We start from the raw sequence: 52058 nt of genomic DNA on the forward strand, positions 1-52058 counted from the left end.
AAGGCGCTTGCGTCGGGAAGTAACGCTCTTCCCCTGAGGAGGCCTGGGCTAGGCCCAAATGTATGACAAGAACCTTTTTAACACCTTAAGTAGCTTGATTTGACTAGAATGCATGAGTATCATGTACAGGTTAACTTGTATGTATATATTGTGCCAAACTAATCTCTTGTAACCATTGCTCTGTAGTAATCAGCTGCTTTAGAATATAATACTATGCCATTAAACAACATAAAATAAGAACCCAACCTGTCTGGAAAATAATAGTCTCATTTATTTTACATAATTAAACATTAATCACATCTGCCAACTGTCCGGATTTTGATGGGACAGTTCCAAATCACAATAGGTGGGTTTTAATTTAAGTTAAGCAAAAAAATAGGTCTTTAAGGGAGGATCTGGGCGTTGTTTAGTCAGATCAGGGGCGGGGATTATATTTTCCCAATACATGTCTCAATGGTGGATAAATCAGCAAGTAACTAGCTGCTGTACCACAATATAAATGAGAGGGGAATCAATTTCCAATTCAATTTTTGTTTTTGGGCACACTATTACACTATTTTCTCTCACATGCAATGCGCTTCTATGCCGGAGTCTGCTTGCCATACTTTGGGTGGTGAACTGTTTCAGGTACAGTAGGATTCAAGTTGTAGAGAACCTCATAAAAGCTGACAAAAATTTTAGCTACGACCGGCTGCTTCTATTATTGCCATCATTGGGGAGCCTAATAATAAGTATAATGACTGTACTTGTACTGCCATGATGTCAGTTCTGGCATCACAGGATGGCGGTAACAGAAGAGGCCACCAAAAATACATTTATTAAATAAATGCTCTATTCCGTTCACACAGGGCCAGCGCTACCACTAGACAGCCTGAAATAGTCTTCTAGAGGTCCAATATTTAAGGGCACCTAAAACACTGAATAAGTGACATTATATCCTTTCAGAGCTAATATTTTCTCCGTGGCACCCTCACACTGACATTAGATGACAGTGGGGAAGAGGGGAGTGTGTTTAATTATGTAAAAAAAATTTGCCCAACATGCCCCTCCTCTAACCTGGCGTTTCTTGCCCTGTATCACTTGAATGAAAAGCGCCATGTCACTCTGTCTTATTTAAGAAGAGACTGAATGGATAACCTGTTACTATGTCTTTGATAAGGTTTGATCAATTCAAACGAAACGCGTTAGAGTAAATACTAAGTTTTACTCTTTTAATTTTTTGCTGCTGATACTGTGATACAGTTTTATACAATTTTATACAGTTACTAGACAGATGAGTATATTGATCGGAGTCATCCTATCGACTGCATCTAGGTGTTGTTCGAATTCCACACTGAATACCTCTAATACTATTTGTGATCATCAGAGTACTTTGGGATTGTACCTATTTCTGCGGTGAGAGATTGTGCTGGACAACGTCAAACGTCAGTCCTATTTATTGGTACCAGTGCTGTGTGTGGATGATTTTTTCGTAAGCTATCATCACTGAACCTGAAATTAACATATATATTAATTTTTGTGCGGGTTTGTTCAAATTTCGCTTAGAACTGATTCACAGTCCTTGTATTGATCTTGCTTTGTTGAATAAGGTGCAGCCTATCTTTTATATATCTATTAATTTTAAGACAGATAATCTCAGTTTTATGATATGCTTTTTTGATTAATACATATGTGACAGAATCAAGGGTGAAGTGTATTGTAACAGGTATGTTTCACCGAGATTTCTAACATACTGCTTTTAAAACCCAAGGAGAATGTGAATTTATAGTAGCTGTGAGCTGCTGCAAGGCTAAAGGCTTGTGGAAAAGCTGAAAAAGGTCCTGGGGTTTATGGATGGAAAGAGCAGGGTGTGTTCCATCCATTAGGCCTGTAGCCGGGTCTTTTAGGTGACCTGCCAACCTGCTGCTAATTAGGATGTGCACCTGAGCAGTGCAGGTAAAAAGCTGCTTCTCAGCATAGTCTCTCTCTCTGCCTGGGGACTGAGGCTGGTGAGTCTCAGTGAGAGGAAACCTTGTTACTTTGCCTGTGACTGAACCATACTGCACTGTTTATGCTTGGCTTTAGTTCGGTAGTCAGACTTGACATATGTTTAGTTAGAGCCGGATGGCAAGGTCTTTATTTTGAAGTTATCTATTATTTTTGTTGCTTAATAAAAACTGTCTGAGGCTGATTGTACTAAAATCCCTGGACTTGTGTGACATCATTGCTGCTATTTACCTCCATCTACCCCAGGAGATGGTATCTGATCCCCCCCACACAGTCACAGTATTTAATGTGAATTTTTTTTTTATTTTTTTAATGTATTTTTATTAATTATTATGTTGTTAACAGGTATTAATGTATTGAATATTTTTTTTAGCTGTGCATTTCGATGGGACATTATAGTTCACATATGCATTGTGCATATCCTGCAGTGTGTGTTGTCTGTCTGTATACAACAAGTACCGTATGGGCAGAGCGTAGTTAGAACCGTATTCAATTAGAAACGTTTCTTCAGATTGGCTTGTACTTCAATACAGGAGTACCTGCGTGCAATTTTTTGTTCAATTTCCAAACATACAAATTCAGTTCACTTTGCGCTCCTTAATGAATCAAGCCCATAATGACTGCTCTGCAATGTGAGGATTCATTTGTAAAAAAAAACACAAAAACAAACACATTGATTTTTAGATATTGCAACATTGTGTCTCTGTCCTAAAACCTCTGCACTGGTGTTTTGCTGAAGAGCACATAATTGCAGTTTTCTGTATGAATAACTATCTAGTCTTAACTGTACACATGATGTAGTGTGCACACTGAGAATTTGTGCAATAATATATTTAAAGGGGCTGTGGTACTATGGGCAACCCCAGCTGTATTAGGCCTCCTTCACATGTAAGTCAATGGTCGGGATCCCGATGCCTTCACTGGGAACAGAAGTGGGGATGTCAAATATCTTGCCCAGTTGTCACTGTGCTCACAATGCTCTTCTTTCAAAATAGGGGCTTTGATCTGACTTTTCATAATTGAACCTTTTGCACAAGGAACCACATCTGAGAAAACCTGTGTGTGCTTCAGGGGCGGATCCAGACTATTGCTATACCCCGGGCGATTTTAGGGGGGGGGGGGGGGATTTAGGCCCCGCCCCCTTTCTAATTTCTATGGCTGCCGGCGACTGCACAGTATGTGCAGGTCCGCTCGGCAGTGACAGTGTGCTGCCCCGCTGTTCTGATTGTGTTTAAAACACAATCAGAGCAGCCGGGCGGCACACTGTCACTGCTGAACGGACCTGCACAGTGTGCAGCCGCCGGCAGCAAGCCCCTGCTAGGGGGGGGGCGATCGCCCGATCGCCCCCCCCCTGGATCCGCCACTGGTATACTCATTGCAAAAGTAGGATCAACATAAGACCAGCATCTTGGCACTGGGAGACTCTTTCATAACTGACTCAGTAATTTTTCTTCATTTATTAAAATATTGCTCATTAGAGGTAAATATAAATGAAATCCGGGGCATCCAACCAGACTATTTGCTTTCAGTCTATGAACTATAAAATGACAATCATTTGATTGGTTGCTATGAATTACAGCACCTTCTTCCTGGGCACCAGTTTTCCTAAATGTCTCCCAGTTTGTTTTCAAAGTAACCAATATTTTAGTATAATGTCCATTCTATCACATATTAAAACATACTCTGTATTTAATGACTTACTCATGTACAGTCTTATATACAGTTACTGTATCTACAGATAAAGTACATTATTTTCAGTCTCCTTGAAATGAAGCGTTATCAAAGCCTTTAATGTCTGGAATTTCCACCCCTTTGTTGTCCTCCGTGACTGTATTATCCTTCATGTGTTGATACCTCTCACCTCGATTTTCTGGCAGGAGAGGGCCCCAATTTTCAGTAGGTCTACAACAACTTACAATGCGCTATGAAGGTAAAACATGACATTTAAATATTTTGTTAGCAAGGATGTAAAATATAAGTCTGTCACATTTCTTTCTTTAGGTTATCAAACTCAAAAACCTCATATGAACGCCAGTTTAACACCCTACTAGGGATTGATCCCAGGACCATTTATTTTTCTATTCTCGTAATGTGATAGACCACAGGGCTTGGCCAGTTACCACCTCCCATTACTCTGCATTGAAATTCAGCTATAGCTTATACACAAGTGCAATTCATTTCTGCTTCTACTGAGGCTGTGTGTAGGTGGCAACCTAATATAAAAAAAAAATCAATAAATAATAAAATGCATATTAATACTGTCATAGAATAATTCCAAAATATACTGACCTGGCAAATGTTTCCTGGAGCTTGTACGATTTTTACAACAGCAACAATAGGAATCCAAATAACACAGAAAACAACCATGAGCAATCCCAGGATTACTCCCCACTGAGGATAAATGATATTGTTGTATGCAGGTGACTCAAATGTTACCAGAGACCAAATCAAAATCACCTAGGGGAAAAAATATAGGCAAGCTTAAAAGAAAAAGTCCAATCAAAATTTATTTTTGAGCGGAGTTCACTAATTTATAATAAAATACAAAGTGCTACATAAGTGGTTAGTGGGGGTCTCCTAAATGACAGACCCCCTGAAGTCTACGGCTGTACAGTTCTCTCCTCTGTTATTATAGTTCTTGCCTGTTGCAAATAGGAAGTTATCTTGTCAAAAGTTTTCCCCTGTGAATTTCCCATTTATTTCAATGGGAAGTTCACAGGGGAAAGACATTGACAACACTGCTGCTTGTTTGAAACAGACAAGCAATTTAGTAGCAGAGATAATAGCACTACTGGGTTATTGAAGTAGAAATAGGTGATTGTAGGGAAAGGACACAAGGGGAGGGAATTGGGATGGAGGATAAGGGAGTATATGGCTAGTTGGACCTACTCAATCAGGGTATCTACTATATAAAGGGCAGCACAGTGGCTTAGTGGTTAGCACTTCTACCTCTCAGCACTGGGATCAACCAACCCTGGCCTTATCTGTGTTGAGTTTGTATGTTCTTCCCATGTTTGCGTGGGTTTCCTCCGGCTGCTCCGTTTCTTCCCACACTCCAAAAACATACTAGTAGGTTAATTGGCTGCTATCAAATTGACCATAGTCTGTGTTCCTGTCTGTCTATGTTAGGAAATTTAGACTGCAAGCTTCAATGAGGCAGGGAATGGTGTGAGTTCTCTGTACAGCGCTGCGGAATTAGTGGAGCTAAATAAATAAATGATGATATAAATGTGATATTAAAAGGGATCAAAAACAGCATCTACTATGTAAATGTTATGATAAAAGGATCAGAACCCAATATTGTGTCAAATGAATGATATCTAAATCCCTGTATGTTTGTACAGGAAGTTGCAATAAAGTTATACCTTCTGGCATATCGGTATGATAAAGTCTCTAGTGATCCAGATAACCATGGGGTTAACATGGATGCCAAATTCCAAAATACAAAACATTAAACAGGTTTCACAAGGAAACCATTTTGTTTTTCGAAACCGTTAATTTAGTGGTAAAAAAAGGCAAATTAGTGACCCACACGAAAACATAATTTTGTTTTGCGCACTCGCTTTCCTTCTGGTGCAAATTTCCCAGTGCTGCTGTAAATGTTGCACGAATTTGTGTGAGTTTCTGGCACATCCCATCCATTTGTCTTCACATTCATCTGCTGTTTTATTTTTTTGAGATATGTCAGATTTCCACTCTCATGATATACAGCTGCACGACTTTCACTCTCTCGAGGTGCCTCTTGTTCTTCCGAAACACCATGGGTGTCCTTGGCAGGGGGTTCATATTCACCCTCACTGGGATCCTCCGCATGTGCAGCTCATATAATGGATCAACAAAATTAAAATCATGTATGCTTTAGTCCATATCATCCAAGCTTTAGCACAGGCCTGTCCAACCTGCGGCCCTCCAGATGTTTGTGAAACTACAAGTCCCAGCATGCCCTTTTAGCTATCAACAGGTTGTCTACTGGCAAAGCATGCTGGGGCTTGTAGTTTCACAACACCTGGAGGGCCGCAGGTTGGACAGGCCTGCTTTAGCATCATATATATAAAATATATATATATATATATATATATATATATATATATATATATATATATATATATATATATATATATAGTTTACTAGTGAACATCATTACACGCATTAGTAATTTTTTGTGCATATGTGGGGTCATTTAGAGGAAAACAAAAGCACTAAATGGATTAACAATGTTCATAAAGTGTAAAATTCATTTCTTATATGCGCTTTCTGTTGCTTGTGTATCCAGTGTCACAAACTTTTCTTGTGGTTACTGTTCCACTATTCCGCTAGGTAGCGTGATCTCATGAGACACCACTTCTCTGGATTTGATAAGACATTTGTTGTTAATGTCCCAAAGCCTGTATCCTTTCCAAGTCAGTGGAGTGTATCTTGCTCGGGTATTGTCAACAGAGTAATCTAACTTTCGCCGTCTTTCTTTAGGAATATGTGCATGCGCCTTACAGCCGAAGACACAAAGATGATTGACACTTGACTTTTTACCGGATCACGCCTCCAGTGTTGTCTTACCTTTTACTCCTACTGTTGATGCACGGTTTTTAAGGTAGGCTGCAGTGTTCAATGCTTTCGCCCAAAACCATTTCTCCAGACCTGCGTCATTCAACATAGTCGGTGCTCTTTCTACAATTGTTCTGTTTGCACATTCACTCACACTGTTTTGTTCTGGTGTGTTAGTTGGTGCTGTTTTTTCTTAAGAACTCAGCTAAAATTCTGTTGTCGTATTCTCCGCCATTATCGGATCTCAAGATTTTCGGTTTCCATCCAGTTTGAGTCCCAATAAGATTCTTGTATTTCACAATTTTCTCGACGACTACACTCTTAGCTTTTAGAAAGTAGACATGTGTCATCCTTGTGGCGTCATAAATTACTGTTAGGAAGTATCTGTAGCCACTGACCGTTTCACCTCCATTGGACCACACACATCAGTATGTACTATAACTGGCGGTTCATCAGCCCTAGTTGCTGACTTGGGTAAGGGGGAACGAGATTGCTTACCCTTTATGGAGCTCTCACATTTCTGTCTCTTAGGGGCGTATTCAATTGTTAGTGTTAACGCTAACAAACGAGCGCTCGAAAAATCTTAGCGTTAATACGGTAATTCCGCGAGTAAACTACCGTATTAGCGCTTTTCGCGCGCAATATTACCGTATAAATGGTAATATTTTTCGAGCGCTCGTTTTTCAGCGTTAACGCTAACAATTGAATACGCCCCTTAGAGTTGCTCACAGTGATTCCTGTCACCCTCTCATCAGCAAGTTTCTTTATGTTGTCATATCCCACATGACCCAGTCTCTTATGCCACAGCTCCATTGATTGATTGGTGTCCGAAGCTGCCATCGCATGACATTCTTCCGTGTCTAGGACATAAAGCTAGTTACACCGGGTTGCTGTTGCATTTACAATCCCTCTTTGGTTTTTAACCACACATTTGCCCTCTGCGAATTGGACCTTGCAGCCTTTTCTCTCAGAGATGCTTATAACGATAAGGTTGGTTCCCAAATCTGGTACATACAGGACCTCTTGCTATGTTTGTGATGATAGCCTCACCTTTTATACTTAAGTGCACTGTGATTGTCCCAACTTTTGTTGCAGTAAAAACTTTATCTCCGATTCCTTTTACTGCAACAGGATCACATGGTTTCAGCGTATTGAACCATTCTTGATTGCAGCTGAATCGTCTATTGGTCCCCGAGTCCATATACCAGCAGTTCTTCTTGCGACAACCTGCTACATTCGATGTTGACTCATCAGGTTTGTCATGGCTGTTCTTCTGTGCACCATTTGCATCTCTCAGTCTACATTCAGATGCCTTGTGTCACATCTTATGACATACAAAGAATTTATACTTGGGCTTTTTGGATTTCGCACCTTTTGTGAGTAGTGGTACTCTCAGCATTCGCCTCGACAGGAATTCTCTGTTGAAACTGCAGCAGCTTAGTTCTCACAATTTCTTTCATTAACTTGGAATCGTTGGACTCCAAAGCTACTACTAGGAAATCATACTCTGGTGTAAGATTCTGCAGTATCGCCATTGCGACTTCCTCATCGTCTACGGGTGCTCCCACAGATGCCAATTGCAGGGATATTGACAGCATCTTGTCTATACTCGTTCATGTTCTCACAAGTACTTAATTTAGTACCATACAGTGTATGCCTCAAGTTAATTCTTCTCATCAGAACTTTGTCCTCATACGCAGTTTTGAAAGCAGTCCACATGTCATTTGCTGACTCTTTGTCGTTAATGATGGAGTACACGTGCTGTTCTACATCTAAGCTTAGGGTCCCCATGGCTCTATCCACCTCATCAGCATTTGGACTGTCCTCTGGATTAACTGTGACTGCATTTGCATAGCAAATTTCTACATTGCATAATTCTCAAAGTCTTTTAACTTAGGGAAGCCCATACTGGTGCCAGTGCTGTACATTTTTCTTTGCGTACTGAATAAAGGATTTTTCTGTAGTATATCAGCTTCCTTTTATTCTCTTGTACTTCTGCTACGGTTTTTTACGTTTAGGGGTTCAATTTAACAGGCGGTGCTGGGCCCATGGCCTGTTGGTTATACCTTTGGATGTTATAGGTGTCAGCAGTGTTAAGTGGATGTGAAGCCACAAACGCTGAAGAGAAGAGGTCCCGGTTGTTAGCAGGAAAGTAGGCCCTTATAGTTGATAGCAGGCGATAGGCCTTGGTTTAGCAGGATGCTAGGCCGTTAGTAGTGTAGGGGGACACTTGGTCCCTTGATAGTTAAGAGCTAAAGTTACAAAGTGGCATATAAGGCCCCTCTATCCGTCAGAAAGGGAACCTAAAGTCTTGAGCCGCAAGACAAGGCGGCTTAACGGCCGGGGTTCAGGCCGCGGGCGGAGGCCTGCATGAGCAGCTGAGTTCCAGCGGATCCGGGTGGCCCAGAGCAAGGTCCACGAGTCAGACTTTCACTGAAGACGGTGGTGAGACGGAGAGCGGCTGCGGTGAATCAGAAGTGGACGGTAGGCGGTCATCGTTTGGAAGGTAAGACATCTGTGCGCCTGTCCTGTTCCCCGGCAGGCGCTACACAAGTCCCTGTATGCAGTAGTATACATGTAGTTATGCAGTATGCAGATAGGACTCTCTACTATGCTGTGCACGTCTGTGCAGCAGCTTATTATTGGGCACAGCAGTGGTCAGACTCTCCTATTAGCATAGGGAGCCTCCAGTCACTCTGGGTGCTTTAAGGGCTTCATACACTTATAGAGGTAAGCAGCTAACTGTCCTGCAACCTATAATTACAGTCTGAAACTCGAAAGTGTGAACTTCCAGGTTCTGCTTTCGCGCATGCGCAGTAGTGCGGTGCAGATGTAAGGCTGCTGCCTCATTTCCTGCCACTATAACACCAGGGAAAATGACAGGTAAACAGTAGGAGACGGAGTGTTGCGCTTCTACATACCAACAAGCGAGGAATATCCACCACGAGTTGCACTAGCACCTCAACCCTTTTGTAGCTGAAGTTGAGCTGCCTACACTTAGCGCACGCTTGAGTGGGCGTCTCTTCCTCAGAACGGGGCACAATTCAAATTGTCACAAAGCTGTACCTAGAAAATTGTGAAAATGGATACCAAAAGTCACAAAATGGCAAGGCACAATCCACCTCTCCTGCAGAGGTGTATGCTCCCGTCATTTGTTGCATGGAACTCCCTGGTTTAGGAAGACTCCTTCATTTAGTTTGTCTATATTCCAGAATATTCCAGAACAGATGAAAGTACATCCGACACTTACATTCCTATTCACACACGTGTCTTGCGAGCCAATCAATGAGGAGAATGTCGAAAAGCCTGTATGTTGAAAAACATGCGTTCAGTAAAGCTTCTTCGGGATGAAGCTGAGGGCCATGAGTAACGGACCATTTCTTGGGCCCAGCCCCCACAATACATCCACAGTGCAGACTATAGGGTTGCAAAGGGTTATTTACAGCACAGAATAGGCAGCAGGTCATCTGTTGCTCAGCTTCAGCGCCGCAGGAGTGACCCCCTCAGGAGACCACCGCAACTCCTTGCGGACATTTGGAGGTAAAGTGCCAGGCGTTAGTTTACAATTTTTAATAAACCTCCTAGGTCAAGTCCATATGCAAGTGGTGTAGAGATGTCTGTAGTTGGACAATGCTGGATTAATGCTCCAAATGGGTTGGTTAATAATTAAAATTGACATTTAAAATTGCTTTATAATAGTATAAATTATTATTTTAATGTTTTTTTTCTTCTGCATAATCAACACACCTCTGCACATTTTGATTCACAAAATAGAAAAAGAATGACAGAAATGTATTGCTTTGATACTATTTATAATTTTTTTCTAAAGTTTATTAAATTTTTTTATAAAAAAAAAATTGCAGGTGAAATAAACCTTTGCGTGTGTTTTATTTTTGCTATGCAAATGTGTAATAATGAGACATATTTGTTTGTAAAGGACGTGATTAAGGATTTATTGTTAGTATGGAACAATGTAGCTTGATGAGGTAAGCGAAAGGGTTAATATTATTTCATTGTCAGGAAACATGAGTGTTTAGGAATAATAAACTCAATTAGGGTAAAGATATGCACTGATTTGCATTCAGCTGTGAATTAGGAGCAAATATGCATGTAATTAAAAAAGGGGCAATTGCTCCAAAAACAATTTTAAAAAAAAACCAATTACGTGCTATTTACGTCTCATTAGTGAGTTACTATCGCATTTACATCAGAACATATTTCTCAGATATGCTTGGATTTCAATACGAGCCTACAAATGCACACGTTACATGCTCTTTTAGAAACGCAAACTGCGTCCAAGTTGCGTTCTGATTTGAATCAGGCCCATAATGTACTATGATGGAAATATTACTGGAAATGTCAGAAAGTGTTCCGCATGTATGCCAAAAAAACCCCAGTAAATAAAATCAGCTTATTTGTAATAATTCAATCAATACTCCAAAGGTCCCAAATCAGCTTTCTACAGCAGTTCAATCACTTGCATGATAGAACCATATGTATTGAAATAACAAAATAGTGCACGTTTCTGATAAGCACACTTACATTATATTTTGGATGGTATACAATTACCGTTACATCACTTAAATTTTCAAGTGTTTTAATATTTTGTATTCTACCACACTATGTTTGCCACCTCTGTCTTTTATGTTTATTTCCTCTATGAAAATATGACGTTACAATTTTTCTTAAAACCCACTTAGAACTTATAGAAATATTAAATATATGGAAAGCAGATATGCAGAACACTTACTGCTAATAATACAGGTGATATAAAATACCAGCAGGCTCTCCACCACAGCCAGAATATCCAGTGTTTCTTTCCCAGCATCATCTCTATGTCCATGATTACCTTACTGCCACCTGTTAAGTTAAGAAGTAAATGTCATTGTACATACGGTATATAAGTAGAGTATATCCATTTGCTGGAGTTTGTGGTATAAGTAAAGGAAAAATCAAAGCTTATGTATGAAATTATTTCATTGTAGAAATGCAGAGGTTCGGAAAGTGAGGGTAAAAAACGCCAATTTGGGGGTTATCACTGCTACATCTAAACTACATATCACCTTACATAACACAGTTACTAATAACATTCACAAATTTGTGTGTGTGCATTTGTGTGTTGATCCATTCTAATTAATGGGCCCATAAAGACGGTTTCCAACATTAAATTTTCTAGTAATGAAGCTTGGATAAGAGAAGCCCTAAAGCAGGTTTGTCACACACCAGGCTTTCAGGACCTGTTACTTACCCCTCCGCTGTCTTTCTAAGCTGTCCCTGTGGTCCCCAGGCTCTGTTGCTCTCAGATCTCTCTGCAAGATGTTGCCCAGTCTGTCTCCACTCCAGAGATCCCTCCAGAATCAGTGTGTGGGTGCTGACATCTTGGATTCAGTCACATGATCCATCTCAGCCGGTCAGAGTGCTGCTCTGCTCAGCTGACCGCAGCCTCCAATAAGGGGATAGTAGGTTTTCCTCCAAAACCAGTTCCTGGGAGCTGCCATCTTGGATCTAGCTATCTGATCCATCTCAGCAACTCAGAGAGCTGCTTCAACCCAGCTGACCACAGACTCCAATCAGGAAACAACAACTAGTATATAATAAGGACTTCCTGGACTACCTGTTGTCAGTGCAGCGTTGTATCTTCAAACGACAACCTGGTTCCCAGCAGTCTGCAGTCTTTTCTACTGTTCCATTCCGGTTCCAGTCTGGTTAGCAATCCAGTTCCTGCCTGGTCTCCTCTGCTAGTCTATCACCATCTGTACCAGTCCTTTCTTTACATGCAAAGGAACATAATCAGCCCACCCAGCTTTGTGTACGTAGTCACCAACATAGCTCCAGAGACACAACCCAGTCTGGGTATAAACTAGGGATGAGCGCACTCGGATTTATGAAATCCGAGCCCACCCGAACGTTGCGGATCCGAGTCGGATCCGAGACAGATCCGGGTATTGGCGCCAAATTCAAATGTGAAACTGAGGCTCTGACTCATAATCCCGTTGTCGGATCTCGCGATACTCGGATCCTATAAATTCCCCGCTAGTCGCCGCCATCTTCACTCGGGCATTGATCAGGGTAGAGGGAGGGTGTGTTAGGTGGTCCTCTGTCCTGGTAGATCTCGTGCTGTGCTGTTTAGTTCTGTGCTGTGCTGTTTAGTTCTGTGCTGTGCTGTTTAGTTCTGTGCTGTGCTGTGCTGTGCTGTGCTGTGTTCTGCAGTATCAGTCCAGTGGTGCTGTGTGCTGTGCTCTGTCCTTCTGAGGTCAGTGGTGCTGCTGGGTCCTGTGCTGTGTCCTGTTCAGTCCAGTGGTGCTGTGTCCTGTGCTCTGTGCTTCTAAGGGCATAGTTATTTCCCCAATATTCCCCTGTGTTTAAAAAAATAAAAAAAAGTTTTTTTAAAAAATACCAAAAACTACTTAAATTTATTTTAATTACCACAAAATTTGCACAACCAATCCTGCAGTATAAGCCCATTGGTACTGCAATATTACCAAGTTCACATATTCAGCAGTAAAAGTCCAGTGGTACTGCAATATTACAAAGTTTACACATTCTGCAGTATCAGTCCAGTGGTGCTGTGTCCTGTGCTCTGTCCTGCTGAGTTCCGTAGTGCTGCTGGGTCCTGTGCCGTGTCCTGTTCAGTCCAGTGGTGCTGTGTCCTGTGCTCTGTGCTTCTAAGGGCATAGTTATTTCCCCATTATTCCCAAGTTTTTAAAAAATAAAAAAAAAAGTAAAAAAAAATAAAAAATTTAAAAAAAAAAAAAATATATAATAATTATAACCAAATTTGCAAAACCAATCCAGCAGTATAAGTCCATTGGTACTGCAATATTACAAAGTTCACACATTCTGCAGTATCAGTCCAGTGGTGCTGTGTCCTGTGCTCTGTCCTGCTGAGGTCCGTAGTGCTGCTGGGTCCTGTGCCGTGTCCTGTTCAGTCCAGTGGTGCTGTGTCCTGTGCTCTGTGCTTCTAAGGGCATAGTTATTTCCCCACTATTCCCAAGTTTTTAAAAAATAAAAAAAAAGTAAAAAAAAATAAAAAATGTAAAAAAAAAAATATATATAATAATTATAACCAAATTTGCAAAACCAATCCAGCAGTATAAGTCCATTGGTACTGCAATATTACCAAGTTCACACATTCTGCAGTATCTTGTGCTACATATAATGGAGACCAAAAATTTGGAGGATAAAGTAGGGAAAGATCAAGACCCACTTCCTCCTAATGCTGAAGCTGCTGCCACTAGTCATGACATAGACGATGAAATGCCATCAACGTCGTCTTCCAAGCCCGATGCCCAATCTCGTAGTACCGGGCATGTAAAATCCAAAAAGCCCAAGTTAAGAAAAAGTAGCAAAAAGAGAAACTTAAAATCATCTGAGGAGAAACGTAAAGTTGCCAATATGCCATTTACGACACGGAGTGGCAAGGAACGGCTTAGGCCCTGGCCCGTGTTCATGACTAGTGGTTCAGCTTCACCCACGGATCTTAGCCCTCCTCCTCCTCCCCCCCCCTACAAAAAATTGAAGAGAGTTATGCTGTCAGCAACAAAACAGCAAACAACTCTGCCTTCTAAAGAGAAATTATCACAAATCCACAAGGCGAGTCCAAGGATGTTGGTGGTTGTCAAGCCTGACCTTCCCATCACTGTACGGGAAGAGGTGGCTCGGGAGGAGGCTATTGATGATGTAGCTGGCGCTGTGGAGGAACTTGATGATGAGGATGGTGATGTGGTTATTGTAAATGAGGCACCAGGGGGGGAAACAGCTGATGTCCATGGGATGAAAAAGCCCATCGTCATGCCTGGTCAGAAGACCAAAAAATGCACCTCTTCGGTCTGGAGTTATTTTTATCCAAATCCAGACAACCAATGTATGGCCATATGTAGCTTATGTAAAGCTCAAATAAGCAGGGGTAAGGATCTTGCCCACCTAGGAACATCCTCCCTTATACGTCACCTGAATAACCTTCATAGTTCAGTGGTTAGTTCAGGAACTGGGGCTAGGACCCTCATCGGTACAGGGACACCTAAATCCCGTGGTCCAGTTGGATACACACCAGCAACACCCTCCTCGTCAACTTCCTCCACAATCTCCATCAGATTCAGTCCTGCAGCCCAAGTCAGCAGCCAGACTGAGTCCTCCTCAATACGGGATTCATCCGAGGAATCCTGCAGCGGTACGCCTACTACTGCCACTGCTGCTGTTGCTGCTGTTAGTCGGTCATCTTCCCAGAGGGGAAGTCGTAAGACCGCTAAGTCTTTCACAAAACAATTGACCGTCCAACAGTCGTTTGCCATGACCACAAAATACGATAGTAGTCACCCTATTGCAAAGCGTATAACTGCGGCTGTAACTGCAATGTTGGTGTTAGACGTGCGCCTGGTGTCCGCCATCAGTGGAGTGGGATTTAGAGGGTTGATGGAGGTATTGTGTCCCCGGTACCAAATCCCCTCGAGATTCCACTTCACTAGGCAGGCGATACCAAAAATGTACAGAGAAGTACGATCAAGTGTCCTCAGTGCTCTTAAAAATGCGGTTGTACCCACTGTCCACTTAACCACGGACATGTGGACAAGTGGTTCTGGGCAAACGAAGGACTATATGACTGTGACAGCCCACTGGGTAGATGCATCCCCTTCCGCAGCAACAGCAACAGCTGCATCAGTAGCAGCATCTACAAAATGGCTGCTCATGCAAAGGCAGGCAACATTGTGTATTACAGGCTTTAATAAGAGGCACAACGCTGACAACATATTAGAGAAAATGAGGGAAATTATTTCCCAGTGGCTTACCCCACTTAGACTCTCATGGGGATTTGTGGTGTCAGACAATGCCAGTAACATTGTGCGGGCATTAAATATGGGCAATTTCCATCACGTTCCATGTTTTGCCCACACCATTAATTTGGTGGTGCAGCATTACCTCAAGAGTGACAGGGGTGTGCAGGAGATGCTTGCGGTGGCGCGCAAAATTGCTGGACACTTTCGGCATTCAGCCAGTGCCTACCGCAGACTAGAGGCACATCAAAAAAGCATGAACCTGCCCTGCCATCACCTCAAACAAGAGGTTGTGACGCGCTGGAACTCCACCCTCTATATGCTGCAGAGGATGGAGGAGCAGCAAAAGGCCATTCAGGCCTACACAGCCACCTACGACATAGGCAAAGGAGTGGGGATGCGCCTCAGTCAAGCGCAGTGGAGACTGATTTCCGTGTTGTGCAAGGTTCTGCAGCCATTTGAACTTGCCACACGAGAAGTCAGTTCCGACACTGCCAGCTTGAGTCAGGTCATTCCCCTGATCAGGCTGTTGCAGAAGCAGCTGGAGAAAGTGAGGGAGGAGCTGGTAAGCCATTGCGATTACACCAAGCATGTAGTTCTTGTGGATGTAGCCCTTCGTACGCTTTGCCAGGATCCGAGGGTGGTCACTCTTTTAAAGTCAGAGGAATACATTCTGGCAACCGTGCTCGATCCTCGGTTTAAAGCGTATGTTGTGTCTCTGTTTCCGGCGGACACAAGTCTACAGCGGTGCAAAGACCTGCTGGTCAGGAGATTGTCCTCTGAAGAGGACCGTGACATGCCAACAGCTCCACCCTCATTTTCTTCCACATCTATGGCTGCGAGGAAAAAGCTCAGTTTTCCCAAAAGAGGCACTGGCGGGGATGCTGATAACATCTGGTCCGGACTGAAGGACCTGCCAACCATTGCAGACATGTCTACTCTCGCTGCATTGGATGCTGTCACAATAGAAAAAATTGTGGATGATTACTTTGCTGACACCATCCAAGTAGACATGTCAGACAGTCCATATTGTTACTGGCAGGAAAAAAAGGCAGTTTGGAAGCCCCTGTACAAACTGGCTCTATTTTACCTGAGTTGTCCCCCCTCCAGTGTGTACTCGGAAAGAGTTTTTAGTGCAGCGGGGAACCTGGTCAGTGAGCGGCGAAGGAGGTTGCTTCCTCACAACGTTGAAAAAATGTTTATAAAAATGAATAATCAATTCCTCAATGAAGTACAGCACTGCCCTCCAGATACTACAGAGGGACCTGTGGTTGTGGAGTCCAGCGGGGACGAATTGATAATGTGTGATGAGGAGGAAGTACACACTGTAGGGGGAGAGGAATCAGAGGTTGAGGATGAGGACGACATCTTGCCTCAGTAGAGCCTGTTTAGTCTGTACAGGGAGAGATGAATAGCTTTTTTGGTGTGGGGGCCCAAACAAACCAATCATTTCAGCCAAAGTTGTTTGGTAGGCCCTGTCGCTGAAATGATTGGTTTGTTAAAGTGTGCATGTCCTATTTCAACAACATAAGGGTGGGTGTGAGGGCCCAAGGACAATTCCATCTTGGACCTTTTTTTTTGGCATTATATGACCAATCAACAGTCGTTTGCCATGTTCAAAAAGTAAAACCAAATTTTAAAAAATTCAAGAAATTAAACCAAAAGTAAAATGCCGTGTCATAATTTAAAACAAGAGGTATTGACGTGCTCTAAAACTACTGTATTGTTGTTTATATTTTATAAACACTACACTTGAAAGCTTGAGTCTTTCAATAAAAAAGTAACTGTCCATTGCACGAATATTTGCAACAGGGACAATTTTAGGGTTAAGAAAGCCAACTAATAACACTTCAACGCTGTCTGTCTTTATAAACACTACACTTGGAAGTTGGAGGAGGTATTGTGGCCCCGGCACCAAATTTACTACCGGGGCCACTCCACTGTGCAGTCCATATTTAGGTGTATCAGATATTAAACAACGGTGACAGTTGATGCCCAATTTTTTAATTATATTGTGGCCTCGGTACCAAATTGTGTACCGGGGCCACCACACTACGCAGTCCAGATACTTGTTTGGTGGAATTCAGACCAGTTGAGGGTTTTATTATTATATTGTGAGGACCACTCTATCTATACCACACTACAACTCTATACCACTCTATTTCATACTTTAATTCTATTTAATACTTTAATTCTATTTCATACTTTAATTCTATTTAATACTTTAATTCTATTTCATACTTTAATTCTATTTAATACTTTAATTCTATTACTAATTACCATAAAGAGGAACTGCATCTTCTATTTAATACTTTAATTCTATTAGTAGTTACCATAAAGAGGAACAAAATAAACCAATTTTACCAAAAGTATAATAATCCTTAGACTTACAAACACTACACTTGAAAGATGTGCCTTTAAATGAAAAAGTCAGTCTTCATTGCACGACTATGTGCAACAGGGACAGTTTTTTGGTTTACAAAGTCAACCAATAACACTTGGACCCTGTCTGTCTTTAACATACTTGATGGGATCTCAATGATGAATTGTCTGTACCATGTTTGGAGGAGGTATTGTGGCCTCGGTATCAAATTGGGTACCGGGGCCACCCCACTACGCAGTCCAGATACTTGTTTGGTGGAATTCTGACACGTGGAGGGTGTATTTATTTTATTGTGGCCCCGGTATCAAATTGGGTACCGGGGCCACCCCACTACGCAGTCCAGATACTTGTTTGGTGGAATTCTGACACGTGGAGGGTTTTTTAATTATATTGTGGCCTCGGTACCAAATTGTGTACCGGGGCCACCACACTACGCAGTCAAGATAGATAGATGCGTATCATAGATAAAGTACATTCAGTGGTGTGGGGCAAATTGAAAAATATTCAAAATGCACTGACATTATCAAAAACAAGAGGTTGTCACACGCTAAAACTCCAACATGTATATGATGGAGAGGATGGAGGAGCAGCCGTATGTGTAGTGTAATGCAGACCTGTTGAAGGTTTTTTATATATTTTATTTTGGTGCCCAGTGCCCACTCCTCTAGGCAGTCCAGGTACATTTATTGGTGCGATTCATAAAAGTTCAGGGTTTTTAATATATTGTGGTGACCCACTCCTCTACGCAGTCCAGGTACATTTATTGGTGCGAATCAAACAAGTTGATGGTTTTCTTATTATATATATTGTGGTGACCCACTCCTCTACGCAGTCCAGGTACATTTATTGGTGCGATTCATAAAAGTTCAGGGTTTTTAATATATTGTGGTGACCCACTCCTCTACGCAGTCCAGGTACATTTATTGGTGCGAATCAAACTAGTTGATGGTTTTCTTATTATATATATTGTGGTGACCCACTCCTCTACGCAGTCCAGGTACATTTATTGGTGCGAATCAAACAAGTTGATGGTTTTCTTATTATATATATTGTGGTGACCCACTCCTCTAGGCAGTCCAGGTACATTTATTGGTGCGATTCATAAAAGTTCAGGGTTTTTAATATATTGTGGTGACCCACTCCTCTACGCAGTCCAGGTACATTTATTGGTGCGAATCAAACAAGTTGATGGTTTTCTTATTATATATATTGTGGTGACCCACTCCTCTACGCAGTCCAGGTACATTTATTGGTGCGATTCATAAAAGTTCAGGGTTTTTAATATATTGTGGTGACCCACTCCTCTACGCAGTCCAGGTACATTTATTGGTGCGAATCAAACAAGTTGATGGTTTTCTTATTATATATATTGTGGTGACCCACTCCTCTACGCAGTCCAGGTACATTTATTGGTGCGATTCATAAAAGTTCAGGGTTTTTAATATATTGTGGTGACCCACTCCTCTACGCAGTCCAGGTACATTTATTGGTGCGATTCATAAAAGTTCAGGGTTTTTAATATATATTGTGGTGACCCAATCCCCTACGCAGTCCAGGTACATTTATTGGTGCGAATCATAAAAGTTCAGGGTTTTTAATATATATTGTGGTGACCCACTCCTCTACGCAGTCCAGAAAGATACCTTGTTGCAACGTTTTGGACTAATAACTATATTGTGAGGTGTTCAGAATACACTGTAAATTAGTGGAAATGCTTGTTATTGAATGTTATTGAGGTTAATAATAGCCTAGGAGTGAAAATAAGCCCAAAAACTTGATTTTTAAACTTATTATGTTTTTTTCAAAAAAAATCCGAATCCAAAACCTTAAATCCGAACCGAGACCTTTCGTCAAGTGTTTTGCGAGACAAATCCGAACCCCAAAAATAACGAAAATCCGGATCCAAAACACAAAACACGAGACCTCAAAAGTCGCCGGTGCACATCCCTAGTATAAACAGATCCTCAGGTGTGACAAGGTTCTGTCTCAGACCCAGGTGTCCTAATATCCTGAAGTCAAAAGACCCATTGTTTTAAAGAGGTGAGTTTCCCTATATGATAGAAACAGTCCTAAAGTCAAATTATAAAACGTTTAAAACAAACTAAAGTGGAACTTAGCAGTCTTACTTCTAACCTATATATAGTCCTACCATTAGCCAAAATTTTAAACTGAACCTATGCCAGTTGTTAACCCTTTCACCTGAACTCTGGGTTACTAAAAAGGCATATGGTACATGTGATTAGATTCATGTGCATATGTAAGGTGATATTCCGGATTGGCAAGTGACAAAATCCTATCTTTAAGAGTTGAAATCCCTGCATTGTTGATTGCATTACATTGTCAGATGTGCATAAGTCATAATGTAGGAAAGTTTACTCATTATAACTTATGCATATATTTTACAATACACGTGTGAAAGAGTTCTATGACCCAAATTGAGTGCAACCTTTAATTCAAACATACATTCTAACTTAAAGAAAATCTCAAGCTATCAAACTATCCCAAGTCCAAACATATCTCTGACTCTGTAAAAATATCCCCAAGAATCAAAACTTTATTTATAGATCATGACACTTGATCGAAAGGCCAAAACATTTTTTCATTTGATGAGTACATCAGGGACATGTGATCTGAGTCGGCATGAAAATTTGCTGTTCAGAATTAACAATTATTTGTTCACAACTAAATGAAAAGGTGTCCTGACAATGTTGCTATCCCTGCCAATATCTCCCTCTTGGTTGACAACATCACTATCTCTCCTGTCACCCAAGCCTGTTGCCTTAGAGTCACCCTCGACTCAGCCCTCAGCTTTACTCCCCATATCTAATCCCTAACCAAATCCTGCTACTTCCACCTCCGTAACATCACAAAAATGTGTCCCTTCCTCTCTCTGGAAGCAACCAAAATCCTGGTCCATTCACTCATCATTTCTCGTCTTGTCTATTGCCACCTCCTTCTCACTGGCCTTCCTGACTCTCAAATTTCTGACCTTCAATCAATACAGAATGCTGTGGCTAGGCTCATCTTCCACTCCTGCTACACCTCTTCCGCTACTCCTCCGCGTAAATCCTTTCATTGGCTCCATATCCATTTCAGAATTCACTTTAAGCTCCTTACCCTCAATTACAATGCCCTTACCAACACTTCTCCACACTACAACTCTGACCTTGCCCCAGGGTACATACCTACCAGGCCACTCCACTCTCCCATGTCTGTCCACTGTCTGACTCCCTTGTATGTCCTGTCATGTATTTTGCTGCAGTCTGTGTTAGTCCCCATAGCATTACTCTCACTCATCTGTGCTATTTATGTGTATTACCTCTTCTATTTGTTACTTGCCTCTGTATCTGGTGCTATGAATCTGTGGCGCCTTATAAATAAATAAATAATAATAATCAGCAGAAAACAGCATGAATGGTGCGTTCTGTGTACTTCTAAGTACTAAAAGAGAGGTGATATAACCGCACTAGGTATATCAAAACCATATATCTTAAAATGAGTTCCTAAATATATAGCTTATTACCCAGTTTGCCTTGAAAAAACTGTTTAAGGGAAACGCGCATTGGTGTTCGCTCTTTGTGTCAAGTGTCCAATCACTATGTAGGAAGCGCTCTCATTTTCTCTCCCCTCATATCTAGTTAAATATTTAATTTTATTCACTATTAGGAATTTTGAACGTACGAGCAGTTAGCGCCTTTCAATATGGGTCTATATTAGACTCAATCTGCCTTTCGTTAATATCATAGGATGATGAGACGGAATATTGTTTGTTTGTATGATTACCTACATCTGATTTAGATTTCTCCTGCCAACTCATTCTCTATTATAGGAGTAGTGGATAGGATAGGAACCCTCTACATTTTGGATAATCTGGACAATTTATTATCTAGTACAAGAGTAGTGGATGGATAATTATATAAATGATAATATTTCCTACATTATAAAACTCTAATCTATTCAGGATATTAATCCTATACTCTATCCTTAATTCTCCCTATTTATAGTCTATGACATGAGTCATTTCATATGACTATTCCTACATAACAGTGATTATTGAACTCGGATATAGTGTCTTTAATAATTTATCAAGAACATGACCACAGAGTAATTTTGCAGTTGATCTGCAATTTTATACTCACTGTCTACGTCCTGTTTTTATATTTTGCTAGCTCTTTTGTTATAAGGATGTTTATTTTTAATGGAAATTAATAAAATACATAAATTTTATTCAGTCAATGTCTACCAATCCATACATCCTTGAGTGCCCCTTTTAGTCACCCTCTTTTTCTCTTTTCAGTATTTGAATACTTCTAACTACAGTAAACAACCTTGGGAGAGTGCTCAAACCATGAGCTGAACCATTCTTAGGTTACAAGAAGATTTCAGCATCTCTAGCACCCGCAGACCCACAGTCCACTTACACATATACGTGGCAGTATATATATCTTACAGCTATAGACCAAGTGATGGTTTTGACAACAATTGGCCATGAGGGTTTAGCATCCAGTGCCATAAAGGGAGGCTGTGAGCTGCCAGCTACCAACTTCTTCTGGACTGGATGGTCCAACCTCATACAACCTCCAGAGGGTAAATAGGCATTTTTTACTATAAGATCACAAACTGTTTCTAGTAATCCTTCAAGTAATGTTTGAAAGAATAACAAAAATGCTTGGAGCATGAAATTTGATAGACAAAAGACAGGTAAGTATACTGTGGATATGCACAGGCTTTTCCTGAAAATGATTTATTAATATACTAATGTGCAGATGGATTGAAGCTGCAATGCACCAAGGTCTGCAGACACTACACCAACCATGATGTGCTTATATGCATCTGTCCATCAGTAATATGTCCCTAGAAATTATATTCAAATGTTACCAACTGCTTATGACATTGGAAGAGGTTGTACATTACTCTACCCCTCTCCTATAGTAACTACTCTTGGTAAACCAAGTCTATAGATCCATCTTAATCATGTAAACGGGAGTGAAAGCAAAGGAATCTATGTACTAAGTCAAATGTAGAGGAAAGGGTGGTGCAGTTCCATTGTTTCTTACATATTTGTCTTAGTATATAGACTAAAGTTCTTGCGCTGGAGGGAGGAGTCCGGTTGGAGTTAGTGCATGGACACTTGGTAATTAGATTAATCCTTACCATGGGGCATATGCACATCTCTCTCCCATCTTCTGGGTGCCTACTCTGCTCCATGTGCCAGACTTCTCTACAATCTCAGAGGTGGGGTAAATGTAGAGCAGAGATGTGTTGCACACAAGCAACTTCTGTGGCAGTTTCCAGTTTTATTACACCCATCTCACATATGAAAGAGATACTTTAAAAATATTTTAAAAAAAATATGAAAAAAAGGCATTTTTATTGCTTGGTACATACCGTAAATCCAGATTACTGCTATCAACTCCAAAAGTGCAACAAATAAAATAGCCCATCCCCCACAGAAGGTATCATTTAGAATTACCCAGTAGATTCCTGCCTGCAGGGAGCAAAAAAAAAGGTGAGCAATATAAAACAGACATTGGAATATATGTTAAATATATAAAAAAAACTGGCAAGAATGGTGAGACAATTGCGCAGTAGGTGTAATCTGGGGCATATATATATATATAAATATTTTATATATATATATATATATATATATATATATATATATATATATATATAAAGAGAGAGAGACAGAGAGAGAGACAGAGATTTATATATAGTATATATATTTGTCTAATTTCACCCAGTGTACGGATGTCTGACCCGTCCTTGACACTTATATTGCTGAATTAATTAAAGGGGATGGACTACCCCAAACTGGAATTGTGGATTGACATATTTAGTTGATAACGTTATGACGCTCATTCTGTGTTCTTAATGTCATTGTGGCGCCCCCACACACAGTGAGCTTCTTACCTGTGAAGCTGTCAGCTGCTGAAATTCCATGACTATGAGACATGGGAGTGCGGCTCTTGTTTATGATGTCATAGAAGCAGAGTTGTTTTGGACGTGGCACCTGGGGGAGCGCTTAGGGTTCCCATGGAGCTTCCAGAACTCTGCAGCCAATCGATGACCACATACAGTATGCATAAAATCTTTTTTCACCAACATTGTTTTCCACCACAATTTAAATAGATCTTACTATTTTTGGAGGCCCATATGTGTCAATTTAGAAGCAATATGAGGGCAATGTGATCTAAATTGGCCAGTGTAATCAATACATTTATGGACAGTTTAATTTTCTCTCTTTGGAACAAGAATTATTGAGACTAAGCACACTTTGTCTAATGCAAATTAAACAAGAATGCCACAAGCAGGTCGTCCTTTTGTGACTATTACTCATGATTATTCAGGGCACAAATAAGACTAAACAAAGCAGTATTTTAGGTGAACAATGGTAAAGTTTAATTTAACAAAATGGGTGTTTCTAAAGTGGATGGAGGTTGGACTTTGTGTTGGTTTCCGCCATCCCGCATACCTAGACACACTTCTAGATCACAGAGGTGTTTCCTGAGAGTGAAGAGCAGGTGTGCACATTGAAGTGTGCAGGTCTGACTATTCAGACTCCCTAGTGTAAAACTAAGGCGTTCTATGGCGCGCGCCCAGTGATTAACCTTATGACAAATGCATGATTATTTTACATTAAGTTAAAACTATCATTAACATATATATATTTAAGCCTGTAATGTCAACTTAGATAAGAGTACCTGTCACCCACAGACCAAGAACATCTGTTGTAGAATACCGCAACTGATGTACTCTACCACTGACGCTCAATTGTCTAAATGAAAGGTGCTCCAGCTGTACATTAAACAGATATATGAATGAGCACCGCATAAATAAACATACGCACAATCAGCACCACCCAATCTAGCGCTTTAAAAACCCAGTAAATTTGGCATTGACTGAAATGGCTTTATCCAGAATTCTGTTCTCCTTTAGCAATATTTGCATATTGCTTCTAGGAAGTGTAGCCTGGAAATACATTTAACTCTTCTTGCTGTTTTAGTCGAGATCATCTCTGCGGTGCATCTTAACCTGCATTGAGAAGTGCAAACAAGGATGAAATAGACTGTCTGTTGGTGGATGCTCAGTGTGAGTGCAAGCCTGTATCAAATACAGAGTGATTTACATACAGTGCAGTTAATTATGTTCATCACGTTGGTAGCCAAAACTAGAGCGTCTGTTATTATAGAAATCTCTGTGTAATAGTGTCTGTATTTGCTGAAATTAAAAAAGGAAAAAATAATTCATAATGTGCCTATTACTAGATGTACCCAGCGCTTAAGCGAGTATGGATGACGCATTTACCATAGAGTTCACTGATCCCTATAGCATCAGGTTTCTAAGTGGCATCTACTGTGAGGTGAACACATCTAACTGCATAAAACTCTGTGTAAGAGCCCTTAGGCTTCTTGCTGTTTTAGTTAGGCTTTCAATATACCCCTGTTTTAATTAAATTTACTGCTTTATTATTATTTTAATTACATTTATTGCTTTATTGTCGTTTTAATTACATGTATTGCTTTATTATTTTAGCTTCATAAGTAGACAACCTCTGGTTCTACAGCTGTTGTAGAACTACATATTCCAACAAACCTTGCCCTCATGACATGTTGGGACTTGTAGTTCCACAATAGCTGGAGAGCCACAAGTTGTCTAACCTGAAGTTACAGCAATAGCGTCTTCTGTAGGCTGTAAAGAAATACAATGATAAAGCAGGAGATTCATAAAATGTAAGCAGATTATTTTACTTTAATACATTCAATGATAGCTTTATCAATACAGTTATTAACAGTGCCTGGGGCATTTAAGACATTATTTTACCTGGGTGACACATGGAAGTCCAAGGAGAAATAACACGACGCATAGTGCTGCAGTAATTTGAATCCTCCTTTTTTTCATTGCTTTTGGAAATGCATCCTGTATTGTTGTTGTAACTGTTTCTTAAGAAATAAAAGAGAAAAGCTATTTTACTTGTTGAAAATCATAAAAATACTTCTACTTACACACAACCATTTGCAAGAGCCCCTATGTTTTTCAGCTCTGGGGTTGTTGAGGGAATAGGGGCTCACATTATTGTTTGCCCCCATATACTAAAAATAGTCAACTCAGTACAAAGTAGCACTAGGCTGTGAGTTTCCCCAAAATCATGGTAACAAGCTCAGGTTGACTGGTGCAAGGTTCTGTGGATCTCAGGATGGTTAATGCAAGGTTCTGTGGAACACAGGTAACCTAGAAAGATGGAATGATTGATACCACTTGTTTCCCTAGTGACCACTACTATATGTTGACAAGGAAAATCCCGTACACTTTTCAGTGCTGGGGCTGGTTGTAGTATGCAGGAGGAAGAGGTCACCCAGTTCTGTTTGTCCTATCTATTAGAGGAATAAGCTCAGCACTGAATTGCCCAAGGGTTGGCACATGTGATTTTGGGGACCGCATGATATGAGTTGCCCATACTTATGGCACATGGCAAGTGAGTGATGGGAATGTCTAGTAGAGACAATGAGCCTAGCTCTGACCAACCTGTGGTCTGGTCACATTGAGTAGGGAACACCATGTATTTCAGACCTCCACTAAATCTTGGCATCCAGAACAACTATTGTTTGGGGTTCAACTCGGCTAAAAGTAATCAGCGCCACACAGTCCATATTTGTCAATGTTTTCAGCTTACCAATTGTATCACACTGTGAGTCAAGTCCAAAAAGTGGAATCATTGAAATCAATAGATTTCATTCTTATATCATGATTTTTGAAGCCAGTGGGCCTTACACTGATAAAAATACATTGATACAGAAGAGACTTGCAAGTTGAGTTCGGCTTACCTATTAGTGCAAATTGTGAGTCAAGTCCTAAAGTCAGCAGCATGCAGAAGAATAGAATAGACCAGAGTGGAGATACTGGCAGTTTTGTTAAAGCATCAGGATAAGCAATAAATGCCAGTCCAAATCCTACAAAACAATGTTTCATTGTTAGTTTCATCATATTTATAATACATACCATTGTTTAATATTCAGAGTGAAGACATACATTCCATGATCAACAAGAAAGAAGACCACTGTTTGAAGGAAGACTTAAGTCAAGATCAATATTTCAGTAAAAACATTCTTTCTAATAGGTGGGCTAGTTTTATTTGTTTACCCCGGCCCTTGCACAACAGCTTTTCTGGAGTGTGTATTCCATATATGGTAGGTCTGGTGCCACTTGGTAGTTTATAAAATCTGAGTTGAAGCTTTCATCATTAGGGTCTTAAGACTGTCCTCACTCTGATGCTCTTAAAGATCTACATATGATGTCACCTTCTGTCTGCGGTTTCTCTGGTCAGCTAGAGGCTTTAGGCATCAATCAAGCTACAGGGATGGGCAGAGTGAACTCCTTATATATCGGCGCAAGTTTAAAAATGTTAATGGCCCCTTATTGGCCACATACACACCATGAAACCTCGGTGTAGAAAATAGCAGCTAGGCAAGGGATAGGACCCAAGCCAGGCGGAGGAAGCATTAGCTGAATTTTTTTACTATGATGGTCTTTCAAAATGTAATGAAGCATATTATAAGAGTATTAAAATAAAAGAGAGCCATGTGCGAACAATTGTTGCCATTTTCTCTTTCAGCTTATATGAAAACCACTTGGGACCCAGCCTTAAAAGGATGATCAAGTTAAAAATTTGTTACCAAATGCTTACTAAAGGATGAATATTTCAGGGGACTGGTGCAGGTAGCAGTTTCTTATAGCTTTAGAACACCCTGATATACAATAATAATGTGTTACCTTCATTCACGACTTCGGAAACCTTTTTCCCTGACACCAATGCCATGTGTCCAAGGATGGAGAAGATAGTGAATCCCGCAAGGATACTGGTCATGCAATTCACAAGGCAAACCACAATGGAATCCCAATAACAATTGTTGTGGAACTTGTTGTAGGATGAAAGAGCAATCAGTCCTCCCCAACCCGTGGATAGAGAATAAAATATTTGGGTAGCAGCATCTCTCCAGACCTGTAAGAAGAAGTGGTTGGGTCTAGGCAATATGTAGTCAAGAATTATTTAAATTGGTCTTTCCTCTTTTTTGCTTTTGACACAGCAATGGAAGATGTTTAGAAGCTATAAAGAGATTCTGGTGCAGTGCACATGGCTGTCTTACCAAAGCAGGTGACAGAGCAGGTACAGGTGAAAGCAGATCAAGCTCCACTTTACTCTACTCCATCATCCACCTTGCTAAAACAGACAGGTGCACTACATTGGCATCTCCAGATTAATTATCTTTTTTTGTGCATCTGCCTCTCCTCAGTTCACTTTTCAAAAACAGAACAAAAACAGAATAGATCACTATAAGGATTGCACTGTCAATACTCTTAGTATCAACTTCAAAATCTAGTCAGACTCTAAGTGCACCATACTCCATTTTTTGTCCATCGAGCATTCAATGTCAGTCCAGTGTGCACTAACAATATGGTCTTCATAGTGATCTCTAGTTTTCTTCAAATCTAATGCATATATGGAAATACACCACAGTGGCTTCACAACTGCAAAAAAGTACATATCCTTATAACATCTCCTTGTATGTACATTTTATTTTGCATTCTGATTTTGTAACATATTGGTGAGTGGAATGCCAGGTAGTAGAGGGGTTGAGGTAGAACAAATAGAATATGATGGAGAATGGATAAGAGTTTGGTTGCCTCTTGGATAAGGGATATTCAAGCGATTATTCAAAAGTGGAACTGACAGGACTGCAAATGTGTTCTACTGTGTGGTGTGTTTCGAGTGGCCAAATTCTACCGCAAAACATACTCTGTTAGCAATCAATTCAGGTTCATATTATATGTCCATAAGTACAGATACAGAAATAACTGTGATATTCAAAGTGCCATCTTCTTCCCCCTTGATCAAATTGGTATATGAAATTGGTTACATTTGATCAGCATTCAAAACTGACATTGTCTTTTAAATCAGACTAGTTTTTTAGGGGGAGATTCAATTGCCGACTATGTAGGCTGCAGACATCGCACTGCGCACATTGCCGGTATTTACGGTAGTATTTACTACTAATTTTTCCTCGCACCCCAAAAATGAGCGAAGATTTCAGCCATATCATCAGTGCAAGGTGTCACCACGGACGTTCCGGAGACACCTCAAATTGAATCTCCCCTTAGAATGCTGTTTTGGGATTGCTGTTGCTTAATTGTTGTTGACCTATACTTGAATCTGACCTTGCTATTGGCTTCCGATTTGATGCTGCATCCACCAGTCTGTTTTTACAATTGTCTTGAGTTTTACCTTAACTTTATTCCATGAACTTAGAGCTTATTTTATCCCTGTGGTTACCCTGTATCTCCCTGACAACTCTGACTGGTGCATAGACTGGGGAACAACTAAATACTGGTAAGCACAACTCACCTTAAGGTTAAAGGGGTGAAGAGCACAATGGTCTCATCACTGGTATTTATCAACATAGAATTGTTTATAAACTACTAATAACATTGTCACAGATGTGACAATGTTATTAGTGGTTCTTTTACGTTAAGGATGTTTCATTTTAAGTTTAATGGTCATTAATGGGTAATTAGTTGTAATGTGACTTGGTTTTACCCTTGTCCTATCATAAAGTACTATGCCCCAATTCTAAATGATTCTGTTTACCCAGATGTCCTTTGATATTAAGCTGGTCACACACACATGGCCGCTTTGGTAACAGCAGCTGCCAACACAGCTTTTGTTATCATGGGGGACAAGTGTCCAGCCCCGAGCATGATGCAGAAGAAAATTACAAGGCACACAGCTACTCCGAATCGGCAAGTAACCACAGTAGTGTCCATTAAGCACAAGAGCAAAAGTCTTTTCCAGAACAACAAAAGGAAGGTAGGAAGTTAAATGGTGAAGAACAGTCATGGTTGCCAGCAGCTGACTGACTTGACATTTCTACCGTGACTGGTTCATCTTTCATGTCTCCACCTCCCACGGTCTCTCCTCTTTCCAACCATACCACACCAAGATAGATGCACAGAAATTCCTGTTACCAGTTGCCAATGGCTGCTTTAATATTGGTAGCTGATAATGCTTCTGTTTTACAGTAGCCAAACATACGCTACAATTGTTATACCACTACCTTGTGTATCAATTGTTCCCCGCATCTCTTAATTTCTAAACTCATTTGCATCATGATCTCCTCAATGTACAGTGCTGTACATTGTAATGTTGGCACTTTATAAATAAAGGATACTCATACTATTAATAATAGTAATATAAATAATATTATCACTACCAATATTACCATGTATTGCCCCCAAACTGGAACAATACCAATTAATACCAGTTAATAATCCATTCACAATTGATTACGATCATCATTGGAAATTGCAACTGTGTCTCCCCTTCCCTGGGCCTACACAATGTGAGAAACTAACTGGGGCAGTACAGAGCTTTGTGTATAATTAATCTTTAGATCACAAACTTACTATCAGGGATTTGTCATTGGAGTCTAGTACCACCTCCTAGATGAAATGTGTTCTAGGAGGAGGAGAGTCAGATCCTGGGGAAATAGTTCAGCAGCATCAAACTCCAGAGCTCACTGAACGATGCTGCTGTACTTGGCTACCTAAACTACCAGACGGCAGGGCTCCTTCTGGAGGACCTCTGTCACCACTTCTCTCAGCCTACACAGCTGGGCTGTCCCCTACCAAACTAGACAACCAGGTGAGTGTATAATATCTATATTGATGGATGCATGCTAGGTGACACTAGTTTGCCACCTGATCAGGCCCTGGAGTTTTGGCTCCTATCTTATAGGATTAAAAAGATATGTGACCACACCTGTCTGCAGCTCAGTAAGGAGGAGTGTGTCCTGCAGGCAGACAAGAGGTCTGGCCCAGGACACTGAAATCCACCAAACCCAGGCTCACTGAGGAGCTGAGTGAGCCCAGTGAGGCCATTGTGTATCCTTCAAGAGACAGGAGGTCTGAGAAGACAGCTCAGAAACCAGCTGAGGAGACAGTTCAGAGCAGAGGGCTCACAAGACAGTGGAATGAGGGGCCATTGTGTGTCCTACCAAACACAAAAAAGGAACAGCGCTAAAATACCATAGTCAATGATAATAAAAAATATATATAAAAATATATATAAAAAAAAGCCATAGTGTGTCCTGCCAGAGGTGGGGAGGCCTGAAGAGAGAGAGAAAGTGACTGGAGGAGGAGGGGAAATTCAAGGACTGTGTATTTGTGTGTGCAGCCACTAAGGAAAGCGGTAAGCGGACAAGCTGCACACTGATTAGAGAGCGGCCGAGAAGTAAGGTATCCCGTTAGTCTTATTAAGGAAAATGCTTTTCTCTCTCTGGTTTTATTCAATTCCTGCATGTCTTCTCTTTCTCTGACCACCATTATCTTCTGAACCACTGCTGCATCCAGAATCCGCAGGATGCTTCTATTAAACTAGATCTAGAATTATTCTAGAATTTTCCAATGACAGTAGTATAAATTGCATCAATATCTTTCTGCAAGAAAAATAAAATAAATACATAAATAGAAAGTATAAATGTAACAGTAAAATACTCACTTCACCATCCCTGAGTTTTGCAATGTCAGACTGCTGACCAATATAATATTCAATGCCATCTATTGCTCCATCCAAAGTAACTCCTCTGACAAGAAGGATAATTAGGACAACATACGGAAACAACGCTGTGAAGTACACCACCTAATTAGGGAACCGAGAGGCAATAATTACTAGTATACTCTGATTACACAAGATACGGCTAATGTAAAGCATCATAAATTGTTGAAAGTAAATTACAATTATATATTAGGCAACTGTATGCTGATAGGCTAGAACAATATCTATAATATAAATGTCTAGTGGCGTGTGTTAGTCTGTCTGTGTGTGTGTGTGTGGAAAAAATAAAACCAAGCTGCAGTGCCACCTGCTGGGCGGAGTTATACACTGACCTACTAAATTCTTCGTGTGTGTGGAAAAAACAACTCAGAAAGGGCTGAAATTTGGTATACTAAGATGTTTTTAATTTGTTAATTTAATTTGTTAATTGTTAAAAGTGTTTATAAAGATTTAAAAAAAAATATATATATATTTCTTGAAGGAGAAGTGACAGCTGGGAGTGGTTGGTGGTTGCCGGGGGTGACAGTGGGGAGTGGTTGGTGGTTGCCGGGGGTGACAGAGCGAGAGGAGTGTGATACTCAGGACCGCTGAGAGAGATCCCTGTGTCTGGATAGACATCTGGATAGATGTGGCGATGAAAATAAAGGATGAGGTGATGGAGAAGAATGATGAGGTGGTGATATGTGGACAAAACCATGTTAAAAAAGTATCATGCACGGGTTAACTTGTTTTAACATAATATCCTAACATGGAGCCAACTTAAGTGTAAGACTTATGTTTTTAATGCTTGAAGATTGCAAGTGATCAGTTTTAATTTCAATCATTTGCACCTCTCCACCTTGCTGATCCTAAGCTTGCCCTTTTTAAAGTTTACAGTCGTTTATATCGTCTTTATTAGAACAATTCTTACTTTATTGTTTAATATAATTTATTAATGTACTTTGGCCATATTGTACTTATTATGTTGTATCTTGTGGTAAATATGAAAAAAACCTGTGTTTGACTTTGCAACTATGTGGATTCCCCTAGTATTGCATTATTTTGTTCCACTTTTTATTGGTATACTGTACTCTTATATAGCTAATAGCCAGATTTTTGGTGGGATTATCCTAACTTTCAGACACTGACAGGAGTATGGCCTATCTAAGTGAGTGTGTCTCTTTGAGAACATTGACATTGCTTTTAACCCTGGGTGGAGTTTGGACAGACCGAGGTAGAATTTGGGTGGGTTGGGGGAGAGGTTTATATTGTGTCAATTTTGCTTTCTGAAATGTTTGGAAGTATGTACTCTTGGATTATATAAAAAAAATCTATGATAGCTTTGTGTTTCTGTAATAATTCCCCTCCTCAAACTAGGAAAACATAAAGTCCCCCAGGTTCAGGAGAATCGTACCCCTACAGGCATCTGCATTTCCATGATGCTGTCTAACTCAGACAGGAATCTGAAAGGATTATCAAGGAGCTGTAGGTGCTTGTAGTGGTGAGTTTCTCTTAAATCACAGGGGTCTTGGGCATAGGATCTCCATCGTACTAATAGAGGGTGGCGGTTTATTGCAGAAAGAAGCATATTGCATAGACTTCTGTATTAAATACATTTAATTTGAGAGATTTTACAGTTGTTTCAATTCTAATTGATTACATTAAAAAAAAGTTAGAGAATCATGTAGAAATAACTTACATATAGTTACATATTAGATGCATTGTATTGCTTAATGGGATTCCATTTACCTTTCCGGTGGACTTTATTCCTTTAACTAATGAAGCTACAGTTATAATCCATGCTAGCAGTAGACAAAGGGCTAGGTACCACACCACCTGACCTGTCTCATCAATACCACCTGATTGCCTCAGAGTCACTTTCCTGAAAGTATAAAAATAAATAAATATAAAATATTTTAATTAGTCTGACATGTGGAAACTTCAATCACGCACAGTATTTCCATATCCTCCAAGACAATGGATAACTTTAAATACATATATACCAAAAATTCCCTTGTGCAGGGATTTAAATGCAGTGAAAGACCAAGTCTGTGTCTAACCATTGTGTAAGATGAGAACATTTCCCACAATGCTGTCACTTTCAACCCATTCATATTTAGTAAAAAGTTTTTTAATAGGCATTATTAAGAATAAAGATAAGGCTACTAATGGCATGTCCTGTGGCTTCTCCGGTCCCCTGTGCTTGCAAGGCGAGGACCTATAGATGTCAGGTGCCGTCTCCGTGCTCTCCACAGGCGCCGCAGACAGACACCTTCTCTCCTCAATCCACGTCCTGTTGCCTAGCAGCAGAACTCTATCTCTACTCACCTGTCTGCAGCCAGCATGTCTAAACCGCCTAAATCTCCCTAACCCAATCAGGAGGCACCTTAGAGTACTTAAAGCAGCCTCTGATACATGTCTAGTGCCAGAGTATTGGTTCTAACCAGCTCCAGCATTTAGTTTATATTCCTGTTCCTAACCTCCTGTGTATTTGACCCCTTGGCTTGTTTGACCTCTCTTCCGGATATCCCTTGTACTTCGCTGCCCGCACTGGTATTGACCTTTGGACCGTTCCTGACTACTCTTGCCTATTCTCTGTGGTACCTCGCTTCCTTGGTTTCGACTCGGCCTGTCTGGTTACCCTCTAATCGCTGCACTGGTGACTTCCTGGGAGAACAGCGACCTGCACATCGCACGCAGCAAAGCCCAAACCTCCTTGCGGGGGTCCCTGGTGAACACCGGTGGTGCGTTAGACTCTGCGCCTCTCAGGTTAGTAGCGCTAATACCAGTCAGTGATATTCCTTGTGTAAAAGTGTGACAATAGAGCACTGCTTAAGCCACAATTGTTGTTTGGTTGTCTCTTTCCATCTGCTCATACTCACACATGATATATTTAACTTAAATTGAAAAACTCAGTCGCTCATGTTTACCTGCTTTAAGAAGCCTGTTTGTCAAAACCGCCTACTTTAATCAATCAGTTTTTAAACAAATATATTGGAGAGCATATAAAAATTGTTCTGACAACACAAGCAACTGAATCCCCAAAATCAGATCATTATTGATTATGCCTGTAAATGCAGCTGGTGAATGGCAGATACTGACCTGTTTGTGTTAATAGACCTCAACGGAAAATGGAAATGACTGGAACTTTCTAAGAGTGATCCTTGGGGTGAATGTCAAAATTAGCCCATTTGGCCAAATTTGTACATAAAGACTATACAAATGCTCTATATGTGTGTTTCTACTGGATTTTAGACAGCAAAGGTTAGTTATACTGACTCTATGTATTCATCAGAATGCAGAGATATGAGTCCATACTCCTCCCTGCCCAACTGTCCAATTTTTTGACAGACCAATGCTTGCTCTTGCAGAGAAGAGGCATGACTTTCCAAATGAGGATTGTAGCTATGGCTTAATGAAGGCATGGCTTGCTAATCAGGGCTTTGGCCTTTGCATATTGTGGGTGTGGCTTATTCTGTACCAATTTTCCAGACTTTGGAGTTTATGGTACTACAGCTATCCAGGACTGAATTTACAACATTAAGTCATGTGGGTTCAAAATGACTGTCCTCACAAGTTATGGCATATCTATTACCATTGCTATATTTAATTATAACACAAAGGCCCAGTACATATAGCACACCCTAAAGATTAGTCCTGTCACAGACGGAAATAGGGCAGCACCAACATACACAATTCACCTCTATCTCAAGTAACTCACAGACCTCAGATTTACTCACCACCAGTTAGCTCAGCATTATTGTACCTCAGTTAATGTCCGCAACACTATAACTCATTGTGCTACTTCTTCTATACCCAGGGCCGGATTAAGGGAATGGAGGCCCCTGGGCTAAGGGGCCCTCCATTCCCCGCGAGGCCCCCAATGTGAGCCGTCCGCCGCCCCCCACCCCCCGCGAGGACCCCCCCCAAGCACTTACCTGTCAGTGCAGTCCTCCGTCCCGGCGCGCTGTAAGCTCCTTACTGAGGAGATCTCGCGAGAGTTCATGAACTCTCGCGAGATATCCTCAGTAAGGAGCTTACAGCGCGCCGGGATGGAGGACTGCACTGACAGTACTCAGCAGCATCGATCGGGCCGGGGGCGCCCCCGCCCCCGACCGATCAATAATGCTGCTGAGGAGTTTGAAGGGCCCCCTGGATGCCCGAGGCCCCTGGGCTATAGCCCAGTTAGACCTCGGGTTAATCCGGCCCTGTCTATACCACATCTGTAGAGAAAACAGTGAGTGGAGGCAGAGGCAATGGGATGCCAGACTGGCCTTTAAAAACTGAATACATGTCAATACACATACTGCATTGTGAGCATTGCAGATGAAAGCACAAAGCAAGCATCTGAATAAAGTGAATTCATTAAAACTACATTGGAACCCCCAGAATCTGTTCCAGAGCAGCCATTTTGGCTGGGGTTCTATCATTTGTCTCACTGAATAACACTGCAGAGTGGTGTTGTGCACGGACCAATAGAAAACCACTTGGATGGAGCTTACAGCTTCTTATTGGTCCTGCCACTCACACTCATCTCATCAGCCATTGTAGAATGGCGAACGCTAGTAACTCTCACAACTAAGTGGGAGTGCAGGCATTAAGTGTATGTATTTCATGAGCGTCCCATTTTATATTCCTGACAGTGAAACCCTAACTAGCATCTCAGCCAATGTTACATTAAGATAGTCAACAATAGTTTGCATAATTAATTCAGGGCTGTATTTACATTAGAACCTATAGACACTTGACATTCACAGAAAGTTCTGTAACTTTACTGGTCCTAAAAAAGTACAGGATATATTAGCAGATACCGCTCATTTTATTCCACACACTGATAAATCATGTTACAGGTAAAACTTCCCCTCAACCATTTCATGTAACATTTCCACATTTACTTCTACATTCTTTTATTCCTTAAGGCCATTTTTCTTTGACAATGAAATGAAAACCAACTGACATATGTGCTGTGCAAGCAAATTTCCACCTCTTCCCCTCTGCTGCCCCTAGACAGAGGCCTGCTTTGCTTACTGGTAAATCCTGCACTAAATGTGTTCGAATGATGGACCACTCTCATACTCACTCCCAATATTGTTTGCTTGGTAGTTCTGTATCATTGTCAGCAATACATGTGAGATTGTGATCATTCACCCATGATATGTTCATTATCATTGTAGCATTGTCCAAAGTTACATTACAAAGTCCTAGAAAAAAGCAAATATGATATGAAAAATTCTTGGTCAATTCACTAGTATACAAATTTGTCATTTGCCTCCGAATTTACTACATTTTAAAATATGTTGCAAAATATATGCGTTGATATATATATATATATATATATATATATATATATATATATATATATACATACACACACACACACACAGTTAGGGGATCTATTATCCAGATTGCTAAGAGGTCTATGTACTAAGGCAATTGTGGAGGAAGGGGTGGGCACACTATTTCTTCCATATTTTTCTCCTCTCTAACATTTGCATGGCTGTGGGGAGTGTGTCAGGTGGTGGAGTCTGCAAGGAGCTAGGGCATGCACATAGTGTAATGAGATTAATCATCACTCACCATGTGCCGTGTGATCTGCTCTCTTCCCACCTCGTGCACCTCCGCAGAGGTCAGCTCTGCCCCATTTTCGAGTTAAATTAATATAACTGTATGTAATAACCAAATATTGCATAGGGTGTTGCACTGTTCCAAAAGTGGAGCACTGCAGATATATGTGTGTTAGTACATACATAGATTTGTTCTGCAATTTGAAATTATTCTAAATTATATTTTAAAATAACTAATTTCTTGCCCCGTACTCCATTGAATTTCTCTCCTCATCAAATTGTTTATAACAGTGTACTACAGTGATTGTAGTTTGTATTAAGTTCTCATATCTCATCCCATATTTAGATTGTCAGCACTGCTGGGCCCCATAGCAATGGAAAGGTAGGGAGCTGGTGAAGAAGCTGTAACCTCCCGGTCCCGCCAAAAAGCCCCCCCCTCCCCCGGTATGCTCTGAAAAGCATAAAGGGGCCTCAGGACCCCTTCCATGAGCAGCCGGCATATTCAAAGCTCAGAAGAGGATTCTGCTTTGCTGTTTTCAAAGCAAAGCAGTAGTATTATTTTGTACACATATTGTACTGTGTTTATAGTGAGATGCAACTCAACATTTTAAAAATCAAATATTAACATTGCATGTTTAACATGGATGATTATTAATAATAATAATAATAATAATAATAATAATAATAATCAAACCTGATAAGCCATTACGACATTTACTGTCTGCCCATTCAAAGCACTCAGACCACGGCAGATAACTGGTGAATGAGGCAAATAAGTAATATAGGCTATAGGCAACGATAACATTATAGTAAATGGAAACCAGTCCTGATATAAGAACCATTGTAAAACCAAGACCTGCAATTGAAACAAAAAGAATGCAGTCATAAATCACTGACATTTACAATGGATTCTATTAAAAGACCACTGTGATGAAACAAGTTTGATAACACCTTAACCAGTCTGCCCCTTGTTTCTCATAATATGTGGATTATAACATGTACTTTTCTCTTACATCCTATTGGGGGACACTGCAAAATATAGGGGTGTAACTGGTGGTCCCGGGAGTCAGGCACTTAAACAGTTAAATCTGTGAGTGTAGCTCCACCCCTGCTATGCCCCTCCCACAGTTAAGATCCTTAATGAATCAGGCCCCTAGTTATCTTTTATTTAGTACATTCTACAAAATGATAGCTAGAATCTGATTGGTTGCTATAGGCAACATTTCCACTTTTTCAAACCCGCAGTTTAGTAACTATACCCCTCAGTCTGTGTCTGCACCTGCGGAGGAACCTGCTTGACTGCGTCCTTTGACATCGACCTTAGCAGACCTCAGTAGGGTAATATCACACCGTGAGGAAGGTCAGTCTTCCGCTTCTAATTCTGCATCACAGTGAGGCTCACAATCTGGACAGGCCTCTACAGAGATGTTCCAGGTAGAATTCTCATTGGCCCAAACTCTAGCGGTCTCGTCCCAGAGTTTGGTTTAAAGCCTCTTTCTCACTGAAACGCCTTTTGAGTGGTGCTAGAAAACCATCTCATAAGCGTCATATATCACATGAGATTAGGGTAGCAGATTCTACTTCAGAAATCTCATCGGACGAGGAAGGAGAACTTAATAAACATTTTGGTGATGAGAATTCAGTTATTCTGGATGACACATCAACGTTTCTAGGAATTGAGGATTTGGTACTGGGAGTTAGACAAACGTTAGGTCTTGCCAACCCGGAGGTTTCATGTGCTGCTTGTTTCTTGCTTTTTAAAAGATAGATGAAACAGCTAATTGCCTTTCCTCCTTTGATCTGTCTGTGGTCTGTTGTCTGTTTTTATTATAGTATATGTGTAAACAGTGGGACAAATGCTGTAGCTTTAATTAATTGCTTCCCCTTTAATTATGGCTAGAGGTGGACACATTTGGACCTCAAACGTAAGTAAGAAAGGGCGTATTTATGTATTTTTGTTCAGTGAGGAACATCTCGAGATGTGTTCAGCTTTAAAACAGCAATATTTTCTCTTAAAGACAGTCACTTTGCTCAGGGTCTAAATGTATCAAGCTATAACTTTCTGGCGGGTTTGAAATGTGGAGATATTGCCTATAGCAACCAATCACATTCTAGCTATCATTTTGTAGAATGTACTAAATAAATGATAACTAGAATCTGATTGGGTGCTATAGGCAACATCTCCACTGATCAAACTCGTCGGAAACTCGCAGCTTGATACATTTACCCCCAGGTGTACAACTGTGTACTTACGGCGCACGAAGTTTAGAGAGCGTAAAATATTGGCTTCATAGTGTTAGAAGAAAATACTACAATCGCATTACCTTGCGCTACTCTTTCTCCACAGTGTCCCTACACTTTTGTTTGGTCTAAGTATACACACTTGCTATGCCTGGTGTTACTAGTTTTGAGCTTGGAGCATCTTGAGATATGTCCAACTCAATATATATATATATATATATATATATATATATATATATATATATATATATATATATATATATGTAAATATGCTTCTTTACCTCTGTCCGTTCTGAGATCATGTACGTACAACTCTAAATGAGCGCCATTTTTTAGATGTAAGTTTGCTGGTGATAGTGAATTATAGCAGGGAAAGTAAAGATTCTTCTCCGTGGTTTTTGCACTGACTGTAATAGACAACAGGCTACAATTTTGAAAAGTTTCCTCAAATCATTTAAGAGAGTATTCTGTATCTTCTCATATATGCTATCATGCAGGTTGATCAAAGTATGGTAAGTATACTACTTAGATAGTGGTATTCAAGAAGCATGAAACTAGCCACATGTGGTAAATGGACTATTATATTGTCACAAATAAGGTCGAGACAAACATATTTGTGTCTGACATTCTGACACCACCGAACCATTGTATACCTCCACTGGACCATAGGAGATAAGGGGATTTCATATTTTCTCTAGCATCTAGCTTGGGATTTCAGGTGGACAAGCTGATTTAGACCATAAACTATTGTTAAGCTAACCTTGAAAGAGTGGCACAATCCTCCAAACTTCAATGGGACCTGTACTGGCAAACTGTCCAAGTGAACACTCCAGAAAGAACAAGGGTAAGCCAGCCAGCGCCAACATAATTGCATACGGGATTAGGAATGCACCTGAAAAATATAGAACAATTATTTTACCTTCTTAAATGCAAATTATTTTTTCTACACAAATATATGTGGCATATACAAAACTCTAATATAGCTATAATATAAACTATATATTACTGTATTCCCATAATTGCACATTCTTGGAATGTCCTTTGTCTGTAAATGAATACTGTGGGCCTGATACAGAGTGAGACGTACGCCCATTTGCGTAGTGTATCTTTCTGTTTCCTCACTCTGCGCATGCTCTTAGGGTGGACATACGCTCCTGCAGCTATTCAGACCTGTGATTTTTTTTGGCACTCACAACTCCTTAGACCTGAAGAGGCATAATGGGGAAGGAAAGGGGTGTTCTAATGTAGGCAATGAATGAACAGTAATGGTGAGTTTGAGCAATTGTGTTCAGATTCAGTTTGGGACGTTTATTTGTGGGTGATCAGGGGCAGGTTTAAGTAGCCGATAATAATGAAGATCACCCGAACAGTCAAACTGCTTGTAATTAGAGGTTTGCAAATGATTTGCAGATGCTGACTGAGACTTTAATAGTCGCTCGGCCATAGATTAGGATTTGCCAAACATATTTTAGGAAAGATAGGAAAATATTTTTTTTTGTACACATGCTGGGAAGTTGTTGTGTTTACTCAAGCTTAAATGATGCCTCGTAGCAATTATGTTAGTAACATATAAAAAGAACCAGGCTCATTGTCATTGGTAAAGCTTGAAAAACTGGAAATATAGACTGCTAAAAGTAGGAGAGGGCGATCAGCAGAAGGATTTAGCACTGTAATAATTAAATCCAATCAAGGTGATTAGGGAGGGACTGCCTTTAGTTGTAACTTAATTACAGGTTATTCCGCAAGGAGGATAATAAAAATATTATTACAACAGCAGGTGCATTCTATTTGACTAATTAATAGCCACAGATATTTTATGTGGGAATAATTTGAGGCGATGATTTAGTCTGTAAATGTATTGTGGGTACACAAAGAAAGTTTAGTGAACTGTTAGGGAAGGTGAATGCAGGCTATATGGCTTGTGTAAAGTTGGATGTACATGCTGTTTTTGCATAACATTTCTGTACTGACATGCGTACAAAAATATGTACTCTTGCATCCATAAGCAGACTTCTTACACTTACGACTCCTTACTATACCCTTAATAGCGAATCCCTTCTAAAGCGCTGTTCAATATTATTTTGGTATAAATGATATATGCTGTGGGTTTTGGTCCAAAGCCCACATGAGGATCTCATCTATACTTTATGTTAGCATATACACTGTGGCACAAGCACCCTTCCGATGATGCACACATAAACAACTTTTTGCTTTGTACTTTGCTTTTTATAGTCAGGATGGCATAGTAGCTCTAACATAAAGTTCCACACACTTTCTTGTGACCCTAATGCTAAGTTATACAGAGACCAATGCCCTAGTCACCGGCCAACTTGTTCAGCATCGGTCACACTTACATAATGAACAGCTCAGGCTTAAATACTTTACACTCCTCCTACAGCCCTAGCTTAATGGACACTCCTACCTTGTCTTGATAAAGGAGTTCTCTTCAGATGCTCTGCTTGACTAGCCTCACTGCAGACACACTCTGTCAGCTGCGATTAGTTGTGAAAAAAGGTAACTCCAAATTATTATAAAATGTGTAAGTTAAATCACTCCATACTATTATTTTGCCACACATACAGTATGTCATCCACCTGTGTATCTCTCTGTCTGCGGCCTCTCAGCTAATTACCTAACTCCTCTCTAAGAGTCCTGCGGAAAACCAGTCTTTTTGTTACAATATAAAGACCAAAAGCACAATATGAACGTATCTATATCAACATTAGGGTGTTAGAGGGTAGACAAAAATGGCAGCAGGAAAAGCAGAAACATAGGGAGTGGTTGCAGGCTGACACTGACAAACAAATGGCACATCTCGAACTAAACTTATTTGAACTTGGTGAGAAGGCTGGTAGATGGCTATACAGGATTGACATAGAGATCTTCTCAGCTCCTCCTATAACTACCATTTAACATATAGATCGGGATCTCTTGGTCAGGTCAAGATATTTAAACATTTTTACAAAACATTATGTACCTCAGTGATACACCCCAATGACCTGAATCAGATATGCAACTACTAGATGATACAATTATGCTAGATGAGATTGATTAGGCAGCTAAATCCTCACTTTCCCTTACACCTCTATGGGGTGCAAGGAAAAATGAGTGGAGATTTCTGTCAAATCTCTGCAGCAAGGTGTCTCATGGACGTTTCAGAGACACCTTGTACCTAATTGAATTCCTCCCTAAATATCAAATATTTATCTCTGTTATACATCATAAATTTTTCAATATATATTTGAATTGTATTAGAAACATTTTTCTATAAGTCAACTTGTATTTTATATTTAGTGATGCTTTTAATACTTCTGTTCGTCAAAAAAAACTATAAGGTAGAATCCACTGAAAACATTATCTCTAAATTGTAAGCTCTCACGAGCAGGGCATTCTTGAATTTAGGTCTCACATCCACACCTTTGCAGTCAACCTTGTATGTACTTGTTGTGTTTTTATGTATTATTTTTTAAGGATGATTTGTTCACTGTTGTATCCAGTGACTGGCACTTTACAAACAATGACGATGATGATATTAACTCAGCAAGGAATGCTTCAATCTGCCCAGGTCTTCTCATCAGAAGATGCAAAATATTTGTACCCCCTCCAGATACCACCACATTGGCCTGTAGACCCCATGTTCTTATGCATAAAGCTAGATTCATGTGACATTACCAAACACCATATGCGCTGTGAGCACAAATGTTTGAAGGTTTGTAAGTGGCTTATTATGTAAATAAAACAGGTGTAGGAGATTCCAGAAAATAACTACAATAAACAAAACAATAGAGATTTTTCATTAAATCATTGCAATTGGTAACTTTTTGTATTACTATGATTAATGCAGTTTTAACTTTGTCCAAGGCAGAAAAGACTTTCATGATAGGTTTTCGACAGTACCACATTCATCTCTTCTTAGATTATTTTCCATACTCAATTCCAAGGTCTACTTACCCCCACCATGTTTGAAAGCAAGGTATGGAAATCTCCAAACATTTCCAAGTCCCACTCCATATGCCACCATAGACAATAGATAGTCTGATTTTCTAGACCAGACCTCACGCTCTGGGTCTACATCACTGGCAGTTGCATTTTCAGCATTCTGAAGTCAAAATGAAAATGACATTTATTTTGATTTAACTAAAATATTTATTCATAATATTTCCTACATAGTATTACTTACTTGTAGATACAGTACATGTAAAGAATGTAATATGCTATGTATTCAAAGAGTTCATGAGAAGACACACATTATACAAGTTACGGGAGATTTAAACAGAACCCTAAGAAAAAAATTCTCTCTGCTATATTTCAGACTTCCCAATTTATAATAAGATAATGTGCAAATAATTGTAATTGTTTTTCCTGTTGTCTTATGGTAGAAATAAAAGACATACTAAAACTGTTTCTGATGCATTTTTTTTCTGGTTACTTCACTATTCCTGCCCGAAGTGTGTTATTCACCATCTACAACACCCTGCGTAACTCTGCCATTTTATTTGTGATTGTATACATCTTTGAACAGAGACACTAAATTATTTTGCTTCATTGTAGTTTGTTGTTTTTAACTTCATTTGCTAGTAATAAAATTTCCTTTAAATCTGAGTGTAATATTCGAAAATAATGAAATAATAATCAAAATTGGCCTGGTCATTCCACATGGCTGATCAAGTGAATGTCAGGATGGTTTGTGAATGTGTAGGAGAGACAGTTGTGAGTCAGTACTATGACAATTGTTAGAGCTAGCTCAACGAATGGAGCCACAGCAGAGTGAGAGCGCAAATTACCTAAACTAGACTGGATCTATGTGCTGAAAGCAGGTTTGTGGATAAACAAGCAATAAATGTATATAATCGACTGTCTGTGTTGTCTATTATACATTGTGTCAGGATTCCCAATATAAAAACCACTGAGAGAATGTAAGTGGAATGAAGTGGTTTATTATTACACAATTTACACAGGTTAGGGATGCAATAACTAGTAAGGCATCAAATACAGGTCAGAGTATGGCAGTTATAGCAAGAGTTACTCAGGAAGCATGTGGCACTGGGTGAGTCACAGGTGTCAGGACTGCAGGTTACTTAGGGGGCATGAGGCAATGGATGCATCACAGGTAGGCAGACAGCCAGGAAACTGAATCAGACACAGAGGTGTAAGAACTGCAGACACAGGAGCAAGATATGTCACAGAATGTAGATGATGGATTGCTTGTGGTGCAATAGAATCCAGACACAGGAGCAGGATATGCCCAGACTGCAGATGCTGGATTGTTTGTGGTGTAATAGAATGCAGATACAGGCGCATAGACAGCAAAACCTGCAGCAGTAAAGGCAACAGATGAACTGGCAAGGACTGCTGGGGGAAGGCAGTCTTTATAGGCCAGGGACAGGTGCTAAGCATCCCAGAGTAATGAGCTTAGCTCTGGCAGGTAAGAGAGCAGACCAAGTACAACAGTGGCCCCTTTGGTGAAACAGTGGTATTGCAGGCTGGGTACATATAAAGGCAAAAGTCCAACATAGTTCTTTAGCAGACAGGAGCTGCAGGAGGGAGATCATGACACAATGTTTCATTATTTGCCTGACTTTTCCTCATGTTTCTACCTCCCTTATTTTGCATTGAATAAACGTGTGCATCTAGCCTTTTAAAAAGCCAAATTGAGCTGAGTTTCTAAAACACAGGAAACATTGGGGGAGGAAGCTTGATTTCATATTAAAGACACGTTTGTTCTTACCTATTGCATATTAGCCTTGCGTGGATGCTGAGAGGGCGCTACGAGCGTATTAGCCTAGTGCGGCCTGAACCCTTAAATCAGGCCTGGATTACATTGCTATCATAACATCACATTTTGTTTCAGATATTCATAAATTATATCTGTCTACGAACAAACATTGCTGCAGAGTCTGTTATTTACTGCAAATGCTTTATTAATTTTAATTAATTTGTATACACTACATATCATATCGCGCTAGGGTCACTGTAGCAAGTTCATTTTATTAACGATACTTAATAGCGTACAGGACTGGAATCCAAAATGATAATTACAAGTCTGTGCATAAAAACAAAATACTATAAAATTAACAGTATTTAACTGATAAATATAAGTGACGGCTCAGGCTTTCAGTGACAGCCTTTAGTTGCAGCACTGTGGTCAAGTCCCTTTTAATTGGGTCCCAGCAACCATATCCTGTAAATCAAAGCTTTTTATGTGAACGATATTTATCTTAATGTGGAAACAGTGCTTTTGTGTTCTAGCTGCCACAGAACCCCATTATTTTATTAGAAATGTTATCATCATGATTTCTTCCATCCTGTGTAATATTGTTTTCTTTGTATTTTGTCATTGTTATATACTCATATATGAATGGTGTATTGATGCAGAGATATGGGACAGCTATAGCAATATAAATTTATGACACATACCATAACCTGTGAGGCAGTGGCTACAGATTTAAATATACTCCCAATCAAATGAGATTAGGCTGTCAATGAAATCTGAATAAAAAGTACATTAAGGACAATAAATAATGTTAATTTTTTAAGATGAACAATTGAATTTATCTTTCTTTCTAACAGCTATTGTACTAATTGGTAATTAATATTAATAATAATATTTATTTAATAATGTATTTTGACAGCATGGACCTCCTATACCACCCTGTCTGTTGTTGCCGGAAACCGGCTGTGCTTACTTTGCCACCGTTCCCTTTCTTTATCCCAAATGCACCCCCTAACTGCAGTAGGAGGGGCTTAAGCTGCTGCCACCACTGGACTCCTTCACGGCATCCAGAACCGCGTTCCTTCTGTGTAACTGTCGCTGCTGGTGTACCCCCTTGCTGGTGCACCTGGGCTGGTACCCCTGACCGCTTCCGATGGATCAGGGTTGCTGTGGATGGATCCCCCCTGGCCTATCACACTGGCCACCTGCAGGGTAGCTCTGACCAGTGTTGGTACCGGAAAGCTGGGCTCAAGCCTCAGAAACAGCCGGAAACGGATTAGAGTTGGGTCTAATCTGTAGGTCACATGAATTTCAGCATGGAAGAAGTTGTCAAGCAGGTCTTTGAAGCAAATGATGTTTATTTAACTCCAGTAGTCCTAACAAGGACAGTTCACATTGGTATAAGGTGCCAGTGATCAGGTCAGATGGAACAATAATGATACATTTCAGTACAAACCAGTGGTGGACACAGACTCACAGGGAGTAAGCCAGCCCTCTGAAGTCTGAGTTATTTTTAGTATCAGGATGCAATATGTTTCCCCAAACATGGATTTAAAGAGAATTCATACTTTACGAAATATACACTTATCTGTGATATCCTGCATCATGTGCGGTTTACAATGTTAGGTTTTCTGTCTGTATAACAAGACATGTACATAGGTAATGATTCCCTGTTTTGTATTCAAGTGTTGGTCACTCACATTGAATCGACTTACTTAGCATTACCTGCTATCAGCAAAACCGACTCCATCCCCACATATGTCTAATTGTAGATGGCCTCTAGCAAAGTTAAAAAAAGCGAATTTGCTCACCTGGTCTCAGAAATAAAGACAATTCCTGTACCAAAATACACACAATATCAAAAATAAGTACATTTGCAATTATATAAATAATCGCCCTGTGCTATTTCCTTTAAATAAATTTATACCATAAGCTATTTATAAGTGATCCAGCCACACTCCTCCCCCCCTTGTCCATGCGGTAAACCAGTGGACCATGTCCTCACGATTTGTTCCCTGGTCCCGCAGTCTCTTGAGGTTATCAGATGTACAGCAACCCTTTATGCCAGGTCACACTCACTCACCTCCATTACTGGAAGGCTGTCACCAGCCTGGCATCTCATGCCTTTCAGTGAGGGATCAGAGAGCTGAAATGCCTGAACTCTTCCCTGCGGCCTTCACTATCGTCTAAGTCAGGATGCGTTGCAGGGGGGTCTATGTTGGGGTTACTAGGGTCAGACAAAGTGGGGTCAGTCAAAGGGAGGTCACTATGGTCAGCTAAATTCACCGCTGGAGCTGGCATACTGCTTGGGACAGGAGCATCTCCGGGCACCCCCCCAAGATCAGGTTGGCAAGAGACAACATCCTCTGAGTTTCTAGGGGACGTATTCTTTCCAGAGGCAAAGGGCTGGCTGATTCCTGAAGAAATAGCAGGTGGGGTTGGTTAAAGCTCTAGTCTGGCAGCTTGGCTCCGGGTAATAGAGTTGAGAAATGCGGTCACAATTCCACCCCCCACATCATTGCCCAAGATCACATCAGTTGGGAGGCCACCCATAATGGCAACATCGTGCAACTCTTGCAAAGGAGCAGGTCTTTGAAAATGTTTGGCTATGCCCAAAGAAACGCGTCGACAGTGAGAGGGGAAGAGAAGCGTGTATTGCCGATTCTCTGAGTCTGACGTCTATCGATAGATCTGGTCTGCTGTTGTACATTCTTTTCTATTGCGGTGGCCATCAGGCAGTGTTGTGATTTCCTCCAAGCCTACATTCACACAGGATCTGCCAATCTACAAAGTGTGCGAATACGTGCTGGATCTAATTGATGGTGGACTTCTATAAGTGCATACCCGGTCTGCGGACACAGCTCTTTATTACCAGTATTACCGTTAGGACATCGGCTTCTCATCATCTCTATTTAAGATTGCGTCCAAATTCATTGGCTACTATTGGAGGCAGGACTATTACTGCCACATGTAATTGTTCCAAAACAGCGAATCTGCCTATCAATCCAAAGGGTTCATGGTATTCAGACCTCAGACATATTGAGACAGGTCTTTTTAGTGTTTTATTTTTATAATTATTATTATATCTGATTTGTATAACATGTGCTTTTTATTTTTATTTACATTTTTTATATGTAGTTGACATTTAATATAAAACTTTATAATTTTAAACAACTGCCAGCTTCCTCAAATGAATTCTGCCGTATGGTAGTTCATTGAAATAGCCTTTTGTATTGATTTTTTGGCTGTTAGTCTCATTTTTTGCTTCAGATTGTTCTAAGGGTTTGGCATCAATCCTGAGTTTGTTACAGCTGCTTATCAATCAAGTACTTTCCACCTGTATTTTGTTCTCTCAACGCAGGACACCGTTTTTGTTTGGTGCCATGCTTGCCTCCAGTGTCTGCTATATTCCTCACTTGCAGTCTCTTCTCTCAGTCCTGTCTCCGCCACCTTAGGTATATTGATATAATACGTCCTTTTCTTACCCAACATGCTATCAAATCTTTTATCCATTTTTACCATTTTCCGCCATAACTACTGCAACCTCCAACTATCTGGCATTCCCCTTACCCATCCATACCACTTCAATCCATCATAAATGCTACAGCTAGACTGATCTTTCTCTCTCATTGCCCCATATCTACTGCACCACTTTGAAAATCCCTACACTGGCTCCTGTGCCCCTCAGAATCCAATTCAAATTGCTCACCATTTCCTAGAAATCCCTTAACAACACCACCCCTTCATACATCTCAAATCTCTAGCACAATACTCTCCCTCTAATCCCTCTTAGATCGACCTCTGACCTGCACCTCACCTCATGTCTGGTAACCACCTCTCACTACTGCCTACAAGACTTCTCCAATGCCTGCCCACTTATGGAATTCCCTACCCTGCCTGATCAGACTCTCCCACAGCTTTCACATCCTTAAATGCTCTCTGAAAACCCATTTCTTTATTAGAGCTTACCCTCCTCCCACCTATACTCTGCCCACTAATGTACCCACACAACTGTCCCAATCTCCACTTTGAGCCACACTCACTAATCTTGTTTCAGCTGTGCCCTCTTCCATTTACTATATAAAGTCTCTTATGAGCAGGGCTCTTCCTACCCTATATTTTGCATTTATTTTGTCTACCTTTTATGTCCCTATTTTATCTATGTCCTGTTTCCCCCACTGCCCAGCACTGCAGAGCACTGCAACACCTTAACAATCTACGACGATGATGATAATGCTACTATTAATATTACTACTACTACTAATAATAAAAATGATAATAACATACCTTCAAGGGAAAATAAACTTCTAAAACTGAAATATATACTTTTCTTTCTCCCAACTGCATGTGTAAAGTATACATTTATATATTTGGAATCTTCATAATAAACTTTTGCACAATAACAGTCAAAGAAATCTGGCATTGATAACTTACATTAGTATCTGCAGATTTTTTCTGAAAACATTTCCTTAATCCTGATAAAGATAGATTTCCCATGACATGTATCCAGGTTTGTCCTTATGAAACCACAGGCTTGGTTGCAATGCCTGTGTTACACTGTCACTGAATGCAGCCAGGTGTACGGAGACACTGCATTATAATGAAGGTGTTCAGTAATTGTCTCCATGTGATTTCATAATTACGCTTTATGAATAATTCACTGAGACTCTCTGCCATACCGTAATTAAAAAGTAAATGTTGAAGTTGTATTATTACTTATGTATGTCATATACATAATAGTTAAACAATCTAAAACTTAAACAGCAAGTCAAGGTAGTGGGTCCATTTAGAGATGGACACACATTTCTGTATCGGTGGTAGTCTTAATAACGATTGAGAGGAATCCGACACTGCATACCCAGAGAGGAACACATATATGGTGTGTTCCCCGACAGGCTCTGGACAGTGACTGCTTGTAATACACACTGGAAAGTATTCCGTTTAATGAACATAAGGGCCGCCCACAATGACGTGTCTTTCAATAGCGACTGTATTAATGCTGCTGTTAAGGTGTTAATTTAATGAGGCGCCGGCTCCACAATGTACAAGCCTTTGTAAAGCACATTGTACAGCCGGCGCCTCCTTAAATTAACACCTTAACAGCAATATTAATACAGTCGCTGTTGAAAGACACGTCATTGCAGTCGGCTGTCATGTTCATTAATCGGAATCCTTTTAAGTGTGTATTACAAACAGTCGCTGTCAAGGAGCCTGTCAGGGGAACACACCATCAGGGAACTACATGATGCAGGGTGTTAACACTGTATCACCTAGTTTTCCTTCATGATTCAAAAAATTATATTTTGGGGCTTAGTGATCCTTTAAAACTTTATTCTGAGATGTGGCTGTTCTAAGTCAAGTATGGGATCTATTATCTAGAATACCTAGCAGATGTGGTTTTCCATATAAGAGATTTTTCAATAATTTGAAGCACTATAATATACTAAAATACTGTAAACTATGTTTCTCAATGACCTCTCTTGTCTTCTCTTAAATGGTTTAGCAGCGCTCCTCACAGTGACCGTCTGTTCCTGGGCTCTGGACAGACACACATTTTTGTGCGTAAGCGAAAATTGCCCTACCCCAACTATAAACTTGTCCCCACATTTTAAATGTACCTCCCCCTCCAATGCAACATGGTTTTGCCAAGGTGCAAAGTTACTAATTATTTTTTTGCTTTACTTTCCTTAATGAATCAGGCCCGTTATTCTTTTGGTCAAAAAAATGAAAGATGAGGATACAATTAAATATACTTTTAAAGCTTTTGGGAAAAATCAATAGAATGAGACTGGGATCAAGATAGTGGGATATACCCAAAGGGAACTCACACTAAAGCAAATCAAATGGATAGTCTCTGTAGAAGCCATGGCGCCTGAGGGGCTTAATGAATAGGTTTGTTTTGCCTCTTTCTAATAAGATTTATAATATGTTTAGCTATTGTCTTTGAAGCTAATAGCTAGCGATGTGCGAATTTAGAATGCTAAAGACGGATGCCCCTCTACATTTCCATGGGAAGAGTGGGAGTGGGACACATGAAAGTTAAGTAGATAATTCAGTTAAATGCAAATATGTCCTCCAAAGATAAGAAAAAAATATATAATTACCAACCCTACCAGAGTGTAGTAGGGTTGATAACTAAAGTTGATATTTTTTTCTAATGAAAATGATATATTCAAGACCCACATTCAAGCAATTACGTTATCAGGTGACAAATTTCACCTTTCAATTCATGCTGCCCAATCTGTGTTTTTGGATTTTGCAGATTTTCTATTTCATACCTACTGTTTGTGTGAAATAAGCGTCCATTATGTTTTTGTAATTTTTTTCTTTGTCCGAAGTGCAGTTTTTAAACCAAAACATTTCAATAATGTAGTCAGAATTATTTTAAAATAAAACCATTAAAATCACTTTTGGATTTTTTCAAGTGTGTAATGTCAGAAAATATATGGCTAAGTACACTGGTAGGATTATATATATATATATCTATAATATAAATGTCTAGTGGCGTGTGTTAGTCTGTCTGTGTGTGTGTGAAAAAAATAAAACCAAGCTGCAGCGCCACCTGCTGGGCGGAGTTATACACTGACCTACTAAATTCTTAGTGTGTGTGGAAAAAAAAAATTCAGAAAGGGCTGAAATTTGGTATACTAAGATGTTTTTAATTTGTTAATTTAATTTGTTAATTGTTAAAAGTGTTTATAAAGATTTAAAAAATATATATATATATTTCTTGAAGGAGAAGTGACAGTTGGGAGTGGTTGGTGGTTGCCGGGGGTGACAGTGGGGAGTGGTTGGTGGTTGAGGCCTGGGCTATGGGCCAAATGCATGATAAGAACCTTTTTAACACCTTAAGTAGCTTGATTTGACTAGAATGCATGGCGAACAGCAATGCTGCAGTAAGTGCACATATGTGGTTTCAATTCCTCCAAGGGGTCCCCATTTGTAATATATATTGGTCATAACAACCTGATTTAGTTTGTTAAACATATTACAAAATCACTGAGGACAAACTATATATTTCGTTAACAGAACAACACAAGAGGGTAAATTTATCAAGCTGCGAGATTCCAGCGGGTTTGAAAAGTGGAGATGTTGCCTGTGGCAACCAATCACATTCTATTCCATTGTGTAGAATGTACTAAAGAAATGATAACTAGAATCTGATTGGTTTCTATAGGCAACATCTCCACTCCACTTTTCAAACCCGCTGGAAACTTACAGCTTGATACATTCACCCCAAGATGTGAATGGAATTCAAGGGTACAAATGG

At 40.2% G+C, this 52058-nt stretch overlaps 1 protein-coding gene across 2 annotated transcripts; it reads right to left on the reverse strand.

Moving 5' to 3' along the window:
* Window positions 1-3657: 3657 nt before the first annotated feature.
* LOC142102377 (sodium- and chloride-dependent neutral and basic amino acid transporter B(0+)-like) lies at window positions 3658-49654 on the reverse strand. Of its 2 annotated transcripts, none has more exons than XM_075187223.1 (14): window positions 49223-49654; window positions 43027-43174; window positions 39836-39967; window positions 37529-37690; window positions 36351-36471; window positions 33020-33152; window positions 31235-31375; window positions 27454-27682; window positions 26508-26633; window positions 25507-25619; window positions 23071-23170; window positions 11279-11388; window positions 4276-4443; window positions 3658-3908 (listed from the first exon to the last, which is right to left on the reverse strand). In XM_075187223.1, exons 1-14 carry the CDS (start codon window positions 49283-49285, stop codon window positions 3741-3743), a joined length of 1914 nt encoding a protein of 637 aa, XP_075043324.1. In that variant the 5' UTR covers window positions 49286-49654; the 3' UTR covers window positions 3658-3740. The 2 variants fall into 2 exon arrangements, with proteins under 2 accessions (XP_075043324.1, XP_075043323.1); XM_075187222.1 differs by having other exon boundaries at window positions 25507-25625; window positions 49223-49653.
* Window positions 49655-52058: the final 2404 nt, after the last annotated feature.

Source organism: Mixophyes fleayi, chromosome 9 (genome assembly GCF_038048845.1).
Source record: "Mixophyes fleayi isolate aMixFle1 chromosome 9, aMixFle1.hap1, whole genome shotgun sequence".
NCBI classification, from domain to species: domain Eukaryota; kingdom Metazoa; phylum Chordata; class Amphibia; order Anura; family Limnodynastidae; genus Mixophyes; species Mixophyes fleayi.

Bases quoted from the DNA above. Each gene is read 5' to 3' on its own strand.
- LOC142102377 (XM_075187222.1), bottom strand. From the start codon at position 49,285: ATGGGAAATCTATCTTTATCAGGATTAAGGAAATGTTTTCAGAAAAAA. The intron at 39,968-43,026 runs GTAAGTAGACCT...TATATTTTTCAG, and splicing joins TGCTTTCAAACATGGTGGGG to GTGCATTCCTAATCCCGTAT. The intron at 37,691-39,835 runs GTTAGCTTAACA...TTTCAATTGCAG, and splicing joins GATTGTGCCACTCTTTCAAG to GTCTTGGTTTTACAATGGTT.